Raw genomic sequence first — 71,003 nt, forward strand, 5'->3', positions numbered from 1 at the left:
GTTCATAGGAACAGTAGATATTAGATGAATTATTTGCTAAGACATTTGCAGGGAAAAGCAGGGGACAGATGCCAGCAACAGACTTGAAGTTCCCCAGAGAGGAAAAGAGGAACTATGATAGCACAAAACCATATGATCAAGGTATTAGAATGTGAAGTCTGACAAAAGCTCCAGGCCATATGGAGCCCATCCCATAATTGTGAAATGGTAAAAGGAAGAGATAAACGTATCTCTCCATCCTTGGTTTCCAAAGAAACAAGACCTCACATTGAAAGTGCTCAAATATATTCAATTTAGAACAAGAAAATCAAAGATAAATTTAGCTTTGAAAACAAGATAATTTGTATTGATAATAAAACCATGCTCTTTCCAGGCAATAAATTAATTAAGGTTTATTTGAAACTTATAAAACAAATTGGTAAAGTGGACTCGCAGTCCAGTTTATTATGTCATCGGTGTGATTATAGTACCAATCAGTTGCCCAAAGAATTAGTGCAGAGCAGATATAGCTTATATTAGGTTATAAAAAAAATTGTTAGCATCAGAAAATATAAGCATCTGTATTTTATATGGCTCTAATGAAAAATGAAGAATAAGTGGGAGAGAAGTGGAAGTATGACAGAACTGGAGGAAATTTCTGAGATCCTCTGTTGAACAGGAGGAGGAAATTTATCCCTATTTCAAACACTCTCTACAGAAGGTGCTTTCCTAAATTTCTCAGATTGCTGGTACTGTTGTCTAGTAACCCAAAGAAACACAGGGCTAACCAGGTTATGAATGCACAAGAAAGTGAGGCTGGCAGTTATACCAAAGTCTCAGTAAAACCCACCACTGGCTGCTTGGTCTAATTTGCCAATACTGAATTTATATCCCTTCCCCAGAGTAGAGAAATGTTTCCTTTTTCCTGTATTCTGCTTAGGACCTTCGATTTTGCCTTTTGTTTCTCTGAGAAACCCTCCCATATTCCATAATATCTCTGGGAGGGGTGCCTGGGTAGCTCAATTGGTTAAGCCTCTGCCTTCTGTTCAGGTCTTGATCCCAGGGTCCTGGGCTCAGGCCCCACAGTGGGCTCCCTGCTTATTGGGGAGGCTGCTTCTCCCTATCCCGCTGGCTCTCCCTGCTTGTGCTGTCTCTCTTTCTCTCTCCCCCTCTCTCTGTCAATAAATAAATAAATCTTAAGAAAAGAAAGAAAAAACCCCAGAATATCTCTGGGTGTCTCTGGGAGTTTCTCATAAGCAGTCTCTGTTTTTCATTGTGGGGTTTCTCCAGTTGCATCAGGACTGCCCCCAGCTATTGCTTACTGAAGCCTGCCCTGGGCGGCTTGCAGTACTGGGCAGCTCTGCTCAAGTTCAGGGGCAAGGATGGCTCTCATTGCCATCTCATTGTTCTCATCCCACTGCTCTGGCTGAATCAGACTCTCACATGTTCCATGGGGCCTCCTGCTGGGTAGTGGGTCACATTGCGCTGGTTGCTGCCTCTGCCGTTTGCACCTGAGTAGTGTCACCGAGGCTTCCAGGTTTGTGGTCTGCACGTGAACTACTTATATTAAATAATTTTCTCATTTTGTTGTTGTCATTTTCTTTCTTTAGAGCAGCCCCACAGCAGAGTTGCTGGGACTCTAGTATTACATCTACTTCTTTCTTACAGTCCTCTCCTCCTTTTAGTTCACCTTTCTAGATTTATCTTTGCTTGACTCAACTCACTGTGATATCACAGTTTCCCCTAACACATTAAGAAATATTTACATTTCAGTGTGTTTCACTATAATTTTCACCTTTACAGACTAGACAAATACATTTTCAAAGTACCAAAGTACTAGGAATCTTTATGAAATAGAAGCTGCATTTTATTTTACAGTGTATGTCATATATTGACCAGCATTCCATCTTAAATTGTGTTGGCCAGAATTTTATCTTAATCAGTTTAATGTGTTTGAGAAACAGTTATCAGGTAAGGTAAGAGACACTTCAGTCACAGAAGAATTGTTATTAGTTAAAGTCTTATTTTCAGTTTTCTCTTTTAATTTTTGACATAAATTAATTCTCATTATTTTTGCTGTGAGTCGAAAGTCTTCCGGTTAAAATAAATATATATTCTGTCAGATGCATCAGAATTGGGTGAAGGATTTTTTCTTTGTGGACATAATCATGCTCTACTTGTTACAGTCTCTTAAGATTTAAGCTAATTCAGCTATTTGAAAATCTATTATTTTTTCAGATATGAGATTTTTAATCACTCATGGTATGGCTAAAATCATAAGCATGAGAAATCTTTCATTCAGTGTTATTTGTGGGTTTATCTGTGTTGCTAATTGTATAAAAGAAGTTACATTCAGTTCAGATATTTCATGCATAAAGTCCTATGATGGGTACTAGGGATTTGGAGATGTGTTAAACACGATAAAGGTATGCAGGTGGTGAAGGGGAGGGGAAAAGGAGAGTTTGTTTCAGATGGAGGGAATGGCATGTGCAGAGAGCATTGTGAGTGGAAAATACATGGACCGTGTGACGTCAGGTGAATGGTCAGCCCAGCTAAAGTTACAGAAATAGGGAGTTTGTTCCTCCAAATAATATAATCTAAGATTGGTGATTATATTGCACAAACCAAGTCTCATGACTTATAGATGATTTTTTCAAATGATTCAAGAGCAAATTCTAGGTAGTATACACAGATGCTTAAGTAAAACTCGTTTGATGACAGGAAAGTATTTGAAGACCAAACAAAACCAAAAATATATTCTGATATTAGGAAGATAGTGTAGGTAGATTTCAAAAAGTGAAGTAGTCTGTCAAGAGACTTATAGTGACTGAGGAAATTGTAGAATTATCATGCAATAATCAAAGCAGGGAATTCACATAATACGAGATCATTGTAAGAGTTATTGATATGAATGTAACACCTGGAGCTGCCACTGGTAATGATGTAGCTTCAGTTGAAAATACCTGCTATCAGCATCTTTCATGAGCAAAGAAGTGCTAAAACAGCTCCCACATAATCCATGAGGGAAATTTCTATTAATGGAACATCAGTGCTGAGAAAGGATCATGGTGATCTAAAGCTATCAGAAACCTTATGAATATTTCAGCTGGGACTGCTTTTAGAGAGTATCTATCTAGTTCCATCCCTTATTTTATAGATAAATAAATGAGGGTTCACAGAGGTAAAGCAGGTTGCTCAAAGTCACACAGCTGGCTAGTAACAGAGATGGCTCCTATGTATAGTGCTTGTCTTACAGTTTTTCCTCTCCCTATCCACCCCTTTATTAGCGAACAAAGCAAAACAAAACAAAACAAAACAAAACCCTCTTTCTGTACTCTGAAAACTTCTGAGTTATCCACACATTGCAGTTCTGACACAGAGTACCTGGAGTTAGCACAGGCTCCACAGGCTAAGTGTTCAGTTCTATAAGACCTACCCCCATGTCACATGCCATTCACAAGCCCCAGGTTGTCACCGGTACTTCCAATCAACAAGCTGTAAATCAGGAGTTTCCATAAGCCCCTCTTCAGCCTTGTTAATTTGCTAAAATGGTTCACAGAACTTAAGAAAAGTGCTATCCTTTCTATTTTTGGTTTATCAAAAGGGATACAACTCAGGAACAGCCAAGTGGAAGAGAAGCATAGGACAAGGTATAGGGAAGGGGGGCGAGCAGAGTTTCCATGCTCTCTCCTGAAATCGTCCATATGTTCATCAACCTGGTAGCTTTCTGAATCCCTTCGTTTAGGGTTTTTGTGGAGGTTCCATTACATAGACAAGATTGATTAAATCACTGGCCATGGTGGTGGGCAGGCTTTCTCCTGTCCTGGGGAGTCTGGGAGGTGCTAAAAGTTCCAATACCCTAATCATTCAGTTGGTTTCTCTGGCAACCAGCCTTCATCCTCCAAAAGTCACCTCTATAATATAGACTCAGATATTGTTGAAAAGGACTTGCTATGAATAACAAGACTCCTATCGCCTCTATCATTCAGGAAATCCCAAGGTTATGAACAGCTCTGTGCCAGGAACCAGGGATGAAGAAAAAGTATATATTTCTTATTGTATCACATAAATAGAAGGTAGTTAGATAAATAGGTATTTGTGGGAGAATTAAGTGGCCTTTCCAAGTCACTTAGTTTCAGAGTAATAATTAATAATAATAACAATGTGGTCCTTTACTTTAAGGTTTGCAATCTTTCTATCATATTAGATCACCTTTTGTGGATAAATACATATTTTTTGATCGAGGTGATAATATGATCCAGAAACACCAAATTTCAGCTAGAACTGATTTGTATTTCTTTCTGTGAAAATTAAGTGACTTTGAGATATTTTGAGATAACATGACTAGAGATGTGAATTACTTTAGCTTCCCAGAGATCAAAGGGACCTTATATTTGTTATAATGTGTATGTATGACATATGTTTTAATATGACATTTAATAAAGCTACTCAGGTGGAGAAAGCCCATCAGGTCGGGTAGTGCTGTTGTCCTCACCTCCACTGGATCAGCAGACCATGAGTATCCATGACTAGACCGTAAGATCACAGGATTCTGAGAGGAATGTGGCTTGTGAAAGGCAATTACATCTGATGAGGCATTTCAAATTTCAGTATTAATGGCCATATCTAAGGATTTTCATGTCACAATATAAAATGTATGGAAACATGCAATCTTAATTATCTTACTAGGTCAAGCAGTTTGTGAATATTACTTCAGAGAGGTTGCAGAAACATCAGTACTGTGTCAGGCTGGGTCCTAGATGGTTTGGAGACATTCCCTGCTTGGGTCACCCCACCCACTGCTGCTCAGTCTCTGACTACTGGCAGCTAAAGGAGCTTATCCAGCTATGAGCTTCATTCATTGCAGTGAGACTGGTAGAAGCTGTGTGCCTTTTCTAGAAACCTGGAAGCTGATATCCCAAACCAGGAAGAATCCTGGAGATAGTTAATAGGAGCCAGAGGGGAGAAGCAGAAGGAGGAGAGTGGGAGGGATGAATGAATAGGCCAGCAGAAGGGTCATCTGGATGAGTCCTGGGGTAAAGGTGATGATCATCTTCAGCCATAGACTTGGGGGAGCCTCCTTCAATGAAAGGGCAGCAAGGGGAAGAGCAGGTAATGAGGATGGAGTGTGGTTGCTCAGGATCCTGGGGAGAGGCAGAGATTAGAGTCCAAGGCCTAAGCCAAACATTTGGACATTAAAATCCCCTTGGATACTCGGAGTAGGCATGTGAGAATACGCAGCTCCCAGCCAGGATGGCAGGTGCAACAAGAGCAAAATCTGAGTGGAAATGCACAGGTGGAAAGAAAATCTAGACTTCTATGCAGGTCTTTGGAGTAGCAATTCTCTAACCTGACTTTGCATCAGAAACTTCTTGGGATTAGGTTCCTAGGTTGGTGGTTAGGAAATACATTCTGACTTTATCGGTTTTAGTTGAGATCAGGAATCTGCGTGTGTATTTACTTATTTATTTATTTATAAGATTTTATTTATTTATTTTGGAGAGAGATAGAGAGTGTGAGTGTGGGGAGGGGCAGAGAGAAAGGGAGAGAGCGAATCCCAAGCAGTCTCTGTATCCAGCACAGAGCCCGACTGGGGGCTCAATCCCAGGACCCTGAGATCTTGACCTGAGCCAAAGTCAAGAGTCAGACATTTAACTGACTGAGCCACCCAGGCACCCCAGAATCTGTGTTTTGAGAAAGAATCCTGTAAGACTGACAGACAACTGGATTTGAAGTTACATTCCTCTGGAAATTATTTATAATACTGACAAAGTGATTCTATGTTTAAGTTTCAGTGTTTAATAAAAATTTTGGAATACTTATAAGAGATTACTTTCACTTTAACAAATGTCTTTTGTCTACATGAGATCATAAAAATAAGAGGCAAGCTTTTTCTTTCCTACTCTTTTACTCTTATAGCACTGGAAGAAAATTTTCATTTGAAATAAACATCTGTGGGATCAACATACAGATACAAAATTGAAACATAATCTCATGCCCTGGTGCTTAATGGAAATGAGTACCCACGGACTACACTCCGGGCAGGAGTAAATAGAAGTATTGACCAGTAGTCAGAAGAAATCATTGTAGCATTTATAAAGGATGAGTGATGCCTCTTCAGAAATGTAGCACAAAATATGCCATTTGAAGGAATGCACACAGTATTAACCTTTTTATAGTTCGAATCATTAGAATGTGTTGTTGAATATTTTCAGACATCAGAAAAGATGGATTTACCATGAGGCAGCTTGTTAAAGCAAAAAGAGCTCTTGATTTCAATTCAAGGAATCTGGGCCCTACTCCTCATTCATCTACCAACCCAATGTCCCTTAAGAAAGGAGCAGGGCTACATGTGCAAAGCTTTCCAAGATCTTATATTCTATGATATTTGTCATTGTAATTTAAGATTCTCAGACAGAAAGGGGTCAGATGATTGCAGTATTATAGCGATTGGCAGAAAAAAAAAGTGCATCAATACAGCTTATATTCTTCCAGTAAGAGGCTACAACTAACAAGATCATTTCTGGATTTGCCTTTTATATTCCCTAAATCCTTAAAGCTCTTTTAATTAGGAAAAAAAATGACAACCTGTGTTTTCCTGGCTCCTTGATCTCTTTTCTTCCTATAGACCATCCTAACTTGTCATTCATTCATTTACTTATTCATTTAACAAATATTTATTGACATGTATCGTGTGCAGGGCACTTAGTATGAAAAATCTACTCCGGGGCGCCTGGGTGGCTCAGTGGGTTAAAGCCTCTGCCTTCAGCTCAGGTCATGATCCCGGAGTCCTGGGATCGAGCCCCACATCGGGCTATCTGCTCAGCAGGGAGCCTGCTTCCCTTCCTCTCTCTCTGCCTGCCTCTCTGCCTACTTGTGGTCTCTCTCTCCGTCAAATAAATTAAAAAAAAAAAAAAATCTACTGCAAAGGAATTTGAAGATTAGTGGAGATAATGAGAAGTATAGTGTTCCAGAAAAGAAGAAACGCTATGGTAGAAAATGATTATCCTAGGAATTCAGCTAAGAGAGCTTATTTCTGATGTGATTCATATTTATAGAGATGGCATGTGAGTGATATCCTCAAGTTCAGATAGGGTTTGGAAGTAGGAATTTGGTGGGGAGCAGCCTTTCAAGCAAAGAGAGATAAAAGAACTGGATCATATATAAAGAACAGTGAATAGTTTAGCTTGGTTACCAGACATGTGAAGGAGATCCCTGGGAAATGAGCTGAAACATGGGCTGGATTAGTAATGCTGAAGTGGCTCTAGTGAGGCCCACAGGTTTGGCTTTTCAGGAAGCAATTTCCTACAGATCAGGCCATGTCTGGGCTTGTTAATTTTGTATTTCTGCCTTCAGGACACCTTTGCCATTAGCTGTGATCACCACAATAGTGAGTCTGTGTTTCCTCACATCTGGACTTATTTTCAGGAAGACATTTGACTGGTATCCTGGCTTTGAAATTTGGTCTTTGGTATGTGGGACGGGGATGCCAAAGGTTAGGTTCAGTCTTTCTACTTTTTTGACTGTTTTCTCTCAGGCTATACTCTGATTTTATTAATTCTTAATCTTATCCCTTTAGTATGTCTCAAGATGGTTTGTATGTTGGAAAAAGAGACTGTTGCTCACGATACAAGAGAAAATCTAGGCTTCCTAGTAAGAAGCACTAGAGATCCTAGGTGTTCAGAGCTTCGTTTTTGTCTTAACTAACAACCTAGCACACTTAAAGATCTGTGACTGTGTGAAAAGATTGCATGTGTTTGAAGAAGTTTCACATTAAAGAACAAACCAGAGCTGGGGCACCTGGGTGGCTCAGTGGGTTAAAGCCTCTGCCTTTGGCTCAGGTGATGATCCCAGGGTCCTGGGATTGAGCCCCACATTGGGCTCTCTACTCAGTGGGGAGCCTACTTCCTCCTCCTCTCTCTGCCTGCCTCTCTGCCTACTTGTGATCTCTGTCTGTCAAATAAATAAATAAAATCTTAAAAAAAAAAAAAGAACAAACCAGAGCTAATCATTAATTATAGTTTAAAACCTACTTTTGTTACAGTGAGAAGAAAATTTCAAATCACTTCTTTCAATATCCAGTGTCTCCTATGCTTTTTATTATATTCCTCTGGAACCATTTTGCCTACCTCTTTGAAATCTGTTAATTTTGCCCCCTCAATGACATTTGAATCTTCCATGGGAAGTATTTGCTATGTTATTTAAATATCTTCCACTGAAACTAATAAGTGGGTTTGATTTGGACTGTGGGTAATCTAGAATGTGAGTTTTAAAACACTCAAATTCACTACGTTGCTTTGTCTAACAGCATTAAGTGTACTTGGGGCTTGTTCTAGGCAGGACTGAAGGGGGGGACTTTATCTTCTGGTTCCCTAGCATTTTCTCTTGTCCCTTACTTCTCTGGCCAGTGGCCCTGGGTTTTCTCTCAGGAGTAGTTTTTGCCCGTTTCCTTCAAATCCTGTGCTTTGGTAATGCTCCTTTAAACTCATTCACAAAAAGGCTTAATAAACTGAAAACTCTCAGTGGGCTTCCTTTATCATGCATATTTGCTTCTAACAGCTCATATTATCCTAAGTCAAAGAAGTTATTTTTTTAATTGGGTATGTTAGAGGTAGTGAGGCATTCCTGGCTTCTTAAAGTAAATAATGTACCTTTTACCCTCTCCCATCTCAATCAAGAAGAGCCATTGTTTAATTATTTGTTTAGATGCTTCTAAATCTCCTCGGTAGGTATTATGTTAAATTTAGTGAATATGCCTGATATCTTATGCCTACAAGCTTCCTGCTTCTAGTTTGCATTTAGAATATGTTTCATTTCTCAAGTGTTTGGTGTTTTCTACTTACATCTAATGAAAATTCTATGCTGCTGTCAAAATTCAGAAAGCACAGTTATCATTCACCATGGTAGGTCAGGGAAATTTAAATTGGATTTGTACTCTTCAGAATCATAGTCTGTTTAGGCATAAGCAAATTACATGCAAATAATGTAGAAAATATCAGGTGTACTTGTTACACTTGGATATGACCTTTGAGAAAATAATATTAGAAAAGTGCCTGGCTGTATCGTACGACCATTGGAGAGATCTGGCAGAATAGATGGTCATCTGCACATAGAAAAACTATAATTTCTTTATGTGGTTGATCATATGAGAATTGGATTCCCGCTCTGATAAGTAAGTAAGAGGAAAACCAAAGAAGGTTAGCCTCATGAATGTGCTAATGGCAAAGGGACAAGTGGTATTACCTGCCTTTAGCATTTAAACTCATTTCTCTCATTCACCTGACTTTAGTGTTAACCTTGTTAAGTCGAAGAAGAGAAGAGACTTATGGGAACAGCTTTGTGTTGGGGATACCACATGCAACTTAATTTTATGATAAACTTGAGTTTACTTATTTCATTCATGTAATTATTGTACTTACGGCCAATAATGCTGCACTTTATCCTGACTTAACACGTTATGCTAAACACATTATGCTGATTATGCTGCCTATAAGAAGTTGTTTGAAAGAAAAAAAGCATGGGGCGCCTGGGTGGCTCAGTGGGTTAAAGCCTTTGCTTTTGGTTCAGGTCATGATCACAGGGTCCTGGGATCTAGCTCCACATCGGGTCTCTGCTCAGCAGGGAGCCTGCTTCCTCCTCTCTCTGCCAGCCTCTCTGCCTACTTGTGATCTCAGTCTGTCAAATAAATAAATAAAAAATCTTTAAAGAAAGAAAAAAAGCAGGCAAGAGTTGCACTGTTTGGCAAGGTATTCCATGAAGACAAAGTAAATCACTATCAAAATGATAAGGTTTGGGAAGTGCTAAGATCTCTCCATCTCAAAAAAGAGCCCCCCTCTTTGACTTAAAGTTATACTGTGTCCTAAAATATCCCTCACAGTAGTGCTTCTTCAGGTAGATTTCATAGTATGTGAGTGATCCATCAGAGCTCAGGATCTGAGGACACCAGACAGGCAAACTGTGAGCAGGTAGGGCTTGGATGGTAGTGTGTTGGGATCATAAGGTTAGCTCTGGATTTTAGAGGATTGAGCACTGCCAGAGTGGGCCAATAGAGGTGCCAATAGAGGCATTTATGCAGCCAGGGGAAAAACAAGGAGAAAAGGACTCCAAGGAAGAGGATTGTTAGAATGGGGAGATGGGGAATCCAAATTTCATCAAATCTTTCATATTGAGGAATATTAATTTTATATCTAGTATTATTCATATATCCCGTTTGATTTTAACTTGTCAAAAGTTGCCATGAAGACTTTTGGTTGGGAAAAATGATGTTTCAATATATGGTTCTTCTTTCTGTCAAATTTATGTCTCTGGGCATTTCTTTCCCTCAAAATGCATGGATGCAGAATCAGAGAGAAGTGAGTTTGAATACTGGCTTTGCTACTTGGGAATAAAGTGATCTTGGGCAGTCTTGAGCAAGTGAAATAACTGCATTGACCATCCATTTCTCCTTTGTGAAAAAGAGATAATAACCTTGATGAAATTTTTGAGGAGAAATATGGTGATACCTGTATCTCATCTGGCCAAGTGCTGGCACATGGGAAATGTTCAGTATTAACTAGTATCATTATTATGGATACAGGTAACTCTCTGCTGGCATATTCTGATAATTCTTTCTGGAAGTAAGCCAATTGGTCAGATTTAACACACATAAATGAAATTTCATTTCTCTACAACTGTGAAATCAGAATCATTGGGCTGTGTCACCTTTTCCCTACAAAAGGTACAAATATGTGCATAGTTAACTTGATGTCAAGTAAGTGGGTTTAGAGAATCTTAGTCTAACTTTTTTTATGTCAAGAAATTTAAAGATTCTGTGTTTGAAAACTTACGTGGCTCTTTGTACTCATTATGAAATGTATGAAATGCACACTAGTCTTGTTTCTTCCTGGCATCTTGGATAGGGACCCTTGCCTACTTTGGAAGAGCTCTATGTGTGAAAGGGTATCTTTGAAATATAGAGCATGCTGAGCTGATAGATGCTCTGGGAACTGATATTTTCAAAATGGATAAAACTCATTATTCAGAAACTTAAAAATAGAAATATAAACTTTTAAATTATATTAGCATAATTAATAACCCCAGTAATCCTAATCATTCATTATATGTCATAAATTCCTTTGCATATCTTAGGGATAACTCAATTTTTTCAGTAAGTGTGGTCCCTCCTATTATGCATCTCAGTAAATGTGATTCTCATTTTTTTTTTGCAATTAGCACAATATCCTAAGTTGATGTATTCACTCTTATTTTGCATGTCCTCCTCTCCTTAATCCAAGCCCAACTGTACATTGCTCAAATCTGAAGTTTCCCAACAGAACTGGGAAGCATAGTTAAAGGTCATAAATCATTGGTCTGGGCACAGCAGGCAAAAAGTATGATAGAAAATATGTGCTATTTGACCTTAGTGTATTGCATTCAAATTGGATAAATGGATTTTTTTTTTTTTTTTTTGAGAGAGAGAGGGAGAGTTGGAGGAGGGACAGAGGAAGAGAATCTTCAAGCAGACTCCCTGCTGAGCATGGAGCCTGACCTGGGGTCAATCCCACAACCCATGAGATCATGACCTGAGCCAAAACCAAGAGTCAGATGCCCAACCGACTGAGCCACCCAGCCCCCGCTGGATTTATCTTCTTTTAACTTTAAGATTTTGGCACTTATCAAGAGGCGAGTCATTCTTATAATGGAAGGAACCCATGCTAGAGAGGGGGAAATATGGGTCCTGTTCTTATCCAACTTTTCATCTGACAGTCTTATGGAGAAACTAATTTGAAATTGCATATACATTTTCCTTGTTAGGACACAGCTAAAAACCAAGATTTCAGTTTATTAGAATGTAATCAATAAATATTGCAAAATAGGATTATTGCTTCAGGCACATCCTTCTAAAGAAGCTGTCTGCTGTATTGCCACATTTTAAAATTCACATCAGTTAATAGTTCAGGGTACCTTTTTTTTTCCCCCATTGCCTTTCTTTTTACTTCTTCTAGTGCTTTCCCCAATTAGCACATTACCTAATTCATACTGGTCACTTTTTCAAAAAGTATTTGTTGAATAGTGTATGTTTATATATCATTGTAATTCTAATGAGTTTATTGAATCCTTCATTATCTAATCTAGGAAGGGAGGATGTAGCTTGACTAACTTGATATAGGAGGATAACCCAGAGCTTTCAGAATCAGGGGCACCCAGATTTTAATCTCTTCTATCCTGCACTAGCTAGAAAAATAAAGTAGCTTCTCTGAGCCTTAATGTTTTCTTTTCTTTTTTTTTTTTTTCCAAGTAAAATCCATGTGCTTTCTATCACATAGGATTTCTGTGTAGATGAAGAGAGAGGGAAAAAATATTCTCCGCATCACTTCCTAGAAGAAAATACAGGGTACACTCTAATAGGAAAATGAGGGAAGAGACTATTTTACAAGGTTAAAAGCTATCTATAAGGTCTAGTGAAGCATCCTGGGGCTAGCAACAAGGGGGATGCATTGCTATACCTAGGTCTGAAAGAACGAGGAGAGTGAAGAGTTTGCAGAACCCAGAAACCGGGTTGTGCCGTAGGGGAGAGGGAGCTGTGGCCTGTGGTAGAGAGATGTAGCTAGACCATAGCCAGGCAGGGAGTGAGATCAGGGAATAAATATCCTGACTTCTCTTCATTCCCATCCCAACCCTCCCATTTCCTGCTAGTGCCTCTGATTGGCCAAGTCCATTCAGAAGGAACACGCTGCTAATACATGTTAGTTCATACTGATCTGCTCTGGGGAACAGAGCAAGGTAGAAAGAAAGATCTTTATACTCTCTCCCTCTCCCCGTTCTCTCTCTTTTGATCTATGGATCCATCATGAACATAGTGCTTGCTACATAACACACAGGGTAACCATATAAGTTACTGCCTAAGTTGCAATATTTTTGAGAGCAAAAAGGGACAATACTATTAATAATTGCTCTGGGACAACTGGCATAAAACAGATTTGTGCCAGGCAAATCAGGGCTTATTGTCACTTTACTAACAGAGCATATTAAGCCTAGGTAAATGTGAATTCCCTTCCCTTCCTTTAATGCTTTTTCAGATTCTTTCCTCCTGTAATGGAGTAATGTGGGCATTTTGAGAAAGAAGATTGGATTATTTTAATAAAGCAATCTAGACTCATTTCCCTGTGGCAGGCTTTCCAAAGTTGGTAATTATTACTGAGTCCCTTGCTAACATCTGCCAGAAGAATGAGAAGGATTTAGGTTATTCTTTAAACCTAAAACCTGATTAACTTGTTTAGTAGTTTCTCCCAGCTTAGAAACCTTGTTTGAACACTAAAGACAGTAGAGGCAACAGAGTCTATTACTCAATAAATGGGATATACATCCTATGCACAGGGGAATTTGGTGAGCTATTTATTCTTCTCTGGCACAGTTTTGCTGTGTTACTTACATCTTAAAACCAATTACCGTACGTGTTGGTTGCTTTGATTTGGAAGACACCTGTGATTAATATTTTTAGAAGGAGTAACTATTGGTGATTGAACAGGAGTGGTTTTCAATGTCATTATGCATAACATAGAATAAGAAAAGGGAGAATACTAATGAATGCAGGGAATTAAGGAGATCAACAAAGATTTCAGCATATGCTGATAGGTACATATAAGTTCAGACAAAAATAATTTTAGTTAAACCAAGAAGTGTCAATGATCAAATATGATAGAGTGGATTTGGAACAAAAGAAGCTCTAATTGTGAAAATTGTGTGTGGTTTACCTCCTATATGCTGGAATTTTTGACAACATAACTGGGAAATAAACAACCTTGCTAATTCTGCTTATCAATAATTCACCTTTTATACTTACTTTTTTACTGCCCTGTTTGTGACAGCTATGTCAACATCAGTGACCTGATGCTTCCCTTTGAGGTTTCTTGGGGTCATGTGCAACCTGGGCTTGAACCCACCTCTGGTACTCTTGCTCCTGGCTGACTGACTTTCTTGAAAACATTACCTTTGCCCAGCTTGGGTGAGTCCCTGTCCTCATAAGCTCTTGCATTGCTTCTTTGCCATGTATCCATATTTGAATAAGGTCTCCTCAAGGAGTAACTTATTCCTTTTTCCAGAGACTTCTTTTTAGTTAACAATTGGGAGAATCACTTGACTGTGACACTAATGGATTGGGGTGGCATCTGGCTTGCTCAGCCCTAGTGTTTTTCCACCCCTATTGGAAGATACAGTATATTCCTTAAGGAAAACGACTCCTAACTTTTCAGTGAGTTTTTTTTAATTGAACAAACATGTTATTGGTAAGCAAATGTTCAGTCTTGTCATCCCACCTGTTCTGTGCCATCAATGAAGTCTTAATTCTCTAAAGTTTAAGGTGTCCTGGCCTTGTATTATACAAAATTGTTCAATTGGGGCCACATGTAACAACATTCTAGAGGCAGGATTTTGTATCCCATAATTGATACCATGTTGTCAGAAAGCTTCCTAAGCCAAGGTTGGTCACAGCCTCAGTGAAGGGCCAAACCTAGATTACCGGCTCACTAGTTTTTTTTATGATATGTTTATGCAAGGGTCTGTAGTTTCTGTGAGTTTGTTCTGGAACTTTTTCAAGGTCACCCCAACAAAAAAGAACCAAGGAATTTTCACAACTTGACCACACTTTTTAAAATCATATGTAATTATAAGAAAAAGATATTTGCTGCCAAATACATGTTTTTAACTTGAAAAGTAGAAATTTAAAAAAAATTTATCCACTACAATTATCACATAAGGGTAAAGCAAAAACTCATAAATAAATCAGTTGACTAATTTATTTCTTTGGTCACCAAATGCTTTCTGAGTCCTATTACACACCAGTGTTCTTCTAGACACAAGGAGTACAATGGCGAGTAAGATGGGCACAGTCTCTAATCTAGTGGAGTTTACATTTTTAGTAGGGGAGACAGGCAGCAAACAACTACAAAACAAGTAAACAAATAAACCAACAGAAAGTATCAAATCACTATGCTCGAGTAACAGAGTGGCTGCTCTTTAGGTTAAGGATGGCAGTTACTTTCAAATCTAGGTTTGAATAACAAGGTGCATCAGCAAAGCAAAGATCTGGGGATATAACAGTCCAGTCAACAGGAGTAGTGAGCATACAGGCCCTGAAGCCAGAACTAGACTGGCACATTCCAGGCACTGGAAGATGGGCAGCCAGAGCTCGAGTGGGCAAGAAGGAGAGTATGAGAAGTTGTTAGGAAGGGGCTTGCAATATCCTGTTGGTGCATGTAAGCAAGTAAGAGGAGTTCAGATTTTATGCTAAGTTGCTATGGGATATATTGGAGGGGTTACATAGGAGAGTGACATGATCAGATGAGCATATTTTAAAAATGCTCTGGCTGCTGAGTAGAGAATTAGCCCCCATAAGGAAGCAAGAGTGGAAGCTTGGAGACCACTGAAAAGTTATGTGCCACAGTGAAAGATGGCAGTGGCTTGCACTAGGGTGCTGGTGACAGGGATGGAGGGAATTAAGCAAAATGGAGAAAAGTCTTGTTTTGTGGATATTTGCCTTTAGAATATGGCCTACATGAACATAATGGTCAGTGACTAGCATCAGAAGATTGTTTCGTTCTGATTATTAGGACAAGACTTCCTAGGAAAGAACTCAAGAGGGATTTATATGTGCCTTTGCTATACCACCTCATCTTTCCTTAGTTTTCTTGGCCTCTCATCTAGAATACGGCCACTTGAACTTCCTGGTATAATGCTGTAGGAAAATCCCCCATAGTTGCCTCTCAGTCTGCTCCTTTTGAAGGAGTGCTTTGTGTCAGCCTGGCTCCTTGCATCATTTGGGTACATGTGTAGTTTATAGATTTTCATGCTGTTTAGAAAAGAGTGATGATAACCTCTCAAGCCAAGTTGAAAGAAGGATGAGTATGGAAGAAAGGGATGCTGGGGGCATAAGTTGCTTTGGAGGATCAGATGACCCATGCTGAATGAATTGGATAGAAAAGAAGGGGATTTCAACAAACCACCCTTGGACAAAACACAGCCTGTAAGTGATGTGAGGGATAAGTCACTGAAGCTCCTTACCAGTAAGCTAAGGTTTCCAACAAGCCCAGGTCAGGCATCTTGATTAAATATTTAGAAGGAGCTCTGAGAAAGAGTGATATAAAAAAAAAAAAAAGGCAAGTGAGAGGCAAGGAGAGAAAAGTTCAGAGTTGAAATGAGCTTAGCAGAGTCAAAGCAAGAAGAGGGGAAGAATTCCATTTCCCAGTCCGCTCGAAAACAAGCAAACAAACAACAACAACAACAACAACAAATCAAAGCTAACCGAACAAAACCTTAGTCTCTGAACAAAAGCCCAGTCAATACTTTGATAGAAACACACTGGCTTTAGAATCATGCAGGCCTGAATTTGAATCCACATTCCTTATTATAGTGAATCTGCAAACAGGGCACTGTCTCTGAGTCTCAGTTTCCTCATTTGTAAAATGGAAATGTAATGCTAAAATCAGAGTGACCTTGGAAAAAAATTTAATGAGCTGGCACCTTGTTTGAATCCAAGTCCTGGCTTTTTATCTAAGTGTCTTTGGCAAGAGAGTTAACCTTTTTTTTTTTTTTAATATTTTATTTGTTTATTTGACAGAGAGCTAGAGAGAGAGCACAAGTAAGCAGAGTGGCAGGGAGAGGGGCAGAGAGAGAAGCAGGCTCTCTGCTGAGCAGGGAGCCCGATGCAGGGCTCGATCCCAGGACCCTGGAATCATGACCCGAGCCGAAGTCAGCCGCTTAACCAGTTGAGCCACCCGGGTGCCCTAAGAGTTAACCTTTTTCATGTCAGTTTCCTTACCTGAAAAATGGGACTAATAACTATGTCACAGATTGTTGTCTAACATATTATCACAACTTCACATGTTATTGGAGTTTTCTTTTTGAAAGATTTATTTATTTATTTATTTGACAGACATCACAAGTAGACAGAGAGGCAGGCAGAGAGAGAGGAGGATGCAGGCTCCCCGCCAAGCAGAGAGCCCGATGCGGAGCTCAATCCCAGAATCCTGGGATCATGACCTGAGCGGAAGGCAGAGGCTTTAATCCACTGAACCACCCAGGCACCCCTGGAGTTTTATTTTTTAAAAGCTTGGCCCAAAGCGAGCCATGGATAAATATTATTTTCTTTCTGCTATTTCCTTCCCTTCAACTCTTGTATCTCATTATCACTCTTCCTCCATCACAGAAAATCTTTTTCTTCCTGTAGTATTCAAGTTTTAGTCTTCAAATTTGCATAAATGAGTATATGCCTGCTTTAAACTATTTTTCTTCCAAGATAAATGCATGACTTCTTTCTTTCTGTTTGGAGTAATTATTAATAGTTTCCCTTTTTGCTCTCAAAAGTGTCCCAATTTGGACAACAAAATATATGGTCACCCCTCTTATGGTTCCTGTTATAAATGAAATCATTCAATATGTAATTGGAAATATATATCTTTGGAAAACTCAGTACTCTATGAAAGAAGGTGCAAGTCAAGATTAAGTTCATAAAAATGATTTCCTGAAAAAAGCATTATCTTGTTTACCAAATATGCAGTGACTCTACCAGCAAGCCCTGATTAATGGGGACACTCATGATGCCTTGTCACTCCTGGAACATTCTGGAGCAAACCAAATGCACTCCTATAGGTCATTTCCTCAAGCTGCGGGTTATGAAAATGCCCATGCTGTTGAAAACCATTCATGGCTCCACTCTGTCCGAAGCATAGGTGTAGGGTTGTCTCTGTGATTCAGGTGCCATTACCCGCACATGGGGGAAGTTTGAATTCTCCTTTGTCATCCATGTCATGTGAGCTTGTCAAGGAATCACAGCTTTCTTTGGAAAAATGAGTTTTATGTGTCCCAAAAGAAAATACAGAAGGATGGTGCTGGGGGCCTACTGGATGACATTTTTTGGGATGGTGATTTCTTTTCTCAACCTGTAATATAGTGGAGCTTTTTTCTCCACTAAAATTTTAGTCTGGACCTAGGCCTAGCACCATGTCAAATTGGAGAAACCATGAAACTTTGATTCCTCAATATTTCATTCCTGCTTAAACAAGTTGTAGTAACACTTGTCTATTTTCTTCAGAGGGTGATACTCAATTCATAATTTGATTATTGTACATTCTATCAAGAAAAAAGGAAAAGAATTCATAATGTTATGATTGATTAGTGTTTGTTAGACACTTTTAAAATTCATCTCACTCCCCTCCACATGCCAACCCATACCTCACCATAGTGTAACTAGAAACTCACATAAAGCAGTCACACAAACTAGCCTCTGCCTTCAGGTAGCTTGCTAACTTTTTAGAGATATATACAGAAAAAAAAAGTTGAAGAAAATGAGAATACAGTATAAAATAAGTGCTAAATTAAGTTAAAAATGAATACTTTAGGACAGGACTTGGGATTGTGTTAATTATTCAGTCTGCTTGGCAAAGAAAATCTCTGAATACATTTCTGCTTTAAAACCAAGTATTAGATGGCTTAGACTTTTTAAAGTATTGGATATAATTTTGGATGTCTGGCAGAACTAGGGTATCAACTTTTATTAAAACAATTTCTTCTAAAAAACATGAAATATTCATTGCTAATATTAAATCAAACTTCCTTTTATATTAAATCTAGAATTAGAAGAGGATACTTTTAATTTTTTGAACAGTAGGTGCATTAATTTATAACAATAATAGCTGCAATTTAAGGGCTTGGTGGGTGCTAGGTCTATGCTGTAAACTGTCTAATGTTATCCTCCCAATCTTCTTAAAAGCCAGGTATGAGGGGTGCCTGGGTGGCTCCGTGGGTTAAGCCTCTGCTTCACCTCGGGTCATGATCTCAGGGTCCTGGGTCCGAGCCCCGCATCAGGCTCTTTGCTTAGCAGAGAGCCTGCTTCCCTCCACCCACTCACCTGCCTCTCTGCCTACTCGTGATCTCTCTCTGTGTGTCAAATAAATGAATAAAATCTAAAAAAAAAAAAAAAGAGCCAGGTATTATTATCTCTAAATCACAGATGATGAAACTGAGGTCAGTGCTTTGGTCAAAGTCACACTGTTAGATGTTGAGAGCAATAGTTTTCAATATCAGGCTTTGTTCTTATTACATCACAGAATGCAGTTTGTGGGGTAAGGTTGTTATTGTGATGTTGTTTTCTTCCTAGATGTCATCATTACTTTACTGGAAGTCACAATTTACTGCTGATCTAAATGTTTGTTGAACACCTATTTATTCTTACTTACCAGATTGTCATCATCAGACTTAACTGCTTTGCTGTTTGATGACCCTTACCTCTTAGTTTCCTTGGGGTTAGGTAGATGTGAGGCCACTTTGGCTTTCTTTGCTAAGAAGTTTTGGATATGTCTTGGTCCTAGTCTTCTGGCTTGATCTAAAATACACCAAGCATTTGGTGCCATAGTTAACATTTACTGCCATTGACAGAAATCAGCAGCACTCAAAGCTTTTCTATAAAGGAAAAAGCCTTCTCAAATCTAAGATTCAAAACAATGAAAATTATCCAACATATAGGAAACTTTGCTTATCTCTCTCATGATATTTTAAAGCCCTCAGAAATCTAAGATTCAGAACAATGAAAATTATCCAACATATAGGAAACTTTGCTTATCTCTCTGGTGATATTTTAAAAATAGAACATTAAAAAGGAGCCTAAATTAAAATCTCCATTCCCAACTGTTTGCTCTAATTATTGTTCATAGAGTCATTCCTTTGCTTTTAATTTTTTTTCTTTCTTTCTTTTTTTTTTTTTTTTGTAAAAATCAATGTACTCCTTAAAACTGGAGAGAATAGCATCATATATCAGGGGATTTAGAATCATACTGTTTAGCAATTGCTAGAATCATGAAGTTTCACAGAATTTTTGTTTTATATTAAAAATTCATAGGAGTAGTATACTCTAAACCCTTACATATTCTTATCTGTTTTCATATAAGTATTGTTTTAAATTACTTTCACATAAAACTGATGTTTCAGGAAGGTCTACCACATTTTTCAGTGGTTTGAGCTATTTGGCAAACAAACTCATGTTTTCTGGTGATGTGTGTCCTATAGTTTGAAAATCATAAAGTCAAAAAATTTTCTTCAGGAAGATCTGTTTGGAGTACTGAGCTACTCATTAATTTATTTATTCAACAGTTTCTTTTTTCAGTGTTCACTCTGATGAATGACTACTCAAGCGTTGTGTACAGACTTACAGCTAATTTCATCAAGGTCCTTGCTTTCGTGGTGCCACCTTTAACATTAAATGATAATAATAAATAAATAACCAGGTAAACTAAAAATGTCACAAATTGATCAATTCCATGATGAAATAAAGATGTTGTGAGATGGAGTAAACGGGCATTTCTCTTTTTTTTTTTTTTATTTTTTTAAGGTTTTTTTTTTTCATTTTTATTTATTTGACAGAGGGAGAGGATCACAAGTAGGCAGAGAGGTAGGCAGAGAGAGGGGGGGGGGAAGCAGGCTCCCCACTGAGCAGAGGGTCCGATGCGGGGCTCAATCCCAGGACCCTGAGATCATGACCCGAGCCGAAGGCAGAGGCTTAACCCACTGAGCCACCCAGACACCCTAAATGGGCATTTCTTTAGACCTGGTAGGTCAAGAAAGATCTCTCTGGGGGTGTGACATTTAAAGGACACCTGTATGATAAGAATAAGCCAGCCATATAAATATATGTTGCACTAATTTCCAGGTATATAATTCCATGATAGAGCAAAAGTCCTAGGGTGGGAATGAGTTATGACTTGTTCTTTTATCAGAAAGAAAGCCAGTGGTATAGTGAGTGAGTGAAAGAGAAGCGAATGGTGAGGGAAGGCCATCAGGTTGTCAAAGCCTTTATAGACTATTATGCCCAGAGTTTGGGTTCTATTCTAAGCATGAAAGATGTCAGTGGAAAGCTTGAAAGGAGGAGTGACATGATATGTTTTATCTTTTTGAAGATCACTCTGGATGCTGTATGGAGAAAGGATTATAGAGGTAAGAATGGAGGCATAAATGAGCAGTTAGGTGGGCTCAGAAATGGTGCAGGTGAGAGATGATAGTGGCTCAGACAGGTATAGTAGCAGCGGCTGTGATAAATTTGGGATATGTTTTAGAGGTAAAGTCAAAAGGACTTATTTATTAGGTAAACAGAACATTGGGGTAAGAAGAAGATAATTGTCAGAGATTTTAGCCTGAGGAACTAGGGATAGAGGATGATGATTTGAAAGAGTGAACCAAATCTCCATTTTGGGAAATTCACCATCCAGGTGAAGTTGTCTGGACTAAGTTTGATAAGTTTTAAGACTAGCAAGAGAACTAGTGTGTCTGGAGCATGAATCAAGAAAGACACCAGTAGAAATGAACAGAGGTTGGCCTCAGGCAGGATCATTCAGGGTCTAAAGGTCATGCAGAAGAGTTTGAATGTATTCTGAGTATGACAGTAAGTCATTGGCGGGTTTAGCCTAAGTAAACCGTGTGATTAACATTTTTAGAAGGATTACTCTGCCTGTTATGTAAAGAATTGATGGGGAGAGTGTGGTGCAGGGGGAAAGAGTAGAAGAGGATGGACAAAATTACTAGAAGGCGATTGAAGCCAGGGATGTGAGATATCTTGCAATGTGTGAGTGAGTTCTGCACAGTTACATGTTTTCCCACCCATGTTCCATAAGATCTTTGAACATCCAACTAGATCATAGAGCTGAAGGATCTACTTACAATTACAGAAACATAAATTTATATATTTACATAACATAAGTCATTTGTGCATAGTTTTAGTCTATACTACGTTCTTTTAGGAATGTAAGTATTATGTATGTTTAAGGAAGTACTGTCCTTGTTTTGTTTAGAATTCTGCCAATAGCCGTTCACTAGTTTGGAAAATCAAGTCATTGATGGCAGTGCCTCCACAGTATTTAAGTGGCCAGTAACTCAGATCTATATCTACCTGCATTTGTGTCATCTTACTGATGGTTCTTTGTATAGGTACAAGCATTGATACCAACATCTCTTGGAGAGTAGTAGTATCCATACATTTACGTATTGAAATATATCTTATGGAACACTATACTGACTTTTTGAAAAATGTGTAGGTTAAAATATTGATGAATTTTATTTCAGAGTGCTGAGCTATTGTTATATAAAGGGAACCACTAATGTGATAAATTGAGAACCACAGATTAGGTAATGATAGATAACATAGGTTTCTGGTGATGACCGATGTTAAGCTAGATAGACTTAGATCTGATAATCTCTTAGAGTAATGCAATTTTCCCAAGAACAGATAGCTTCTTGGCCACAAATACTGATTTTTGAACCCAGCTCAGGCTGTTCCAAAGCCCGTATTCATTACTCATATCCATCGTGTAAGGATTTATTTTCAGAAGTTTATTTCCTGTAGTAGAGTGTCCTGCTTACGTTCTTAGCCCAAGGAAAGTATTTTAAAGCTATCCCTCTACCAGTAATAAAGTTGTTAATTCAGCCAATTTAGTGATTAAAAGTATTAAATTTAGATGGTAAGAATAGATATAATAATTATTTGGTCTATTATATGAAGAATAAATCCTGATTTTGGCTTTTATTTTCACTTCTGGTTGTTGGGATATCTTGTACAAAAGGCTGGGTTTTTATCATGGTTTCTAATTTAAACTTGAAAATAGTTTCTGTTTGTTTTTAATTATCTTCCTCCTATCACAAGCTTATCTCCTATTGGTTAGGTAAATGCTTCATGACTATTACAAATAGAAAATATGTACAGATTTTTACCTTAAGATTTTAGAACTAATACTTGTTTACTAGAAAAGCTGTTCAGTTTTTATCTCTGATTCCCCTTTGTAGAAATTCACCTGGTAAAATGTTCTTTTTAAAAAAGTGTCAATATCAACAACATTATTATTCTGTAGAAGAATACTGAGAAGGAATTAACTTGGCAGTAATTCTTACGTAGAAAAGTAATTTTGAACAGACATGACAGTTTTGTGAGCCACAGTTCTAGAGACTATCACCAAAGCATTTTAATTTTAATGTAAGGATTTGCAACATTTTAGAAAAATAGTTGCTAGGAAAATATCACCAATATTTTGTTACTATATCAAGGGATTTTTTGATAGGGTTTTGACAATGGGGAAATGTAAGTTAAAACACTAAATATGTCTTCTTTTGTTTGGGCCACTTTGTACTGGAAATTGACATGGATTGATTTTTAACATTTCACTTTTATTGTGAGGCGAAGAATAGCTCGGATCCACAACATCATAGGAGATTTCTTAATCTTCACGTTGCACCTTGCTCCTCCTGGTGATTTGTGTCTGGCTTTGTCTTATGGATAGAAAAGGAAGATCTACTTTCTCACTGTGTTGAAGATATAAAAGAAATTAATTACACTGCCTGTGGTTACTATCTCCGCAGAATCAAATTACTTGGTTTAGGAAATATTTCATCTGTTAAAAATCCAGTGTGGACCAGAGATACTGCGCCTCAACCAAGTAAGAGGTGCAACCTCGAGATAAATTTACTTTTCATCACTGTGGCTGTAAAAGGCAGGGCAGCACGTGTCCAGAAGCTGTCCCAGGGAGGCACCAGAGACACTGTCATCCTTTCTTTATCAAATTGAATTGTAAACCATTCCTTTTTAGGATCATTTATGAGTGCTTTGAATGTTACTTAACAAGCATTATGTTGCAGAGTAGTATTACATATTGCCAAAGAAGGAGGTTTCTATGACTCCTATTTATCTTTTGCATCGGTGTTTTTGACAAGTAACAAATGAAATTCCTCTTCTAAAATTAAATCCAGCTTCATTTCTGTCTTTCACCCATGAAGGATGAAACATTATTTGCTTCTTGGACAGTTCCTGTACTCTATCATCTTCCATTACTTTTATAAGTTCTGTCATAAATGTTTTAGCTCTTTGGCCTTGGCTTCTAACTGCCTATTATAGAGATAAGTGTCTGGGTTTGATAACATAAAATCCTCAAATGTTGCTTTACCTGCAATTAAAAAGTACTTTACAAGCAGCATTAGGGTAGGATATGGTCTTTCATTTCTCTATTGTATTTGCCTTCTGACACAATTTTGGTTCTTTACGACCCTGAAGAGCAGTGTTTTTAGAGCATTTGGGACAGTTCCTTTTACTGAGGCCCATACCTGAACACCTACCTCTGGACCCTCATGGAGATGTCCCACAGCACCTTAAACTTGATCTGACTACTATTCCTGCCCATGTTTTCTGTGTTGAAGAGGTTGACAAATTATGGTCCTTGGGCCAAATCTAGCCTACTGCCTGTTCTTAGATGTCCTTACAGAAAAGTAAGAATAGTTTTTCCATCTTTAAGAGAAGATGAAAAAAATATTTCATGACATGTGAAAATTAGATGAAATTCAAATTTCAGTGCCCATAAAAATGTCTTACTGGAACACAGCCACACTTACTTGTTCATGTGTTGCCTATGGCTGCTTTTGTGCCACAAAAGCAGGACTGTAGTTGTGATGAAGACTGTCTGGCTTTCAGAAGCTTAAAATAGCCTAAGCTATCTGGCCCTTTACAGAAAAAGTTTGCTGACTCCTGCTCTATTTGAATGGAAGATTTTGCCACTCTCTATACTCTTAATCTCCCAATATCAAAACCTTAGAATTCTCTTCCAGCCTTTCCTCTTTCACAAGCATCTCCTATTTGTGTAGATAAGGAACATCTCCAGACCAGGCTCCTCTCCTTTATTCTCATTTCCACAGCTTTGCACATGGGTCCTTGCCATCTATTGCCTGGAAAACTGCAATAGCTCTCCTCTACCCCAGTTTCTCTCCAATCAAATTCAAATTCTTTTTGAGTATTGAAGCTGCCATGTGCAAATTAATAAATGAGATCATTTCAATCCCCTATTAAAGATGTCATTGGGATCCTGTTTCCAACAGAATCAAGCCCAAACTCCTCAGCATTGTAGTACATCCCTTCATGCATTGGTCCTGGCTTTTCCAGTTCTATCCCTCTGACTGCTGTACCCTGTGCTCCCACCCTTCCATCCCCAAGTCCTGTAATGCAGTACTTCTTACTGCCCGCCTAGGCCGCCTTTCATTGACTCTCTGCCTTTGCAATGTGGCTGCCTTTTTCTTTACTGCCCTTTTTCTGCCTTCTAAATTGCAAACTCCAGTTTTTTTTTTTGAGATTCAGTTTGAAGGTCATATTTGAGAATCCTTTCCTAGAACTTTCAGGTGAAGTTTATTGTTCTTACACTGCATCTCAGCACTTGTGTAGATATCGGAGCACTTCCTCATTTTTGTATCCTTAGAACGTGGCATTTGTCACGAAGAAGATAGTAAATATTTGTTGGCTGAATAAGGGCTCATATACTTTTAAAGAGATTTTTCATTTTAATTTTTTTTAAATTTTGAATTCATTTTTATTCAAAAATTCTAAGATAATAACCATCAATTCTGTTAATTCTGTCTAGCCTAGAATGAAACTCTGATCTGTGGGCAATTACCCTAAAGTCTCAGAAAGGCATCTATAAGCACTATAGTATTCATTATTTACATTATTTAATTTTGTGGTTTTCTTTTTCCTTTTTTTTTTTTTTAAGATTTATTTATTTATTTTAGAGAGAGGGGAAGATCAGGCTGGGGCAGAGAGGCTGAGGAAGAGGGAGAAAAAGACTTAAGCAGGCTCCATGCTGAGCGCAGAGCCCGACAGGGCGTTCAATCTCAAGACCCAGAGATCACGACCTGAGCTGAAACCACGAGCTGGATGCTTAACCAGCTGCACCACCCAGGTGCCCCAAATTTTGTGGTTTTTCTAAGTTCCAACATTATTGAATCAAATGTATGAATTTATCTACTTTTTCCTTTCCAAGTAACTATTCATGATCTCAGTGTAAAATAAAACAAAAACAAAAGCAAAACCTTTTCTATTTAGATTTTTGTTATTTGTTTTATGTTGGCTTACTATTTACTATAATTTATACTAATCGTGGAGGCAGTAGCTAAGTTTTCAAATTCAGTTTTCAAGAAGAGCAGGTCATGTATAAATAGCTTGTGAACATGTTTCATTCCTCAAACTGGCCATTCATTGGGAGAATTAGCTAAGCTCCTGATATTCTCTCATTCTCCCCTGGTACTGTCCTTGGATTCACATTACTGCTTGTTAGCAACTCTGTAGAGGGCTAGACGTGGAGCTTATTGAGCTATTTTACCTGTGTCCTGTAAAGACAGGTTAGATGGAAAAGAATATAAAGCCGTCTCAAAGAAGATTTTAAGATTATCTATGAGTTTCACTCATCTATTATTTTCCTGGCTCCATTTAGTATGGATAATAATAGTGAGACAAGCTTATGATTATATAGTACTCTATACTTATTCAGAGTGCTTGCACCTACGTTATGCCTCCTGCCAGGAAGGCATGGGTGGTATTGTGATAGTGATTTTTTTAAGTGAAACTAAGGCTTGGAAAGGTGAAATTACCTGCTAAAATTCTCACAGTTCATTAGAGCTGTGGCTGAGATTAAAAGCTAGTTCCTGATCCCATGTAATTTTTCTGTGGTTTTGTTTTCTTCCTATAAAAATATATTGGTTATCAAGCTGTTGTCTCTTGGCTCTAAAGCTACCTTCCCATACTCTGATTTGTGGTAAGGGGGCTAGGACGGCAGAGTCCTCTTCTTTACCAATTGGCTTCTTGTGAGGTTCTGCCAGTAGGTTTATATTAGGAGGGTAATATTCTACCTGCTGTTCCTGTCAGCACACACCTAGCAACAATTGAGTAGAAGCTTCTTTTGGCCTTCTTAGACCAAACTTATCTATTGTATCTCCCCCAGAACTACCAGCACCAGTGGGGCAGTGCCTCTGTTCAAAGCTCTGGGTCCCAGTGCCTTCTATCAGCTTCTATATCCTGATAGCCACAACCCCTCCCCTCTGTTTTTCTAGCCTTAGAGGTGGTAGCTGTTCTTTGTAATTATATCCATGCTACTTTAGAGTTCTTTCATGCTTTTTCAGTCCTTCCATACCTGTGAAATCAGTTTCCCGTGTTACCTGCTCTCTGTTGAAATACTTTGTTTGGTTTGGTTTTCCTGACAGCATGCTGCATGACAGCATACTTAGTACCAGAAGTGGTCCTGGAAACACACTCTCAAAGATGATATTTGGACATTGGCTTATTTATACATTTGTCTTGAAAGTAGTACTGACCTCCTTGCTTATGGTATGCAGTGGCACACAATTAAGTGAACTATTACCTGTGATGAAGTATCTAGTGAAGTAAAGTATTGAGGGGATCAAATGGATACTGAATTGTATGGCAATGATAATGAGTACAAAGACTGTGGGGGTGGGATGGCTTTTTATGGCTATACTGGGAAGCCTAAAGGAAGAAAACAACAAACCCATGTCTTTAAACCCTTGTTTCAAATCACCATTAAAGAGAACCAGGGCTCTCAAAAGAGCCCTAAAAAGATTCCCTTATTTCTTTTTGCTTTAGAGTTAACCTCATTAAAAGCAAACCCAATATTATAGTAGGCTTCTTGTGCTTGATGTTCCTATAATTAGTTAGCTCAGGGTACTTGCCACATATGAGGATGTCCATTCTTCCCAAGATTTATCCCAAACCTCTCCTATTGTTTCTAGACCCATCACTAGAATCAGCTTTCAGAATACTGGATGGGAGCAAGTATAAAGTCTCATCCAGGATGAGATAGCTTATATTCCAGAGTAATTGTAAGATTTTACAAATTTATATTGAATAGTTCCTAAGAGTTTTAGACTGAGAGGGGAAAACTTAAAACTGGATAAGGCTGAATTTGTTGATATGATAAACTTGGTAGAAATTCATGATGTAGTGTTTTAATTTATATAGTTGGAAGTGATTCTACAAATTTGGTTAACTGACTGAAACTTTAACTTAATGGTAGTCTGTATTCAGTGAAGGCAAAATTCCAGAACTATTGTGGCATAGTAACAAGGAAGGAATCAAAAGGTGTATGTAAGTAGATATTTTGCAGTAGATTTTCTGTTGTGATTGTCATAGTTAATCTCTCCCTGCCACCACCACCGTACATGTACACTGTATTCCCAGAGAAAGTCCAAAAGATATTCCTTAATTTAGGCATTGAGAATATACTAACAGGTAGAACACCCTAGAGATCATTGTCTTCTATAAGCCAGAGACGGTCATGGGAGATGCTGGCATTGAGATAGACTTCCTGAATTCATTGGGGATGTTAGAATCCTGGAGGGGAAAGGCCCAAGTGGCAATGCCTTTGACAGGATTATTGAAAGGCAACAGAGGCAAAGTGGTATTGAGTATTGTTTTTTCCTGCGTAGATATTTTGATTATAAATAATTATTATGGTATACATAGGAGTAGAAGATAATGGGCACCTTATTAAAATTTTAAATAGTAAGAAGATAAAACTCTAGGTCTGGTGGCCAGAAACTTGACTTGAGTCATCACAAGAGAAGGTCCTGGTCTGTCACCAGGATTCCAAACTAAGCCAGTTCACAGATCTAGAGGCCAAGTCTTCCTAAAAATGAACCCTAAAATATTGCCACAAGTATATGCTTAATCTTTTCCCAAGCTTTCCCCAAAGGGACCCGAAGCCACCAACCAGGGCAACTAGGTACTCAGGAGAGGAAAATACCCAGAATTTTTAGAGTTTATTAAATATGTTCTCTAAATGTATGCTGATTCATGGGGTCCCAAGATGATATTGTAGTCCAGCAGTCAAAGTGGAGATATGGGTCAAGTGACACAGGGATGGACTTGGGTGAAGCAAACAAGGTATTTAGGGCACAAGATTTTAGGATGTACCTGCAGATTTATGCAAACCTGCCTGAAGTCTCAATCTGCAGGAAAAAAGATAGTTTTAGACAAATCTTATCCCCTCAGTGGGTTCATAAAACTGCCCTGTGAGTATTGCCTTAATATCTGTGTGTATAATTGAAACACACTTATATGGAAACTATCAAGTTCTACACATTGGGCCTGACTCATGAAGTGAGGGTTGTTCTTTAAGATTTTTTATCTATCTATCTATATTTATATTTATATATATTTATATATTTATATTTTCTTGAGAGAGATAGAAAGAGAGAGCAGGGGGAGGAACAGTGGGAGAAGAATAAGCAGACTCCATGCTGAGTTTGAAGCCTGATGGGGGGCTCGATCCCACAACCCTGAGATCATGACCCAAGCCAAAATCAGGAGTCAGCTGCTTAACTGACTAAACTACCGAGGTACCCCTGAAGTGAGGGTTATTCTGACAGAAAGGGAATGTTTAAGTTTCTGGAACCTTCCATCTCTGCCAGGATGGTGAACCTAAAGTAGTACTGCACCCCTAGGAAGACTGTAGATCAGTGCCAATATCAAAAACTTGAAATATGCAGTGGTGGTGATTTCCATTGTGTCCTCATTTAATTCACTTGGTTGGACTTTGAAGAAGATGGATGCATTTTAGGGAATTACTATAGATTATGTTAAATGCAATCAGTCAGTGATTCCACTTGCAGCTGTGGTTCCAGATGTGGTTTCTTTACTGAAGCAAATCAGCACAGTCCATTGGACCTGGTACATAGCTATTGATCTAAAAAGTGCTTTTTTCTGTGTAACAATTTGTGAAGATCACCAGCAGCAGTGTGCTTTTACTTAATATGATCAACGATGCATCTTTGTAATCTTGCCTTAGGGTTGTGTCAACACTCCTTCTCTCTGCCTTAATTTAATTCTCAGAGACTATGGTGGTACAAAGTTTGGTTAACTAATTTGGACTTGGGAGACAGCATATACCACATATGTACTGCTCTACCATATTTATGGAGTAACTCAAAATGAATCAAGAAAAGGCCCTGCAGTTAGTAGCACAACAGTGCAAAATGGTCTCCTGCTTGAGCTTAATGAGCCATCAGAGCCAATAATATTGGTTGTATCTGGAAAACAGAGATGTTTTTGGAACTTCTGACAAACCTCTATAGGAGAATTGCAGTTATGGTTGCCAGGGTTTGGAACAAAACAGCATCTACTTCTACAGATATCTCTCTGAAAAACAGTTCTCGCAAGATGATCAGGCCGTGGTACAGTTGGAATGCTTGATCTTGGACCATCAGATGACCATGTAAATTACCTGGGCATTCAGTTAGGCATGAACCGTTATCATTTACCATTAACAGAAATCCTAAGTTTGAGGCCAGGCTTAAGCAGATACAAAAGGCATGAGCAGGTGTCTCAGACTTTTACTGCACATATATCTACTGTATTACCCCTCCCCCTTCACTGCATAACTAAGGCCTTATGGGGGAATTTCTTATACCTGTTTGAGTGCTAAAGAGTGTTCAACTTGGTTGAGGTAAATTCATGATCTTCTTAGACCGGTCAGAGTGTGAAGATGTTTGTGTTCTATGTGAATGTTCAACAAAGGGCATCTACCAGAGAACAAGCTGTGAGTAATCACGTGGATAAGATGACCCCTATTCTGATCGTCAGTTTGCTTCTTTTTTTAGCCTTTCTTATTCTTTCTCAGTGGGCCTGTAGACAGTGGTCAGGGCCACAGAAGTAGAGACTATTGCTGGGCTCAACAACATGGATGTCCCCTTACCAAGACTGGTCTGATTACTGATAGTCCTGAGTGACTAACGTGATAACTGCAAAGGTCAACACTATGTCCTCAATATGGCGCCATACCTATTTGGAGATAGGGAGCTGCATCTAAGGGCAGGTTGATTATGTTAAATCTTTAAAATTACCTGAAAATTAAGGTGTTTTAATAAGTTATTGACTCTGTTAGGTTGATTATTACTATTAAAGCTAGAAACCTGCATGGATCTTTCCCCATCCCATATTTCTTATTGTTAGAAGGAACTTAACAATATGCTTTTCCATACCTTTGTGCCTCTGGAAGACCCAGCTTCTCTATTCTACCAACCAAAATATATCTAACATTTAAAATCCATCTCAAGTATCACCTCCTTTAATATCTGACAATGTTTTATATGCCTTTGTAGCATAGTACTCCTCAGGCTGTATTTTAAGAACACATTATAAATGCAAGTTTACCTTTACTAAACTGTATATTCAATGAGGAGTTGGCAATCCTATACATTATTGCATATTGCCCTTTTGCTTCCAATTCAATGGCTTTCATGTTAATGGTTCTCAGTACATATTCAGGGAGTGAATGGAATATGCTTCTCTTTCCAATTTTTCTCTCTTTACCACTATATTGAGTCACAATGATATTGGGGTCTATAGGTCAACTTAATTAATGATAGTAAAGCAGTGTGACATATAAGAGACAAGCATTGGTCTTATAATCAAAGGCCTAACTCTGGAATTTATTAGCTGTTTGACTTTGACAGAGTCATTTATTTAACCTCCCCGAGCTCCAATTCCTTGTTTCCTAAAAGGAGGCTACTTTTAGCTTTGTAATTCTACTGTTTCATGAGTTAAATCAAAAAAGAAATAAATTATAATACAGAATCAGTTAACTTGAAATTTTTTCTTTCATATTCTTTGTTTGTACATAGTTTAAAATAATTGCTTAAATATTGCAGATAAAGCTTTTTTGTTTTTCTTTTGAAGATGATCAATGCTTGAAACTTGGCTTGGAAAGAAAACATAAATCTTTAAATAATTTATTACGTATTTGTATATATGAATATGCAAATTTTACATGGGATTAATTTAAAACTGAAAATATTTATAACATGCTATTACCAAGAATTTGTCCTACATTTTGGCTCTTTGACAAGAACCAAATCCTAGTCTACGAAGAATTCTTAATTCTTTTCTTCACTCAGAAAGAATCATCTGATATGAGGAACTTAATTTATTCATTCCACTGACATGAAGAAAGATACCTGATTCACCCTTTGCTTGTCAGGGTGTTTTAAATTTTGCGTTTGGGCCAAAGTAGATATTAAGAGATATGTGTGCCTCAATGCCACATATTGAGCCACCCCCAAAAATTACTTTTGCAGAATTTCACTTATTGCGCTGATGTTATGCTACCAGCATACCATGAGGGATGCTATAGGAAATTAAGTTCATTATTGATAGATTGCTACCAGGAATATCCTTGATCTTCTGTATATCCTGCTACTCAACATATTGTCCATGGACTAGCACCATTGACATTACTCAAGAACTTATTTAAAATTCAGAATAACAGGCCCTAAATATAGTATACTATCAGACTCTGCCTTTCAATCAGATCCCTGGATGATTCTTGTGCACACTAAAACATGAGAAGCACTGGACAACATCAGCCAGTAGTTTCCTTAATCTGAGATTTCTCATAAAATTATTTTATCATAAAATTTATTATAAAATAATAAAATTATTATGAGTACTCATAACCAAGGGGAAAAAAACTTTCTTCGAACAAGTTTTTTTGTTATAGCTGTTTTTCAAATTTTCGAATACCGTGAATGCTGTGGTTTATCCCATTTATCCCATTTCTCTCTTTGCCTTAGCCACATCTTACAGCTCCTGTTACATTTGTTGAGCACTATATGGCAAGCTTTTTTGAAAGTAACTTTCTTAGAAATCTTTTGCTTGTTCATTTGTATGTTGTCCACATTTTCCTTTTGCCTCGATACTTTAAATTTAAAAAATTGTTATGTGGTATATTGGATGCCTCAAGTATTTTGTGGAATGAGGTAAAGTATAAAGAAATAAAATCAACACCAGCAGCCTAAATATTTCTAGGATTTGTTATATGACTTGAGCATTGCAAGCCTAGACCACTCCCTCTTCACCACCTACCCTTTGAGCATCATAATTAATGTTCACTATGAAGATCTTGAAGGCACTCTGGGGGTTACAGTTATCAGAGAAGTATTAATTATGCTCAGCACACTATACTGTACTTACTGAGCCAGAAACACGAACTAATATGTTTTATAAAGATTTTAAACAAGAGTAGAAAACCCAAAAGATTTCTGACTAAATCAGAACATTCACTTCAATTAAAACATCTCATTTCATGAGCACACTGGTGAATATCAGTCTTTAAGTCTTTTATGGACAAATTATTTTTCTACTTTTTAAAAAAACTGGGTATATAATAATTTTCTAAGAATTCAGGAATCATTTACATCAAACATGTACTGATAAAACAAATAGCAGGTATATTCTGAGTTAATGTCAGGCTGTATATCTTTACCAGCAGGCAGCCAAATAGTTGAACTTACTGCCTCAGGAGGCCATTGAACCAACTATGGTGGCTGAATAATTTTATGACCAGTAATACAGCTCGCATGTTATACATGCTAAGAGAGGGGTAATCAAATCTTATGCTTCAGGGCATAAATTAATCACTGCAGGGGTCAGAAAAGAATCTCCTTTGCCCTATGAACAGAATTGAATAATTAAGCAGCGGCTGTATTGATGTTTTTAAAACCTTCTTCTTAAGGATCAGCACTGGTTTTAAGAACAGTTCTGAGACTTGGTGGGGGTGTTTCAGCTCTTGATTAGAAGAGGAGGGGTGCTATAAAGTCGAGCAGTTCATTCTGGCAGACATGCAGGTTGGGCAGCTTCCTGATACCACACTGTTCAACCTGATTTTCATTAAAAGCTTAAAGTGCCTGCTGTTAAAATGTCTCCAGGCAGCTGGGGCAAATGGGCCTCCTTGCCTATCTGGAAGTCTTGAGGTGGATTTTCATCTTTTAATCAAGTCTCCTTATAAAGTGGGGAGGGTGGTTTATTCATGTGTGAGGTTCATTCTCCTTTTTCTACAATTCACATTTTACATTTTAAAAAGGGATATTTATCTAGGATTGGGGAATTAAACCTTGAGTTCCTTTTCAGTAAAACAGGCTCAAGGGGAAACCTGTTAATCAAATGGCATTGAAGGCCAAGTGTGATCAACTACCTAGCACATAAATCTTTTCAGGTTTGCCTACGTGGTTATTGAATGAAGCATGTCAAACGTAGTTTTGTGATAATGCAAGGATACTGTATTCCATGGAAAATAAATTTTATTTCTTATATCCTTCTGCTACACCTCCATATTCAGTAGTTTTAAATTTAGATAAAATAAAATAACTTTCAAGTTATATCCCAGGAGTATCCCTAGTAAAAAGAAAAGTGAAGAATGAATCATTTCTAAATAATAACTGTCTATGAGTGACCTAGATATCCAATACTCCTAGAGATAAAAGCCAAAACTTTATTGACGTACCTATTTATTGACCCCAGTAGCCTTCTAGATGTTTGTATATTTGGTTTTCTTTACCTCTTCTTTGTTTTCACTTTGAAATAAGTCACCTATTATTGTGTTGCTAGTCAGCAGTGTGGTAAACATATTTGTGCAAAATAGCTTGATTTTTCATCAAAGGATTTATTGTGTCTTTCTGATGAACACTGAGGCAGGCATGGAAGTTAAAATGAAGACTGCAACTTTTCCTTTTAGAAGCTTATAATCTGGTGTGTATGTCATAGGACATACATACTAAAAAAAGGTAACATCATAAGCCCTGTCAGGTTAAATGTCAGAAAACTGGTGTCAGCAAGGCCTATGTATGTTAGAAAAAGGGAGATTAGCATGACCGGGCATGATTCATGGTGGGAGGCATGTTTTAAAGGGGTGTGGGAGGGGGACATTGTGTACGAGCATGGGAGTGTACATAGATCTGTGTGTTTGGGGACTCTTGTGCGTGGTGGGGGTGTATATTATTGCAGAATGAACAAACACTTGAATCCAAGAAGGAGTTGAACTGAGAAAGACTGAGGATATGTTTTTATGGTAATAGGAAACAGGGTTAAGTAGATAGGAGTCTGATCCCTGAGGAACTTGACTGCCAGGCTAAGTAATATCCTACAGAGATTAGGAAATCAGTGACTTTTTTAGTATAGTTGGCCTGTTAAAAGCATATTTTGGCAAGAATAGTATGGTTATAGTATGGAAGGTAGATCGGAGCAGAGAAGGGCTGGGGTGAGGGATACTGGTTTGAATACCTTCCAGTTGTGAGACAGTTATGTTTATATTATCTGCCATTCCCTTCTGGTTTTACAACCAGAGATTCTGGTTGATCATATTGGTTTTTGTTTTTGTATTTGTTTTTCTGAAAGCTCAAGATTGTCCTTTGCCAAAAGAGAGATGAGAGGTGGGGTTTGATTTAGCAATGTGTGCTGATGTGACAGCAGCACTGGTATAGCCTGTTAGGGACTGGATTCAAGTATCTGTATGTTTATACGGACAGTGAACACTATTAAGTATGTGTCCCTAAATATTGTTGAATTCAGTATGCTTAATTTAAGATCAGTTCTCTCTTTCTCTTCCAGAAAAATATTAAATATTTTTACAAAGCTGTTTTCTTGAATTAAACATGCATTAAATATTTCATCTAGACAATAAATCTTTGTGTCAGCAACTTTCATAATCTCACCAGATTTCATACTGCCACATTTTTATGACACTCTAAGATAGCAAAGTAAATCAACTACTCAGACAAATGAGCAGTTCAAACTTCTTTGAAAAGTCAGTCAATATTGGTACAGTGCCCACTGAATGGAGAATTCTTTCCTCTGTGCCCTGGGAAGATATGAAGAATTAGATGACTAATCTGCCCTTGGAAAGACCACAACAGAATGAGGGAAAGAGGGAAGGCACATATTAAAAGTTTAAACTAAAGCCTAAAAAGACCCTTCAGATAGTAACAGCTCTGAATCAAATAATCATTCTTTACAGACACTTCACAAACATCATTGCATTTACCTCTTGTATTACCTGTGGATTATATTATTAACATCCCTAATGTTTCAAATGAGGAGTCTATAGCTCAGAGAGTGGCCATCTCATCTTGCTCACTGTCACATGGTGGCAGAGTCAGATTTGACCTTGTGGTTCTCCAACTTCTGCACCAGGTCTCCTTCAAGGTTGCTATAATCAGTAATGAAAAGGCAAAAATGCCAAAGGTATTGTTTTTTAATTCCAAATAAAGTCATTTGGGATGTTGTAGAGTCTTGATTTGAAGCCAGCTGGAGTTGTGAAAAAGAAAGTAGCTCAGAATAGATCAGAGTCTTTAAAAGAACATTTTGGATCAGGAAAATGGCAGACTTGTAATCAGAATACAATAAGGCTACAGGCATGGGATGAGAATAGGAGTAGTCAGTTGAGGTGAGAGATAAAGGGAGGTGTATCCCCTAGCAGATTACTGGGACTCGAAACCCTGAGTAGAAGATTTAGTGCTGGTCACATATGATGTGAGTGACATACGTATATTAAGATTATGGTGCCTTGTGGTGCTGAGCACTGATGGGGGTTCACGTGGTGAAGACGGAGAGAAGGAACCGGTGTCTCCAGGTGTTCAAAAAACTCACATTATTCTTTAAAACTTTCCTCACAATAATAAAGCAATGTGAGCATCAGGTGAACTTCACCTTCCTTTTTTCTATATCATATACCCCAAAACATCAGGGACATTGGCCCTTCAATGTGGGTCTGAATATAACTTTGATCTATACTTCTTTGTGTAAAAAGTACTAGAGGGAGGGAGCTTGGGTGGCTCAGTCAGTTAAGCTTCTGCCTTCAGCTCAGATCATGATCCCAGGGTCCTGGGATCCAGCCCCACATCAGGCTTTCTGCTCAGCAGCAGCCTGCTTCTTCCTCTCCTGCTGCTCCCCCTGCTTTACTCTCACTCTCTGTGTCAAATAAATAAGTAAAACCTTAAAAAAAAAAAAAGAAGAAGAAGAAGAAGTACTAGAGAAGGGAATTTAGCTAATCTAATTTTCCAAAACTTGGACTCAGATTAGGATTAATGGATCAAGAAAGAAAGAAAAAAGAAAAATACCAAGATTGTTTCATAATCTCATGAAAAGGTCAGTTTAACAAAAATATTTACTTAGAAAACTTATTTACTTATTTTGTAATTAAGTACAGTAGATTTTGATCTGATTTATTTTATCAGATAGCAATAATTCAAAGGGATTCTGCCTACACATTACAGAAGGGTATATAGTAAAGAAAGTATGCTTCTGTGCTTTCCATTGCCTTTTAGCCATTCTGAATTCCTTGACTTTTGGAGTTAAGTGGGTGTTGAGATATATTTGTATTCTAGGCTGATGAACGGTGAAGGATGATTGATGAAAAAAACACAGTGGATATTAAGCTGGTATGCACCGGTGTTAAAAATATTTAAATAGTTTTGTATTCATTGGTAAATAACCACTGCCCTGAGGCATTGGCATGGCTCCCCTACCCCACCCCACCCCACTGCTGGCTGGGCACTTTGGCCACTCTGGTCTCTGGTTCTTCCACTAGCATAGCTCCTCACCTCCCTAAGGTCCAGCATCTAAAAAGTTGACTAGCACAGCAGAAAGCCTCCAGGAAATGCCCTGTTGCCCCGGAACCCATTCTCACAACAGTTGTTACCCATTTAACATGCCAAGTAGTTGATGGCATGTGATTGAAAATGTAGCTATTTCTTAAAGATTTATTTATTTGAGAGAGAGAGAAAAAACAAGCACATGCACACACACGAGAGAGGTGGGATCAGAGGAAGAGGGAGAGAGAGAATACCAAGAAGCCTCTGTGCTGATTCTGAGCCAACCCTACCCTATCTATCCCACAACCCTGAGATCATGACCTGAGCCAAAACGAGTCGGACCCATGACCTACTGAGCCACCCAAGTGCACCTACCTCCTCTTTTTTTTTTTTCTTAAAGATGTACTTATTTATTTTAGAGAGAGAAGAAAATATTAGCCATTTCTTTTCACACTCAAGTTCTGCTCTTCCTACATCTTTCTCCCTCTCCTTTTTTCTTCCTTCATAGGCTCCTAAAGGGGCATAAAAACATGACCTAGAATATGATGCATCCTTGCTCTTGAATTAAGGATGCCTCCAAATATACTAATTTTCCATATTCTTGCCCTTTTTTAATGCTACCACTTGTGAATAGGATTGAATAATGACAATCATCTTGCTTTTTGCAATATTCACATCTAGTTTTAGGTAGTTTGAGATTAATGAATTCTAGATTTCCCTAATAAATATTAAACCATAAAATAAAAAAATGGATTGTGTGTCTGTAGACACGTATATATGTGTATACAAAACCCCATTTAATATGTGTGTGTACACACACATACACACACGTATCTACACATTCATTTTGGCTTGATTGTTCAGAGTTTAAAATGTCATAACTATTAATACTTAATAATATATTAATGTATTCCTAGCACAATATTTCTTTAGGTGCTTCTATCATTCCTTATGATGTGGCACTGTTCTTCCTTTGCAGTTCTCCTTGAAATGCACTTGCTCTCTCTCAAAATAAAGTATTTATACAGTCATACTTAATGTGAAAAAGGGATCTTTCTTTGCACATATTATATGTAAAGCAGGATTGAACTCAGCTTTTGATTAAAACATAGTTGTGTGGCCTTCTAGCTCAGCTTTAATTGCATTTAAAATTCCTTTCTGCACCCGTACCGAAGATCGCAAACCAATATTAATAAAGTAGGCTTAGAGCAGTGCAGCACCTGAGCAATAGCTTCTTGACAAAAGTTATTTACCTAACTAGAGTTTCATTTCAAAGTTAACATGTCTCTGTGCTACTTGAATAAAGCACTCATCTGAAAACTCTGTTAGACATTTTAACCCAGTTTAATTTATTTCCTGAAAGTTTAATCCCCTGCTGAAAAGAGTAGTTGCAAATTTTCCAGAGTCACAATCCACTGAAGTGAAAAATGTTTAATGACATCATAGGTATTGAGCTTCAAGAGTTTAGTTAAAAATCTTCTTCAAAATGTAAAACAGGGGGCAAGAGTTAATAGGATATTTTATATAGTTATATTTCAATCCTATTCCAAATCTTTCTAAAGTCACTTGCATCTCTCTACCATTAAAACTGTATGAAATGAGTTACTTAGACATCTCCAGGGAGTAGGGGAGAAAAAACACTTAAATTTTAAACCATAAAAGCAAACTTCTTCTAAGCTTTGACATTTAAGTGGCTCATTCAGTCATTTTACATTTTATAAAGCTCTCTTTGTAATCACATTGGCCAAACAAAGCAAATATTAGGTGCTGACCACCTGCAGCATTCTACCCAACTGTGTGAGAAAGCAGCCCACAGTGAACAACACAGGACACTTTGGCACCCATGTAACATCAACCCAGACTTGATTTTATACAGTAAATTGTGTAACAGAAGTCTGTTTATCTGTTACTGAAATATTTTTGGTCTGACTGCCAGAGAGTGAGGATAAAAACAAGGGAGGAGAGAAAATAAAATCTGAATTGACTTTGTTTTTGGCACAGTAGAAAGCATTTTGGTCCCCTTTATAGTCTCCTAAAAATCTAATTATTCACTTGGCAGTTATACCTCTACAGCACAACTGGATAGTTGTTTTAAAATATTCAAAGCACAAATTTCTGATTTAATAGGAGATAATGACCACTTTATAGCCTGTCAGGTCATGGCCTATTTGGCCCAGTTACAGAGATATTGCTTCATGGTTCAGTGCTCCAAGTGCTGATGATGGCTCCAGGCCAGCGAAGGTGTCGTTCACATAATAGAAAGAAAGGGTTTCTCTGGAACTCTAATGGGATGCTATGTAAAGAATAGATCAAAAATGTCACGGCCTGGATAGTACAACTCTGATGGGGGAATTGGGTGGTATTTCTCTCTTCTGTAACATGAAAAAGAAAAGGAAAAAAAAAGAAAAGAAGGACAGGAAGGAAGGAAGAAAACAAATAACACCAATCTGCGTTTGAGTCAGGTTTCTTTGTAAAGTCATATTTTCAGTTCTAAAACTAGAATTATTAGTGTAAATCATATTATGTTTGGAGTATTACCACTTCAAAAGAATAACAGTTCCTTGGTTGCCAAATGACTTGGAAAGTCATCATTTATGCAATTCCCATGGATAAGGGCATCTGCCTTAAGAGTTGGGATGTGAGCCCATGGCCTGGCTTGAGTCCACTCTTACCACTATGCCAAGATACCTAAAATGTACAATGTTTTCCTATATGAATTTAAATTATGTAAATTAAATTCTTTCATACAAAGTTAACTACATGGATCAATATAACCATCTTGAGTAAAAATAAAACAGATTAAAAAACAAATGTTATTAATATCTACCATTTATTGAGAAGAAACATTCACATACATTGTCTCTAATTCTTAAAGCTGGGGCAAGGGTATTAGTATCTCTAATTTACAATGAGAAAATTGAGGTCTAAGACTCTGACTTTGACCTTGTCATTTGGCATGAAGCACCTGCTTTAGATATCTGTATCTATATCTACATCTATAGATATATCTATCTATCTACTATCTATCTATACATACATATTCACATTATTTGTACACTTGAGCACTTGGTATGGAATGAACAGTTTGATTTGTTAGTTAGCTTTTTTTGGTGGAATGATGATTTAGATTGTACTTGAACTGGAAGTTCTATATCCAAAGTTGAAGTGTGAGGATACCCCTATTTGATCAAAGTCAGTTGGCTCATGCCTATAAAAGGAACTGAATAACCATGTTCTAACCATGTTCTAACCATGTAGCAATAGACAGTATTGTTGGAACAATAGATGGCATATGATATTGACTATAGATAGTTATAGTAATGTATCAGGGTTAAATCTCCTTATTTTGATAGTTATATTATGGTTATATAAGATAATGCTACTTTTCTTAGGAACTATGTCAGACCTCTTTTTTTAAATTGAGGTATAATTGACATATAGCATTATATTAGTTTTAGGTGTACAACATAATGATTTGATATTTAAATATATTGTGAAATGATTACCACGATAAGTCTAGCTAACATTTTGCACCAAAGGTAGTTAGAAATATTTTTTCCCTTGTGATTAGAACTTTTTCCAGAACCTTTTTAAGGATAAATAGGCATAATGTCCCCAGCTTACTCTGAAAATGGCTTGGGAAAAAAATCTGTATACACATATACATACGTTCACGCATACGTAAGAGAATGAGAGAGCAATCGAGCAAAATGATTGAATGAATTTAATTAGTGGATCTGGGTAAAGGGCATATGTATGTTTCTTAAAATTTACTGTAATTTGGAAATTATATCAAAATTTTAAAATTACAGAAATATAAAGATAAATACTATTTCTATACAGATTCAGATTAAGATGGATCATCCTCACAGTGTATCTAAAGAACCAAGATCCTTAGTAAAAGATGATCTCACTTAAAAATGCATTTCTTGACTGTTCACAGCTAATCTCTTCTTTTACACAAACACATAAATCTCACATTTTCTTTTAACATGTCAAATTATGAAATAAATATTTTGACTAAAATCAAATTAATGGTACATTCCAAATATGCTATTTAATACTGTACATATTCCAACCCCCCCTTCCTCCTAACACACACCAATTCCAACATATGATCCTCAGCAAGATTACAGCTCATGTTACTGGGTTTCCGTTAGCATTCTCTGTGGAGAGTCACTGACTCTCAAAGCTCGTAACAGGAAGGAGACTAGGACCTTTATTTATGAAAGAGTAAAAAGTACTGATGTTAGTTTTCTAGAATGAGCAAATGTACAGAATGATTTGAAGTGAGTAAAATGAGTTCCCAAATTTTTGGAAATTTTTGAGATCATAGTTACTTAGCAAATGGTTGTCGATGGATTTATCGAAGAGATACTTTGACAAACTTTTGCTTCAACTTTGCCTTTTTGAAAAAAATAAGTTCTGAAAAATAGAAATTGACAAGGTATTTGCAAAAAAATATAAATCTCTTCTTTAGAGATGGAAGAGTAATTCCCCCTGTGTTGTAATTTGCTTAAACCTGTGACTATGATTTCCTCATTTGGATTCTTTCTTCCAGCAGAGCAGTCACTGCTCAGACTTAAGTCTTGGAAAGTCTGAGCATAGGTTTGTGTACATGGCCAACCGAGGGGATCCCAAGCTACAATTGCAATGCACTAGATTAGTGCCTTTTGTTTTAGGCTTGGCAGATGATGCTGTATTTCCACAGTAGCCCTTCCTTTCATGAAATTAAGAAACTCTTTAGTTAAGATAAGCCACTTCCTTCTTTTGAAGTTGACAGCCTGACTTCTAGAGCTTCAACAAACTCTGAAGGAGATATAAAGTACCAACTCTCAATAAAAGTGAACTTTGGGGGGCACCTGGGTGGCTCAGTGGGTTAAGTCTGCCTTCAGCTCAGGTCATGATCTCAGGGTCCTGAGATTGAGCTCCGCATCGGGCTCTCTGCTCGGCGGGGAGCCTGCTTCCCCCTCTCTCTGCCTGCTTTGCCTACTTGTGATCTCTCTCTCTCTCTCTGTCAAATAAATAAATACAATCTTAAAAAAAGTCTTAAAAAAAAAAGTGAACTTTGGAACACACACCAAAAAAGTGGACTAAATGTCAGGAAACCTTCACTACAGTTTTACCTCTGCCCCTAATAACCTTGTAAACTTTGGGTGAGTTACTTCAGTTCTGTGGGACTCTGCTTCCTAAGTTATAAAACATTGTCCAGAAAGGTCCCTTCAGTTTCAGATGTTTCAGGATTCTAACTCTCAACAGTCGTGGATTTTTGTGATACAGACACAAAACAGAAGGTTATAGTGTGTTTATTCACAATCTGTCAGTCCAAGAGGAAAATCAGAAATGCCTTTGAGACTCAGATTTTTTAATAACAATTTAATTTGTACTGTTAATGGACACTTTTAACAGTTCAATTTTGAGCCTTTGCAAACACACACATAAAAATGGTTGCATTGCTTTGCATTTATAAAACCCACTGCATTTTCCAAGCAAATGGCATTTGTGCAAAGAAATAGCCTAACACATGCCTAACTGTCTGTTTCAAAGTAATTATTATTTGTCAGTACAAATGTATACTTGAATAGTGCAAAGAAAATGCCCCCCAGAAAATCTGGCAGGCTCTCTTGTTGAAGGAACTTCTGCTTTTAGGATACCATCAGCATTTTCTTTCATTACTATCTTTAGGATCAAAATTCTAGAAATTCAAGAAAAGAAAATCCAGAGAATGGCACTAACTTTCTTGCTGCCCAAGAGACCACAACTCATTATTTTGTTGTTTTTCTGATGTTTTTCAGACCTCCAAAATGCAGTTATGTTCATTTAGGCAATATTGTTTTTATTCATTTTTCACTTTTATTTAAATGAAAATAGAGTTATTTGGATATTTTTTCTGAAACATTTCTGACTGGTTGTAATGGCCTGTAGGGGCCACTGACTAGTATTTTCCTAGAAAAATATCATTTTTTCCTCCTGTATCACTGTTCATGTTTATGGCATTACACAAAGCCTCTGTGAAGGCTTTCAATATAAGTATGTTTATTTCAGAAAAATGAGCTGTTTATCTGCTTATGGGGCAAGCTTATTTCTAGAAGGATATTATTATGGGTGGGTGGACACTCCATTCAAAAATGCATTTATTCAGGGACGCCTGGGTGGCTCAGTGGGTTAAGCCGCTGCCTTCAGCTCAGGTCATGATCCTGGGGTCCTGGGATCGAGTCCCGCATTGGGCTCCTTGCTTGGCAGGGAGCCTACTTCCTCCTCTCTCTCTGCCTGCCTCTCTGCCTGCTTGTGTGTACTCTCTCTCTCTGACAAATAAATAAATAAAAATCTTTATAAAAAATGCATTTATTCATTCAGCCGACATTTGTAGAGCACCTACTTAAAACCTGGCCTTTTATAAAATGTAGTAAAAAAAAAAGTTATCAAGGCATTGGATGGGTCTACCATGGAGATGATAGTTCAAAGGAAGAAAGAAAAAAGAAAAGCAAGAAAGAAAAAGAAAAAAGAGAGAGAAGGAGGGGCAGGAAGAAGGAGGGAAGGAAGGGAGGAAGGAAAGAGGAAAGGAATGAAGGAGGGGAGGGATGGATAAAGATAATAGTATTACTTTCATGAATGAACAGTACAGGGAGCGCTGAGAGGATCAAAGATTACTGTGGAAATGAAGTTTAAACTAGGCTACAGAATCAGTAGGAGTCAACTAAGTAAATCGGGATGGATTCCGAGGATGTCAAGGATGGGCAAACAACCTGTGCAAAGGTCTTGACGTTGGAAGAAAGAGAACACATAAAAAAAAAAAATGTGTTCAGATGTGATAAGAACTCTGAAGTCAAAGGAAAGAGTAGCCAAGATGAAGCTGGAGATACAGAAATAGAGTGCATTGACTTAGACTATTTCCAAATAAATAATTATAAATGCCTTATTCCTGAATACACCATCTATCAGGAATTGAAGACTCAAAAGAGCTTCTTTAGTTGGTGATGACTTCTGTAGTAGTTCCTTGAGCAAGAGTAGCTCCTTCCTGGCTCTGCAGCTTGCGGAAGAGGTGGATTCCAGGGACTGTGTCAGTCAGCAGTGACCACAGAGTTTCCTGGTTCAACTTCTTTCAATGAGCTCTGGAACCCTTGCTGACAATTCTGCGTGACTTCCGCACCACAAATAGACAGCTGTCAGATGTCTTAGCTGTGCCCTCTAGCGGCAGCTGGAGTGTTACCCAGCTCTTCTGAAAAAGGATAATTAAACTACCTCTCTGAGTTTGGAAATAAGTGAGTATAGGGACTTACCAGGGAAGGACATTCTACAATTACAACCTGTCCTTTCATTTATCCCATGATACCTTATATCCACAGAGTCCATGGTACTACAAACTGCTAAAATGCTGGAATAAGTCATTTTAAAGTTCATTAGTCTTTTCAATAAATGGTGTTGGGAAAACTGGACAGCTACATGCAAGAGAATGAAACTGGACCACTTTCTTACATACACCATACACAAATAAATTCAAAATGGATTAAAGACCTAAACATGAGAACTGAAACCATTAAAAAATCCTAAAACAGAGCACAGACAGTAATTTCTCTTCCTTGGCTTCTCTTGACTTTCTCTTCCTTGACTTCTGACATCAACTGTAGCGACATTTTTCCAGATATGTCTCCTGATACAAGGGAAATAAGAGCAAAAATAAACTATTGGAACTACATCAGAATAAAAAGCTTCTGCTCAGTGAAGGAAACAATCAACACAATTAAAAGACAACCTACTGAATGGGAGAAGATAGTTGGAAATGACATATCCAGTAAAAGGGTAGTATCCAAATATATAAAGAACTTACACAACTCAATGCCAAAAAACCCCTAAATAAACCAATTAAAAAGTGGTTAGAAGACATGAGTAGACATTTCTCCAAAGAAGAAATCCAGATGGCCAAAAGACACATGAAAATGTGTTCAGACATCATCAGGAAAATGCAAATTAAAACTACAATGAGGTGTTGCCCACAACAAGACATCACACCTGTCAGAATGACTAAAATTGGGGCACCTGGGTGGCTCAGTGGGTTAAGCCTCTGCCTTTGGCTCAGGTCATGATCTCAGGGTCCTGGGATTGAGCCCCGCATTGGGCTCTCTGCTCAGTAGGGAGCCTGCTTCCCCTTCTCTCTCTGCCTGCCTCTCTGCCTACTTGTGATCTCTCTCTCTCTGTGTCAAATAAATAAATAAAATCTTAAAAAAAAAAGAATGGCTAAAGTCAAAAACACAAGAAACAAAAGTGGATTTGGAGAAAAAGGAACCCTTGTGCACTATTGGCGGGAATGGAAACTGGTCCAGCCATTCGGGAAGACAGTATGGAGGTTCCTCAAAAAATTAAAAATAGAACTACCCTATGATCCAGTAATCACACTACCGGGTATTTACCCCAAAAATATAAAAATACTAATTCAAAGGGATAATTGCACCCCTATTATGTTTATTGCAGCATTATTTACAAGAGCCAAATTATGGAAGGAGCCCAGGTGTCCACAGATAGGTGAATGGATAAAGAAGAATACATATACAATGGAATATTATTCAGCCTTAAAAAAGAATGAAATCTTGCCATTTGCAACAATATGGATGGAGCTAGAGAGTATAAATGCTAAATGAAATAAGTCAGTCAGAGAAAGACAAATACTGTATGATTTCACTTATGTGTGGAGTTTAAGAAACAAAACAAAGGGGGAGAAAAAAGGAAAGAGAGAGAGAGAGACCAGGAAACAGGCTCTTAACTATAGAGAACAAACAGATGGTTACCAAATAGGAGGTGAATAGGGGGATGGATGACATAAGTGATGGGGATTAAAGAGGATATATCATAATGAGCACTGAGTAACATATAGAATTGTTAAATCACTTTATTGTACACCTGAAACTAATATAACACTATATGTTAACTACATGGGAATTAAAATTACAAATTTAATAAAGGAGAAAAAAGAACAATAAAAAACAGGTATCTGATGTAAGCTGAAAAAAAAGTACATTAAAGGTCAGGGGGATCTCAGAGCTCTGACTCCACACATATTTTCATCTGAACTCCTTACTATGATGTCACTTATGGCATCCTGTCATTTTGGGGCTCTATTTGCTCAATTCCTTTCATGACCTGTCTTTTTCTGTACCATAAACTTCGGGTGAACATCCTTTTTTTATTTAGTGACATTGTTTACTTAATTCCCTTGGTAACCATAAAAGCCAAGTCTTTTTCTTTGTGGACTCCAGGCATGCCACTATATCTGATTAACTTAAAGCCATAGCACCTAGATCCAGAGGCCATTTTTTTAATTTGTTATGAGATATCTCTGCCTAAATATCCTTTTTCCTGAGTACTTGGATCTTTTCTATGGGATTCTACATGCCATGGGAAGAGGGGAGAGGCATAGGACAAGATCAAAGTGAAATCTAGCCCAGACTTGTGGACAACAGGTGCATCTGGTTCCAAAACTTGCAGTAATGGGGTAAGAGATCTGTGGAGGATACAGTGTATTTACCCAGTGCTAGGAATCTTATAAGAAAGAAAATCAAAGAATGGATGCTAATCTTTTGGGAAGGGCTTTAGAAAAAAAAAAAACAAACGGGTTGGTTTAAGTGCTTTGAAGAGATTATTGTGTGTGTGTGTGTGTTTGTTTGTGTGTGTGTGTGTGTGTGTGTGTGTGTGTGCGCGTGTGTGTGTGTGTGTGTACATAGTGGCTTACAAGTTCCCTGTGTATGAGTTGTATCTTCTTTGAGCTGTGATGAAGAGCTGTTGGGGCCTGGTGTTCTAGGTGTATGTGCTTTTACGACATCTTGCTTTGGTCAAGGCATGATCCAAAAATATTTATTTACTCAATGTCAAAGTTTTTACATAACTCAAACTCCGGCACATCAACTTTTGATGAGATGGTGAGGGTCTATTTCCTTTGCTAGGTTTTGTATCTGCTCAGAACATTGTATTTGTTCCACTTCAGGAAGGAGGAGAGTCCCAGTCCATAGGACTTTTATGGGAGTATGGAGGGGCTATATTTTCAGGATCTTACCCCTCTGTCACATTTCTGGGTTGGTTGTCTGGCTTGCTGTCCACTTTGTACCTGGGAACCTCTAATCAGTGCTGCCCACACATATCCTGATATGAATGATAAAACCTAGAAGAATTTTTGTACCTATTTAGCATCTAAATGGCACAGGGATAATATTTCCCTATAACTTGTTTCCATCATTTTGTTTATATAATATATTTTTCCTCTATCAGAAGGTTTCCAGATCAAGTTCTTAATAATCAGAGGGTAAGTGGGCAGATTGTCTCAAAAAATATCCAAGTCATTATTTCCTCAGGAGCTTGAGCTTCTCTTGGATAAGGTTACTATTATTATTACTCAATATGTAGATATAAGTTGCTGAAAATAGGGTTGAAAGGTGAGTCAATCCTTCCTCATTTGGTCCATTCTAGATAGGCATGTGCTTTGACTTTAATAAGCTGTAAACCTTCATTACTATCCACATAATAAGCCTTTTAATGGAGAATCACTCATATTAACCTTCAATTCAGAAAGACAGACCCTGGATCTAACCAGCTATTCCTACATTTGCAACCTTTCTCTTTTCCTCAAAGACATCTGGATTTACTGACAAGTTCAATTCTCTTTAAGGATAATGAAAAATAATGATGCTGAAATGACTGTATTTCAGCCCAGAAATAGTCCTTCAACATGTTATTTTACACATTTGTTCATTATATTTACCATGTACCTAGACATCTTTACATGAGATACTCCTTATATATTTAAAATGGAAGGAATAGGGCACCTGGGTGGCTTAGTCAGTTAAGCATCTGCCTTCAGCTTAGATCATTATCCCGGGGTCCTGAGATTGGGCACCCTGCTCAGCGGGGAGTCTGCGTCTCCTGCTCATGTGCTCACATGCTTGTATTCTCTCTCTCTCAAAAATCAATAAATCAATAAATCAATAAAATCTTTTAAAAAATACATCGAAAGAATATAAAATACTAACACAAGAAGTAACTTTTTAAATGCAAACCTGGGTAATCCATAATTATACTTTGAGAGAGAGTCAGAGATTGAGGGGTAAATCCAAAATCTGCTACTTTATCCCTAGTGATCCCTTAGGACCACATTTTTCTCTAATTAGATGATACCTCACTCATTGGGTTTTCATGAAAATAAAATAGATTTTATACATAGTATATACATAAAAATATGGGAAATAATATGAGTTCAAGATCTGAGAGCTATTATGCTTGGCTAAGTTATGAAACCCTCAAGAAAGGGAAAACAAGGCTTTCAGAATCCTCACAGCTATTCTATTCCTGGTTCTCACTGGAGAAATTACATCTGCTCAAATGGTCCAAACAAACGGAGATGGAAATCAGCATAATTATAACAGCTCTGTGGTCATCTTTAGCAATAGGTGGTGATAAGTGACCATGCTAATTATGTTATAATTTAGTATTGGCAAATGTGGGCAATAATTTGTCTTTGACATAGTAACTTTAAGAGAAGATATTCTGACCAGACTGAACATTTCATGTCATCCTCAAAAACTAGAAACATGGTGTTCCTATCAGTTTGAAGAATCCTCAAACGGCTAAGAATTTTAGATATGTTACCCTATGAGTTCTCATGCTCTCATGGAGGATGACTGACTTCTAACATAGGGTACTAACTGTTCCCTACATTACTGTACTGGAGACTGTTCTGAGCCATGGATAACTGAGCTTTTCACAAGATTGTATAACCAGAATCATTAGCTTTCCCTTTGGTTCCTTTTCCTGTAGGTAAGCTTATGAAAATTGTATTCAAAATGTTCTTGGTTCTTTAACTGTAGAGGAAAAAAACGTGCTTATGAAGAGCCACAAACTATTATTTCTGCTCCTAAGAAATACACTTTTTCATCCTGTGAAAATATTGTCCCTTCCTTCATGCTTAGTGTGTAAACTTACATAAGTTCTGACACATAAATACATTAATACCGATGAGAAATTAAGAGTAATTATTCCACTCAGCCCCACTTAACCCACTCTCTCAATCTCTGACTGCAAAGCCTATTTTCTTAGTTTCTATGCACTACAACTCCCAGCACAGGGTTGAAGGAGAGGCACAGAGTTGCTTCTCTGCTTTTCCATTGTTAATGCAGCACTGTTGCTCCTGGAGCACTGCTTTGCAGCAGAAGGAAATAATGTATTTTTGATATATTAAAACACTAACCCCTTTCCTCTGGCTTATTATATATAATACAAGCATTCCCGGTATTGTCAACGTCAAGTGCAGACTCAAAACTTGTAAGAGAGAAATCTCTGAGGGCCACCCCCCATCTTGATTGTGACTAAAGAACAATGACCTTCACTGTTGAAATCAATTTAAGTAAGAATATAAACCACACAGGTCATATATGCTGTGATTTCTCTATGCAAGATACTCCCTTCCCCTAAGGTACAAAATGTCATACTATGAAAGAACATCCCTCAAAGAGTTAATAGTCCTCTTAGGAAAACTTGATGAAAAAGAGCCTCACATGCCCAGAAATATTTGCATATTTTTCTCTGAACTAGCTAAGAAAGGGGCTGGAAAAAGCCTTGGGCACATGTAGCCCATCTTGTTAAATTTTACAATGCCTGAAATAAAATTCAGGTTTTTTTGAGAGAGAAAAATTAAGCAGCACAGTATAAATGAAAGGATAAATAAGTAAATAAATTTATTATTATTATTATTATTATTTTGAATATTCTACCCAGTGTAAGCCTGTGGCCAATGAAGACAGTTTTTAGCATTGGCAACTTAGTGTATCCCCTATGAACTCTTTTTCTAAAAGAATCACACAAATCCATACAGCAAAGAAAATTAAAATCTAGCTCATAAGTGGAGGGTGTGAGGTATCTGAAACAATAATGGCAGAAAAAGTAGTAGAATCAAGGTTAAAAACAGCTGGAGGTAACCTGGCCATGAAACAATGTAATGATTAAGGATCTGTCATGAAAGGTAAGCAAAAGGTGGAAGTCTGGTACATCCATATCATAAAATTTTATATTCTCCTTTAATAGAGATGGCATACCTAGATATACTAAGAGGTATGCATCTCTAAGATGTTTTGTTGATAGGGAAATATATAATGTAATCATAAAATATGACACTACATATATAATATTTATATGTGAAAACTAAGATATCTAGAAGTAATATACACCAAAATTTTGACAAGTTTTACCTTTGGAGAGAGGGGTGAGATTGTAAAAGAGCAGGGGTTGATGATGAAGACAGACTTTTACTTTTTACTTCATAAATTCTATAACATTTGAATGTTCTAATAAACATATATTAATGTAGAATTGCATGATTAAAGTAATTTTAAAAAGTAAAGGACACAGCCTCTACAGTAACTAGGGGGTAGTTCTTTCACTTAACAGCAATGATCTGGTCAGTCTCTTTCTGAGTTTCTGTATCTCCATGTGTAAGCTAAAGATAACAATATTGACTTTGAAGTGTGTGAGTGTGGGTATGTGTGTGTGTGTGAATGAGTGGTGTGTGCAGTTTATTAATTATTTAATTAATTTTAGATGGGGGCAGAGAGAGAGAGAGTGAGGCAGGGCTTGATCTAATGACCCTTAGATCATGTCTTGAGTCAAAATCAAGAGTTTGATGCTTAATCTACTGAGCCACCCAGGCACCCCTGTGTGTAGTTGAAATAAAATACAATGTCATACATCAAATACTAATTACAATGAAATTAAAATGAATATGGTGTGCCCTTATCCAATAGCAGTTGATAGTATGCAACATATGTTCAACATAGCAAATCATAAAATTGTCAAAATGAAGTAATCATAGAGCAAGACCATTTTGTTGATTAGTTATTCACTGTTGAAAGATATTGCTTAAGCATCAAGTTGTTTAAAATTTTTGGTTTAAGTATTCATACAGTTGATGAAATAAATACATAATTTTCAAAGTAATCTTGAAATTATTTATATTGAATAGTAATAGATCGGCAGTAAAATGTGCAGGTTAGTGGAAATTAAAAGACATCTTACTGCTCTTTTATAAAAAGAGGTACACAAACATCTGGAGACACCTCTTGTTGGATACAGTATATATGTAAAGGAGAGAAATGTTTATATACTGTCTCATAAGGCCTGAAGCAAAACTGAGGGGGCAGTATAGTTGAGGAGTGGTTTATTTTCCAGAAGTGGTATCTTTCAAGAGTATCTTTAATGATAATGTATTGACATTATGATTGGAAACCTATTATGAAAAGATATTAGAGGAACTGATGTGAAGGAATGGCCCTAAAATATAAAGAAAAGGAGCTAGATGGAAGTGTGGCAGCTCTTATATGCTTACATTGCACCATCCAATGGGAGTCTTTTCCCCTTATTCCCATACACATGTCCTGCCCCAGGCAATCTCTCTTCATGTTACACCCAAGCTCTGTCTTTGTTTATGGTTGAAGGACATGACCCTTCTCCTTATACCTATTTTTGTATGTTCTTAAATACACATGTACTTTAAATCACATACATCAAATCATGCTAAGAATCTTTTTGATCCTCAGTGTCTCTAAAACAATGAGACAGACAACTCTCATAATTTGTGGAAATGGTATCCTTTCCTGGATACCTGCAAGCCAGCTCCTTTGGAATGGGCATGGTGGCTTTGACATGGAAAATTATATTCAGTCAGAGAGTATATTTGGTGTTTTCATTGGTACAGAATAAATTATTTGTAGAAAAATTTCACAGTGCTTTGCCTTTTTGGAATTGGGTTCATTAGATGTTGTCAGCTTCTTCTTTCGTACTCATTTTTACGCCAAGGTCTTCACTTCTGTTATTGCTCAGATATACTGACATCAAAGAATCTTTAGGTGACTTTTAAAAGGAAACTCTTTTATTATCTTTGTAACATCAATAGTAGAAAGTGTTCTGGATGTAAGGGTTTTTTTTTTAATGATTTTTTTTTATTCAGTAGGGCTTAAAATCCTTCAATTTTATATGTATATTTATGTGTTTCAAAATTGAAAATTCTTAAGATGTAAAGCAATATGATAGAACAAATCAGCCATTGATTCCGAACTGCAACTGGGAGTAGATGTATTAAGCTCGTTGCTCTTTCTCATCTTGCATCTTCTCTTCACCACTACTAAAACTAGCATCAGTAAGGTCATTAGTAGAGGGTTCACAAGTCAAGGGGCTGCTTTCCTAGTGTTTCTGCTATTCGACTTTTACTTGAAATTCGAGTGTGCCCATACCTGCCTATCCCCTCCCAGCTTCTCTTTGTTTCTACAGTAATATTTTCTTTCTAATATCCTCCTTTGTCTTTACCTATCCTGGCTCCTCTTCTGCTTTTCTTCAAAGCACTGGCATTAGATATTGTTACCAACCTTCTTCTGTATCACTGTGTCCTATCTGAACAATACAATCCTTTCATACAACAAAATCAACATCACTATCCCTCTCATTTCTCCAGACATTCAGACCCATGTTACCAACTTTCTTTGGATAGCATCACTGGAATGACTTGCAGGCACTTCAACTTCCAATTTTCCTCTGAGATTTAATTATATTTTCCAGCTAAGTTGTTACTTCTGTATTCCCCGCAGATGCCAGGAAACTCATTAATTCAACTTTTCATATTCCTGCTTAGTAAAAAATTATCAAGCTGAGTTAATCCTACCTCTGAACTGTCTCATATCCATTTTTTCTTTCTCTTTTTCTCTGCTATTGCCTTGGTGAAGTCTCATTTTACTTTCTCAAATGAAGTATCACAGTTAGTTATGTAATGAATGATTTTACTAGTCATTCTTCCTTCAAAGTCTCTCCCTACCAATTCATCCTCAGTGTCTAATCAGTGATCTTTCTAGAGCCAGAATGACCTATTTTAAAACAGAATAAATAAGCAAAAACAACACACATATATACACACACACAGACAAAAGCAAAACAGAAAACAATTTAGTGATTCCCCACTTCCTATAAGTTTAAGTTCAAATACCTTAGTAGGAACATCACTTTTGACCCTAGCCCACCTTCTTCAAGTTCTATCAACTTCTTACAACTTCTCCTTTTCTTCTTTGTCAGTGTTCCCTGAGGCTCAGCAGTAAGGAGCTATTTTCCATTCTTATATTTAACATGTCCCTTCTTAGCTCTGTGCTTTACACAGTGTGTTTCTCATGCTTGAATCTCTTTTGGCGTCTTCTCTCTCTGTTGAACTCCTAAGTGTCCTTTATCTCCTAGGTCCAAGGATTATTTCTCCTGCCACGACTTCTCTACCTTTAAACTTTCATTCTGACTACTAGAATGTTGTACATAGCGTTAGTCACATCACATTGTTATCTGCTTAATTGATTTCCCCATTAGACTGTGAACTCCTTGAAGGCAAGGACCATGTCTTACTTAGCTTTGTATTCCTATTATTTAACTCAATATTAGCAGAGTCTCGCTATATAGTCATTGAACTAATAAAACAAAAGAAATCAGGATTACTTATGCTCAGTAGGTCTGGAGATTTTCCTAAGGACCCTTCTTGGTTTTTCATGATTGTTCACCTTTTAGACATGCCCTGCTTCTCTCCTAACCTAAGTGAAAGGGAAGGGAAGGGAAAAGAGAAATAAGAATATTCAAGACTGTGTTGTTGACAAATACAGCTGAAATCTGCTTTGATTCTGAGATGTTCTGGAGAGATTTCTTAACAGTCAGCGCCACTGGAAGGCTTTTACATTACAAATAAATTCATTGCATTTGGTAGTTGAACAGTTTAATGGCTGAACTTACACTCATTCTTTGTTAACTTGAGTTTTACCACCTACTGAACTTGCCATATTTTTTGGTTGTCACAGCTGAACTTTCAAAAGTATATACTTTCTTCTTTAATTGTTTGCCCCAGGGTTTTGGTTACATAAAAGGGAGATTTTCTTATAAAAATATTTTTTGCTTTCATATCCTGTCGTTACTTATTTACAAAAAAATATTATCCATTGAGATACGGAGGTTAAAATATTTGAGGATGTTGGGGCGCCTGGGTGGCTCAGTGGGTTAAAGCCTCTGCCTTCGGCTCAGGTCGTGATCTCAGGGCCCTGGGATCGAGCCCCGCATCAGGCTCTCTGCTCGCAGGAGCCTGCTTCCCCCTCTCTCTCTCCCTGCCTGCCTCTCTGCCCACTTCTGGTCTCTGTCTATCAAATAAATAAATAAAATCTTAAAAAAAAAATATATATACATATACATATATATATATATATACATATATATATATATATATGTATATATATATTTGAGGATGTTAATAGTAATAATGTCAAACACTCACCACGGCCCAGGTGTTGCTCTTAGTGCTTTAAATGGAGTGTCCTGTTTGATTCACACAACAGCTCTATGAGGGAGGTAGGCATTCTTTCTCCTAGAAGAAAAAAACATAAGTGTAAACAAGTTGAGCCACTTGCCTACATTATATAGCTGCTGCAGATCATGGCCTAGATTGGGATTCAGGCCATCTAGCTCCAGAACTCACACTCATAATCACTACAGCTGTGGCGAGTATCATTTAGAACTAAATTTCTGTTCTATCCGAAGTTCAGAGGTTTATCTGCCTGTCAGTCTTAGCATCCTTTTTGAATAGATTGGTTCTTTAACATCCTATCTCCTACTTCCACATTTTTTTTTTCCTTTCACTCCTCATGTGCTGCTTGGTGGATTGCACTCTAATTCCCTTTTACTTCCTTTTGGCGGGGGGCAATTCATTACTGCTTCATGAGCCAGTGCACGATGGATGCATTTCATTACAGCCCCTCTCCTAATCAACTGTGTTGATGCTGAGATAACAAGTACCGAAACCAAGTACATGCCTATATTTATTTTTCTTGTCACCCAAAGAATAAAACTATGTAATTCCAGGTAAAAATGAGAAAATAAGTTATGCATTTATTTCTTGTAATTCTTGGGTACTTAGCATAAACACAGAGGGCTGTGTTAAGGACAACATTTATATCATCAGGCAAGTGGAGATTTTGGATGTTTGGCCAATCAATTAGATTTCAAGACAAAATAGAACAAACAAATACACAAAAAATAAACCCACAAGCTAGAAGATCTGTACTACTCTTATAAATTAATGTTTGCTTTAAATTTTATACTATAGCTACTGTTATAGAAAAAGTTATTTTGAAATGCACTTCTTTCAGTAAATTAGTAGAAGAACTGCAGTTGTTTTTGCTTTTTAAATTATAATGATATAATATTAACTATGGAACTACTAAGGATTATACTTTTCATATTAGAGTAAAAATTGTCCCATAGAGGACTGACTTTATTATCCCACAGATGCTTTTTTCTTAAGAAAACTCATACATTTCTATGCATCATCCTTCTCCCCAAAGGATATTTCCTTCTCAATTTCATCCCATTAAGACTTATATTTATATACAATGGGATATTATGCAACCATCAGAAAGGATGAATACCCAATTTTTGTATCAACACGGACGGCACTGGAGGAGATTATGCTGAGTAAAATAAGTCAAGCAGAGTCAATTATTATATGGTTTCACTTACTTGTGGAGCATAAGGAGTAATATGGAGGACATTAGAGAAGGAAAGGAAAAATGAACTGGGGGAAATTGGAGGGAGAGATGAACCATGAGAGACTGTGGACTCTGAGAAACAAACTGAGGGTTTTGGAGGGGAGAGGGTGGGGGGTTGAGTGGTGGTGGGTATTAATGGAGGGCACTTATTACATGGAGCACTTGGTTGTGGTGCATAAATAATGAATCTTTGAACACTGAAAAAAATAAAATTAAGATGTTAAAAAATAAAAGACAATATTTAGTCCTTATTTAAAAACAAATTGAATTTTGATAAGGTAGCCACTTTGCTATTACTGCTCACATACTGCTTGAATGTGATCCATTTCTGGAATGTTTTGGCATGAAAGGAATTTGCAAACAGGAAACAGTTTGGGTGCAGGGTGAAAAGAGGAGTGAGGCCAATTCAAGGCTTGAGGAGAACTGAAAGGGAAGTACCCAGCACTAAAAGAAAGGTTGGCATTAAAGAGGGCGTGTGATATGATGAGCAGTGGGTGTTTTAGTCAACTAATGAATCATTGAATGTTATATCAAAAACTAATGATGTACTATACCTTGGCTAATTGAATTTAAATTAAAGGAAGAAAGAAAGAAAAAGAAAGAAAGAAAGTCATTACCAAATGCAACCTTCTTTCTATTCCCTATATTTGCCCCCAAGTCTGTTCATTTTGTTTGGGTGATATGTTTTAGAGTTTAGAGATCATGTGCAGGTGGGTGGTCTTTACTTCCCTTAGATGTGGCACCTCCACCACAATCCATGCATTATTTTTGCACCTCATCGCACCTCTAGTGTCTGATTCTCCATTGGTCAGTGTTTGTCTCTCCTCTATTACCCACTGTGCACAGTGGCCTTCTGGATCTTTCTATAAAGGCATCATAGTTGCCTTGGGGATCACAGCAGTTGCAACTGGACCCAGGCTAGTGGCTTGAAATGGTGACAGAGCTTTTGTGTTAGCCTACCCAATATCATAGTCTTGGTTTTTCACGGTGTGGTTATGAGATATAAATCCATTTTCTTTCAGAGGCAATAAGTTCATATGGGACTAAATTTGCAGGGTTTCTTAAGCTCAGCATTACTAGGAAGAGAACAGCTTCATCTGGTAGTTTTTCCCAGGTGGGAATGGCTTCATACCACTCACATTGTCTCAATTTGAATTGGGTAGAGATAAGACTATTTGCCAGTTGGCAGTGGGAAAGCTCATTGATCCTTAGGAATTTGTGAAAAGGCAAGGTTACTAGATCTAAGTGACTTTGTTCTAAGTTAGATTACCAGGGCCTCTTGCATGTGTATCCCGGGGGAAAGCCATCCCATATAGGTTGAGTACTTGGCTATGTAATCAAGAGCAAAGCTACCCTCAAAACAGACCTCCAAAACAGACCTCATTTGGTGACCTTCTTTGTCTAGTTGTCTTCACACAGCAGCCTGGGATTTACAAAAATAGCTACATTAAATCGAACCATTTCCATGTGTCAGCTACCATCATTACAGCACTGTTGTTACATTCACTTGGCAGATGTAGGAAACTGAGGTAGGGGGTTGTTAAATGACTTGACCAAGGGAACACAGCTTGGCAATGGCAGAACTTACCATATATTCCAGGGAGACTGGCTCTAAAGTTTATGCCCTTACTCCCTAGGGTTTGGGATAGAGTCCTTTAAACACAAGTGATGGAGTAAAAGACTATTCTCAGGCCAGAGTTGTACCTTAGGCCTTCATGCCTAAGTCTATAGAGAGACCTCTAGAATGCAGTTCTAATTCCTAGTAGACCTGAATTAAAAAGCTTTCCAGCAATGGCCTCTTACTTGGAGAGCAGTTTGGAAGGGGACTGGAAGGTCCAAAGGAGGCTGCTAAGTGGTAGTCAGGCTCATTTCTGAGATAGGACTGGAGATGGAGGTTTATTGTGAAACTTGGCTTCTTAATGGGCAGCATGGGACTCTCTTTGACAGACTTATGCAATAGGCAGTCAGTCTACATCTTAAAAGGTTCTTTTGTATTGGCTGTTTGATTCCTGTGGGTTCTTGGCTGTCTTCCCTACTGTCCTTGAGCCCTCCCTGTCATGATCAGAGATCACTGCTTTAACTTTAGGCTAATGAGTGCATTGTAGATACTCATTTCTCTTTTTTATTTCTTCTATACTAAGGCATAAATATAGGAGCTGTGATAAGGACAACTCTTATATAATTTGGCAAATACAGATTTGGATGTTTGATCATTCAGTTAGATTTAGGGTTCCTCCTGGTCTAGTTGGGAATCTAAATCTTCCCAAAGAGACAAGAACAGGGTCCCAGGAAGATGGTTTCTGAATGTGACTTTCACAATCCAACCTGAAGTGACCTCTCCGTCGTTGACCACATGTTGTTTGTTTCTCTAGATTGTCAGTTATCTTTAAGACATTGTGTATTAGATGTTTTCATTTATGTCCCTTTTCCTAGACCACATTTTAAGTCCTTAAGGTAAAAACATATGTCTTATATAATATGTTCCATGCCAATAATAGATGATAATAAACATGTTTTGATGAGTTAAAATATGCTAGAGTCTCTTTGCAAAACTGACTTTTCTAATAGGACTGTGGCACAAATTACCAAAAGTCCTTAGGCTGTTGGTTGATGTATTTCTGAGAATCCTACAGCTTTAAAGCTTATAGTAATTTTGATGTAGAAAAATAACAATGATTTGCAAATTTTTTATTTTAAAAGTGTTTGGATTTTGGTGCTAAGAAATAATTACTTTGGTTTGATTTCTGTTTGAATTCAGTTTGCTTTACTCATGTTAGGTGGTTTTTTCCTTGTCAAAGTCAATGTTTTTATATAGTCTTTTATATAGTCTTTCAGTCATGTTTAGTGGTTTTTATCTACCGACATCGTCTCTCTCCCATCTTATATAAAAATAGAAGTGGTAGTTTTTCATGTTTTAATAAGTTACTATTGGGGCGCCTGGGTGGCTCAGTGGGTTAAGCCTCTGCCTTCGGCTCAGGTCATGATCCCAGGGTCCTGGGATCGAGCTCCACATCGGGCTTTCTGCTCAGCAGGGAGCCTGCTCCCCCCTCCACCCCACCACCTGCCTGCCTCTCTGCCTACTTGTGATCTCTGTCAAATAAATAAATAAAATCTTTAAAAAATAAATAAGTAAATAAGTAAATAAATAAATAAATAAATAGCTATTGGCTAGATGCTGAAGGTAATTTAAGTGAAGTGGCCTCATTTAATTCTGAGCCTCTGAGAAAGGGCTTGGATCTGTGTGTTGGGTGTTCTCAGATACAGAGATGTAAACACCATTTTTCTGTTCCATTTTCAGGTCACATGTGCCAATTTAACGAATGGTGGAAAGTCAGAACTTCTAAAATCAGGAAGCAGCAAATCCACACTAAAGCACATATGGACAGAAAGCAGCAAAGACTTGTCTATCAGCCGACTCCTGTCACAGACTTTTCGTGGCAAAGAAAATGATACAGATTTAGACCTGCGATATGATACCCCAGAACCTTATTCTGAGCAAGACCTTTGGGACTGGCTGAGGAACTCCACAGACCTTCAAGAGCCTCGGCCCAGGGCCAAGCGAAGGCCCATTGTTAAGACGGGCAAGTTTAAGAAAATGTTTGGATGGGGTGATTTTCATTCCAACATCAAAACAGTGAAGCTAAACCTGTTGATAACTGGGAAAATTGTAGATCATGGCAATGGGACATTTAGTGTTTATTTCAGGCATAATTCCACTGGTCAAGGGAATGTGTCTGTCAGCTTGGTGCCCCCTACAAAAATAGTGGAATTCGACTTGGCACAACAAACCGTGATTGATGCCAAAGATTCCAAGTCCTTTAACTGTCGCATTGAGTATGAAAAGGTTGACAAGGCTACCAAGAACACACTCTGCAACTATGATCCTTCAAAAACCTGTTACCAGGAGCAGACCCAAAGTCACGTATCCTGGCTCTGCTCCAAGCCCTTTAAGGTGATCTGTATTTACATTTCCTTTTATAGTACAGATTATAAACTAGTACAGAAAGTGTGCCCCGACTACAACTACCACAGCGACACACCTTACTTCCCCTCCGGATGAGGATGAACATGGGTGAGACTGAAGCCTGAGGAATTAAAGGTCAATATGACAGGGCTGTTACCTCAAAGAAGAAGGTCACATCTGTTGCCTGGAATGTGTCTACACTGCTGCTCTCGTCAACTGGCTGCAAATATGCTAGTGGAAAACAATCTGATGTAATTTCTGCCCAGTCAGCTTCATCTCTTGGCATAGTTGTAAATCACCATAGATTTTAAAGGCACACTTGAAGACATGCTCTCATACATAGATGTACACAAACACACATTCATATACATTTCAGCTTGCATCTGTCATGATTCCTGTCAAGAGGGCTTTCATTGTCTGACTCATAATGGTTTAGGATAAACTATCATCAAATGAAAGGATTAACTAGACAGTGAATGGTTTCTAACACTTGTGGTTATGGAAATCTCTTTTAAAGTCTTGAGTACATGCTCATCAGTAATCCCCATTCATGCATTCCTACTGCTTGGAGTAGCTGTACTGGTAAATACTACTGTAGGAGTATATGCTTGTTAAAATGGAAAAAAAAATGTGTCTTTAGAGCTCAGTATTCTTTCTTTTATGAACACAACAAAATGTAGTAACTTTTTTCCAGCATACAGTAGGCACATTCAAGGTTATGTAAGATGGCTCTTTTTTCTATGGAGGGAGGCTGTTTTCAGTAAAGATGAGCAAACATTTGGAATTTACATGTGGGCAGACATTGGATTACAGCTTTCATCACCAGTCATTGGACTTTCTCAAAGTTGAGACCAGCTAAGGCTGCTTAAAACAAGTTCTGATCATTATATAAGAAGGGAAATGCCTGACAGACACCATGTAAGTTATAAGTGTCTGTCTTATCTTTACTACACATATTGTAACAAATTCAATATCCTAGTCTTCATTTGTATGAATGGTTTGTATTGTACATAGTTTAACCAAGTGTTATTTGAGCTGCTTATTAATATTAACTTGTACTTGTCTCTGCTTGTTATTGGTTAAAAAGAAAAAAAAAGGATATGAGGAATCCATTTTATCAATGTAGCTGTGACCTCCATTAAAAAGACAAACTTAATGTACAAAGCATTTATTCAGCTCAAGTATTGTTGAAAGCTAAACATATACAACATTACTGTCTGTCTGTATTTAGATATTTTATTTCTGGACAAAATGAAATGTACATAAAAATAAAATGCTTAAAGTTGAGTTTCAATATGTGCTTGTGTAAGATGGTGATTTAAGTGGTTCTGACAAGAAGAATGTGCTGGAATACAGTAATGGTTTTGCATCTCATGTCTCTAAATTTGTACAGAACTATCTAAATTGCTATTAGTTGCTCAGTCAAAACAACTTACGAGTTTCAATCTCAAGCCTGGGAAGCAGTTGTGGCATATGGTGTCGCACAAATTTTTGGTTTACTGTTGTGTTAGTGATTCAAGAATACCAAAAATCAATGAGCAGAAGAGAGGACTGAGGTCTCCTAAATATTATAACTGTTCTTTTGTTTTTCCTGTGTTGAGTCTTTATTTAGCAGGGAGATGGAGAGGAAGATAATTTTTTTTTTGTGGCTGATTTTCTCTGATTCTACTGTAATCACTCAACAGAAAAAATTACAGTAGCTATGAAGGGCTTTGGTGTCCTATTTACCTATTACCAAATGGGATCAACTTATCTATATAGCATCGTTTATGGACAGTAAACTTTCTTTTAAAACATGATTACTGTATGTAATTCCAGCAAGATAAATAGAAGAAGAAATATGCAAGGTAAACCATTTTTAAAGTCATAAATGGGGGAATGAGATATGAAGAGTTTCAAAGTTAACCAAAGAAGCCAAATTAAAACACTAACCCATTCTCATTTTCCCTTCATGCTACATAGGGATAAGTATGTTTTCATATAGAAAATAATGGAAGCACTATAGGAACACAAGACCACAGAGTTCTAAATTGATAACTCAGCAACTGATTAGACTAAAGAGAGCATTCCATTGCAAATCAAAGACACATCATTCTGTTAAGTGTCCATCTCTCAAAATTCTCCAATATATCTAGACAACCATTTCTATTAATGTATTAATTAATTTGCTATGGAATTTAGAAGCTAATGTTGGAACAGACTCTCTCTGGCACAACAGGCAATAAATGCTTCATGAGTTCCAGCTGTGGGACATATTTGTTACAGATAAATCTTGTTATTCTGGGATTTATTTATCAAAATGATCACTTAGAAGTTAGTTGTGCTTAGCAAAAAGAATAAAGGAGGAGAGGAAAATCATTTAAAAATTTTTTTAGGATCATTTCATTGGTGGACTATAATTTGCATTATGTGGTCTAATCTGACCTTTTTTATTTTTTATTTTAATATTTTTAAATTTTATTTAAGATTTTATTTATCTGACAGAGCACAAGCAAGGGGAGCAGCAGGCAGAGAGAGGGCGAAGCAGGCTCCCATCTGTGCAAGGAGCCCAACATGGGGCATGATCTCAGGACTCTGGGATCAAGACCTGAGCTGAAGGCACACACTTAATCCACTGAGCCACCCAGGCGCCCCTAATCTGTCCTTTTTTAATTCAAAATTCAAGATGAACTAAAAATATACTTCAGTCTCCACCCATCTGCCCTGCTTTCTAACCTCCCCATGAAATATTGCTTTTACATTTTTATAAACTTACAGACCATAGCTAACTAACATCCAATGAATTGAATTATTTTTCTGTAGTCTCTTTCTTTCTTTCTTTCTTACTTTCTTTCTTTCTTTCGTTCTTTCTTTCTAGATGTTATTTATTTATTTGACAGAGATACACGAAGAGAGGGGACACAGGCAGGGGGAGTGGGAGAGGGAGAAGCAGGCTTCCTGCTGAGACCTGATGCTTTGATGCAGGGCTCCAATCCCAGGACTCCAGGATCATGACCTGAGCTGCAGGCAGATGCTTAAAGACTGAGCTACCCAGACACCCCTGTAGTTTTTCTTTAAAAGAAAAAGAAAAGGGGTACCTGGGTGGCTCAGTGGGTTAAAGCCTCTGCCTTCGGCTCAGGTCATGATCTCAGGGTCCTGGAATGGAGCCCCGCATCGGGCTCTCTGCTCAGCAGGGAGCCTGCTTCCTCCTCTCTCTCTCTGCCTGCCTGTCTGCCTACTTGTGATCTGTCTGTCAGTCAAATAAATAAATAAATAAAATCTTTAAAAAAAAAAAGAAAAAGAAAATCCCAAGAATTTCAATTTTTTAAAATCCAAACTTTCCATACTATTTTTTCTGGTCCTGTACACACTTATCCCGAATTGCTACAACATCAACACCTCCGTTTGTAATATAGAAAAGTCATGATGATATAGGACTGTGTGTCCAATATACCTTTCCTATTCTAGACAAGGATCATGATGAATATGAAGGTTCTAAGGTTTAGATTAAAACTTCATTAGACCAAGTTTTTGCTTTAACAAACTGGTTAGTTAAGTATTAATTATGCTAGAAATCTATTTGTTATTTGGAGGAATTAAATTTTAAATTGCCCTAAGAAAATCATCTTACCTTCTCTAGAATCTTAAATACTATTTCACACCTTTGCTAAGATACAGAAAAAAAACTGCAAGAGGGAAGTAGAAAGCACTTGATGCAAACATGGGTTTGTCATTACCTATTGTTCTTTTCAGAAACATTTTAGAAAGATGAAAATTATTATTAAGAAATAATTATTGCAGCTTCTTGCCTCATGGAAGAAAAAATGATACAAGTTACTGGTCTATCTACTTATGATAAAAACAATGCATTGTCATGGCATGGTTTCAGTTGGGCATTTTTGAGTCCCTGGCTCTTGTTAGAATTTCTCTGCATGAGTAGAAGGGGTATAACTGTTAATAGAATAGTTCTAAAGTTCTGGAAGTAATTATTCTGCAAGTAATTGAGATACTTGTTAAGTTTAAAACTGTGGACTGGGAATCTTCATGTTCCTACATTTCAGCAATAAACTGTAAGCCATATTTTTGCACAGACTAGATTAAAAAAAAAATCATGAGAAGCCTGAGAAAGTGTTCTGTCTTTTCCCTCTTCCCCACTGTTTTACATGTAAGAAGCAGCTTAACCAATACAAACAGCTCTTTGGCAAAGCATTTTTCATTTCCATCATCAACTTTGAATGAGAAGTTTTAGCCTGAAGCAAATTCAAACGGATGGTTTATAAGCCTTTGAAAAACTTGGTTGCTGTACCAGTTTCAGATATTTACTGATTTTTATTCTATTATCAATCTATTTACCTATTTATATTTATTTATCTTTACATTTTATTAAAAATTTAAATTAGTAGATGCATTAAAAATACAAAATTTAAAAACATTAATGTACATAAAGATGATTACTATTTACCTAGTTTATAGGGGACAAAAATTTGAGTATCTTAAAGTCAGAATTGAATCTTGAAAAGCTGGTTGCTACAGCAGGCTTTTCTCAGGAGTCCCATGTCTACCAAAAACGGATTTCAGGGATTGGGAACACAAAGAAAACAATCCTTAGTTTTAAATTGTTGTGTATCATTGTGTTTTATATCCAATACTATCAGAAACATTTTAAAGTAACAAATTTGCAACTACTTTTTACTAGGGTGGCAAAGAAGAGAATTCTCATGAGAGAATTTTAGTTTCAGTTTGTTCATGTGAGCTAAGTCTAGTGACTAAGCCTAAAATTAGGAGACTACCAGTGTCAAGCAGCTGGCCAAGTGCCCCAAGTTTGATCAAAAGCACTTTAATATTTATGGTTCTGCATTTGCAGGAACATGCCTTTTATGACTGAAGGATTGGAGGATGACTCTAAAGGTCCCAGAAGTGATGGATTCAGGAGGCTTAGAGATCTCCTGTAGGTGGCTGAGTGGCTGTTGCCATTGGCAGTGCCTTTTGAATTGCCAGGTGTTGATTCCCCCCAATTTGAACTAATGAGTTAGACATACAGCTAAAGCACTGCTCACACCATCCTCACCTGGCAGCAGCTGGCTCCCTCTTTCCTAATTCTATGTCAGGGCTCCAAAGAGACAACTAGAATTTTCCTGATCTCTGATGGTCAAATTCCTTTCCTCAAACACAGAAGTAAACTTGGCCATCGAGATTGTGACTATTTAAAAAGTTAAGCAAGAAAGTTTTTGGGATGTGTGATTGCCAAACAAGTAATTTTTCTCAAATAAAATATCTGCCATTGTTTCTGTTACTGCCAAAATTCACTTTGTGAATTTTCTGAAACCCAATTTTTTTTTTTTTTTTTTTAAAGGTTTTATTCATTTATTTGACACAGAGAGAGATCACAAGCAGGCAGAGAGGCAGGCAGAGAGAGAGGAGGAAGCAGGCTCCCTGCAGAGCAGAGGGGCCAACGCGGGGCTCGATCCCAGGACCTTGAGATCATGACCTGAGCTGAAGGCAGAGGCTTTAACCCACTGAGCCACCCAGGTGCCCCCTGAAACCCAATTTTAAAATTAATTTCTTTTTTGCAATTTATGAAAGTTTTCAGTAGAAAGCATGGCCAAGTGACATCACCCAATCAGGTTGAAAATATTTCATGGGCTTTTTAAAAAAAAGTTGAAGTATAATTTGTACATAAGCTTATATTAGTTTCAGGCATACAACATAATGATTTTATATTTGAATCTATTGCAAGATGATCACTACAATTAACATCCATCACCATACATAGTTACAAAAATTTTTTTCTTGTGATAAAAACTTTGAAGATTTACTCTTAGCAGCTTTAAAATATGTGATACAGTATTATTATTATTTTTTAAAGATTTTATTTATTTGATAGAGTGTGTGAGAAAGAGAAAGAGAGAGCACGAGCAGGGGGAGGAGCAAAGGGAGAGGGAGAAGCTGACTCCCTGCTGCAGGGACCCTGATGTGAGGCTTGATCCTGGGACTCCAGAATCATGACCTGAGCTGAAAGCAAACACTTAACCAACTGAGCCACCCAGGTGCCCCTGTGATACACTATTATTATCCTTAATCACCGTGCTGTACATTATATCCCCATGACATATTAATTTTATAAGTGGAATTTTTTACTTTTTTCACCCTTTCATCCATTTTGTCTACCATCCCTTGGCCCTTTCTGGCAATCATCAATCTCTTCTCTGTATCTACGAGCTTGGTTTTTTTTGTTGTTGTTGTTTCTATTTTTTTTTTTGTTTCTATTTTTTTAATTCCATTGTAAGGGAATGATTTAGCTAGGATAATGCTCTCCAGGTCCACTCATGTTATAAATGGCAAGATTTCTTTCTTTTTTAAGGCTGCATAGCATTCCTTTGCATATGAGTATGTGTGTGTGTCTGTGTGTGTGTGCGTGCGCGCGCGTGCGCATCTACACAAAAAAACACACCCCACAATTTCTTTATGCATTCATCCATTAATGGATGTTGTTGTTGTTTCTGTATCTTGGCTATTATGAATAAATAATGCTGCAATGAGCATGGGGATCATATATCTTTTTGACTTTGTCTTCATTTTCTTTGGATAGATATTTAGAAGTGGAATTACTGGATCATATGGTAGTTCTGTTTTTTATTTTTTGAGGAACTTCCATACTGTTTTCCATAGTAACTGCACTAATTTATGTTCCACCAAAAGTGTATGAGGGTTCCCTTTTTTCTGCATCCTTGCAAACACTTATTTTTTGTCTTTTTGATGATAGCCACTCTGACAGGTATGATGTAGTATCTCATTATCGTGTTGCTTTGTATTTCCCTTATGATTAGTGATGTTGAGCATCTTTTCATGTGGAAAATCATGGCCATCTGCATGTCTTCTTTGGAAAATTTTCTGTTCAGATCTTCTTCCCATTTTTTTTTTTTTTTGAAGATTTTATTTATTTATTTGACACAGAGAGAGAGAAATCACAAGTAGGCAGAGAGGCAGGCAGAGAGAGGGGGAAGCAGGCTCCCTGCTGAGCAGATACCAGGACCCTGATATCATGACCTGACCTGAAGGCAGAGGCTTAACCCACTGAGCCACCCAGGTGCTCCTTCTTCCCATTTTTTAATTGGATTTTTTGTTTATCTGCTATTGAGTTGTATGAGTTCTTTGTATATTTTGGATATTAACCCATTATCAGATATATGATTTGCAAACATTTTATCCCATTTACTAAATTGCCTTTTCATTCTGTTGATGATTTCCTTTCCTGCACAGAAGCTTTTTAGTTTTGATGTAGTTCCACATGTTTATTTTTGCTTTTGTTGTCTTTGTTTTTTGTGTCAGATCCAAAAAGATCATCACAAGACTAATGTCAAAGAAATTTACCACCTGTATTTTCTCCTAAGAGTTTTATGGTTTTAGGTTCTTACATTCAAGTCTTCAACCCATTTTCAGTTAAGTTTTGTGTATGTTGAAAAGTAGTGGTCCAGTTTCATTCCTTTGCATGTAACTGTCTAGTTTCCCCAGCACCATTTATTGAAGAGACTGTATGTTCCCCATTGTATATTCTTGCCTCCTTTGTTGTAAATTAATTGACCTTATGTGTGTGGGTTTATTTCTGGGCTCTCTATTCTCTTCTATTATATATGTGTCTGTCTTTTTGCTAATACTATTTTGATCATTATAGCGTTGAAATATAGTTTGAAATCAAACTATATTTGAGTGTGATGCCTCCAGCTTTGTTCTTCCTCAAGATTGCTTTGGCTACTCAATGTATTTTGTGGTTCCACACAAATTTTAGTATTATTTTTCTAGTTCTGTGAAAAATGCTGTTTGTATTTTGATAGATATCATGTTGAATTTGTAGATTTCTTAGGGTAGTATGAAATTTTAATAATATTAATTCTTCCAATCCATGAAAACAGAATATCTTTTAATTTTTTGAGTCTTCTTCAGTTTTTTTCATCCAATGTCTTATAGTTTGCAGTATACAGAATATTCATCTCCTTGGTTAAATTTATTCCCAAGTATTTTTAAAATATAATTGTACATAGCAGATTTTAATTTCTCTTTCTGATATTTTGTTCTTAGTGTATAGAAATGCAATATATATATATTTGTATATTGATTTTGTATCCTTCCACTTTACTGAATTTGTTTACTAGCTCTAATGGTTTTTTGGTGAAGTCTTTAGGGTTTTCTACATATAATATTGTCATCTGCAAATAGTGACAGTTTTACTTCTTCCCTTCCAAGTTGGATGCCTTTTATTTCTTTTTCTTGCCTAGGACCTCCAGTGTTGAATAAAATTGAGGTAAATGTTCATCCTTATCTTGTTCCTGAGCTTAGAGGAAATATTGAGTATTAGCTGTTGGCCTGTCACATATAGCCTTTATTGTGTTGTAGTATGTTCCCTTTATACCCATTTGTTGAGAGTTTTTATCATAAATGAAAGTTGAATTTTATCAAATGCTTTTTCTGCATTTATTCAGAAGGTCATATAATTTTTAATCCTTCATTTTGTTAGTGTGGTATATCATTTTGACTGATTTACAGATGTTGAAACATTCTCCCATCCCTGGAATTAAATCCCACTTGATCATAGTGTGTGATCTTTTTAATATATTGTTGAATTCAGTTTGCTAATATTTGGTTGAGGATTTTACACCTATGTTCATCAAGGATACCAGCCTGTAATTTTCTTTTATCCTTGCATGGTTTTGGCATCAGGGGAATGCTAGCCTCATAAAATGAGTTTGGAAGTATTTCTTCTCTTCTAGTTTTTGAAAGAGTTGCTGAAGGATTGGTATTAATTCTTCTTTAAATGTTTGGTAGAATTCACCAGTGAAGCCATCTAGTCCTGGACTTTTGTTTTTGGAATTTTTTGATTACTGATTCAATCCCCTACTAGTAGTAATCAGCCTGATAGATTTTCTATTTCTCCATGAGTCAGTCTTTAAATATGGAAAACAAAGAATTAAAGAACCAGCAGTGTTGTAAATGAAGTCATAAAAATTATAATCACCTCCATCAAATTAATTCTTACTTGGCTTCATCTTGGGTTAGCAGCTTTATGAATCAATCAGTTTCCTGTTGGAGTTTTAGAAATTCTAACCCAGTTTCAGTGTTATGATCTTAAAGTTATCAGAATCCTGTGCTTATCAGAGTCTTTCCTAGAATCTCCTTGAAGATATAATACTTTGCAGGAACACTTTTGCAAAAAGATCAGAGTAAAACAATATATAAATGAGAAAAGACTTAAAAATGGCCATGGTGGAAGATCTGGTGTGAGCTTATTATAATGTGATTGATGAGAAAATTTGGGTATTTCTGTGACATACATTGTAAAATGATAAATAAAATTATAACTGATAACATTATACCAGAATGCATCAGGATTTTAGGAATTTTATTTAATTTCTGAATTAGTTATTTTAACTACCAAAATCTCCCATATAAATATGATCTAAGAAAGTTAAGTATTACTTTTTATTTAACATTTCCCATGAAATTTAACAAATAAGCGTAAAGAAATTAACATTTCTCTTTTTATAAGGACATAGAGCAACTCTTTTGGAGATCTTCTAGGAACCCTCTTGAAAATCCCAAGTTCACTCAAGGGCAAAAGGACTACATTTAGAATAGATTGGGGATTGGGGCACCTGGGTGGCTCAGTGTGTTGAAGCCTCTGCCTTCGGCTCAGGTCATGGTCCTAGGGTCCTGGGATCGAGCCCCACATCGGGCTCTCTGCTCGGTGGGGAGACTGCTTCCTGCTTTCTCTCTGCCTATCGCCTCTGCCTACTTGTAATCTCTGTCTGTCAAATAAATAAAAATCTTAAAAAAAAAAAAAAGAATAGATTGGGGAAGTTTACTAAAAATATCAAAAGATTAAAAACATAAGTTCAAATAGGATCACAGGTCACTGTGAAACAGTACTTAGTTATCCATTCAAACAAAGCGTCAAAAGATCCTAAGGCAAATACAGAAAATTACATTGTTGTTAAAAAAAAAAAAAAAAGAAAGAAAAATCTTTTAGCTCTTTTAATAGAGAAGACTCACTTTTTGTTTGTTTAAGTAGTCAAAAACCCGATAAAGATAACACTGAACACAGGAAGTATTTTTTTTTAAAGATTTTATTTATTTGACAGAGAGAGATCACAAGTAGGCAGAGAGGCAAGCAGAGAGAGAGAGAGAGAGAGAGTGAAGGAAGCAGGCTCCCTGCCTAGCAGAGAGCCGGATGTAGAATCTCCTTGAAGATATAATACTTTGCAGGAACACTTTTGCAAAAAGATCAGAGTAAAACAATATATAAATGAGAAAAGACTTAAAAATGGCCATGGTGGAAGATCTGGTGTGAGCTTATTATAATGTGATTGATGAGAAAATTTGGGTATTTCTGTGACATACATTGTAAAATGATAAATAAAATTATAACTGATAACATTATACCAGAATGCATCAGGATTTTAGGAATTTTATTTAATTTCTGAATTAGTTATTTTAACTACCAAAATCTCCCATATAAATATGATCTAAGAAAGTTAAGTATTACTTTTTATTTAACATTTCCCATGAAATTTAACAAATAAGCGTAAAGAAATTAACATTTCTCTTTTTATAAGGACATAGAGCAACTCTTTTGGAGATCTTCTAGGAACCCTCTTGAAAATCCCAAGTTCACTCAAGGGCAAAAGGACTACATTTAGAATAGATTGGGGATTGGGGCACCTGGGTGGCTCAGTGTGTTGAAGCCTCTGCCTTCGGCTCAGGTCATGGTCCTAGGGTCCTGGGATCGAGCCCCACATCGGGCTCTCTGCTCGGTGGGGAGACTGCTTCCTGCTTTCTCTCTGCCTATCGCCTCTGCCTACTTGTAATCTCTGTCTGTCAAATAAATAAAAATCTTAAAAAAAAAAAAAGAATAGATTGGGGAAGTTTACTAAAAATATCAAAAGATTAAAAACATAAGTTCAAATAGGATCACAGGTCACTGTGAAACAGTACTTAGTTATCCATTCAAACAAAGCGTCAAAAGATCCTAAGGCAAATACAGAAAATTACATTGTTGTTAAAAAAAAAAAAAAAAGAAAGAAAAATCTTTTAGCTCTTTTAATAGAGAAGACTCACTTTTTGTTTGTTTAAGTAGTCAAAAACCCGATAAAGATAACACTGAACACAGGAAGTATTTTTTTTTTTAAAGATTTTATTTATTTGACAGAGAGAGATCACAAGTAGGCAGAGAGGCAAGCAGAGAGAGAGAGAGAGAGAGTGAAGGAAGCAGGCTCCCTGCCTAGCAGAGAGCCGGATGT

General features: G+C 37.2%; 1 protein-coding gene across 1 annotated transcript; it reads left to right on the plus strand.

Moving 5' to 3' along the window:
• The first annotated feature begins 20,765 nt into the window (after positions 1–20,765).
• LOC111147210 (neurexophilin 1) lies at positions 20,766–59,848 on the plus strand. Its single transcript, XM_022503112.1, has 4 exons — positions 20,766–20,940; positions 23,271–23,473; positions 24,181–24,249; positions 59,068–59,848. The coding sequence occupies exons 1-4, from the start codon at positions 20,766–20,768 to the stop codon at positions 59,827–59,829; spliced, it is 1,209 nt and encodes a 402-aa protein (XP_022358820.1). The 3' UTR covers positions 59,830–59,848.
• Positions 59,849–71,003: the final 11,155 nt, after the last annotated feature.

Source organism: Enhydra lutris, unplaced genomic scaffold, assembly GCF_002288905.1.
Source record: "Enhydra lutris kenyoni isolate GAN:26980312 unplaced genomic scaffold, ASM228890v2 scaffoldscaffold16, whole genome shotgun sequence".
In the NCBI taxonomy this organism is placed as follows: Eukaryota; Metazoa; Chordata; class Mammalia; order Carnivora; family Mustelidae; genus Enhydra; species Enhydra lutris.

Excerpts from the sequence above, each read along its gene's own strand:
- LOC111147210 (XM_022503112.1), top strand. The coding sequence starts at position 20,766 with ATGGTGAGGGAAGGCCATCAGGTTGTCAAAGCCTTTATAGACTATTAT. Across the intron at positions 20,941-23,270 it reads ATGGAGAAAGGATTATAGAG|AAAAGGAAGATCTACTTTCT; the intron begins GTAAGAATGGAG and ends TCTTATGGATAG. Across the intron at positions 24,250-59,067 it reads TTAGATGTCCTTACAGAAAA|GTCACATGTGCCAATTTAAC; the intron begins GTAAGAATAGTT and ends TTCCATTTTCAG.